Raw genomic sequence first — 72089 nt, 5'->3', positions numbered from 1 at the left:
AGTGGGGGAGAGGTTGAGGGAGAAGCACACTCGCTACTGAGCAGAGAGCCCAATGAAGGGCTCAAGCCCAGGACCCAGGGATCATGACCTGAGCTGAAGGCAGATACTTAACCAACTGAGCCACCCAGGTGCCCTGTAAGAATTTTAACACAGAGAGATCAGAGATGTATGCATGCACAGAGGACTGTGTGAAGTCACCGTAAGAAGGCAATCATCTGAAAGCCAAAAAGAGAGGCCTCACAAAAAAATCAAACCTGCTGACACTTTGATCTTGGATGTCCAACCTTCAGAATTTTGGGACAATAAATTTCTGTTGTTTAAGACACTCAGTCTGTAATACTTTGTTATGGCAACTCCAGCTAATGAAAGAAAAGGAGATCTAAGTGGAACACCACAGAATTTACAAGTAACCCCTTGCCCTGCTTTTATCCACTTATTTTGTGTAGAAAGTCAACCCCAGCTGTGAAATGCTTCTCCAGAATTCTGGTTGGCCTTTTCTTTTCCTGGAGAAATTTTAAACAAGAAGGTTGTTGAGGTGACTCACAGGTCACGATTGGTGTCACTGCCTCCTCTACACTTACACCTTATTTTAATTTTCCTCACCCTTAGCTAGCATCTCTATGGCTCACCTAGTGAGGGATCTGAGACTCTGGTCACCCCACCCTCTCAGATCTGTCGCACTTTGTTCATTCACCATCAACATGGTGCAGGGAGTAGCAAGAGGTACTATGTTGAGCTATGTGGTTGCCAAACATATTCTTTCCCTTCCCCATTGTAACTCTATTTCTTCCAGAAAATTGGGGCAAACCAGTTTGGCAGTATTTCTTTGACTGAGTGGTTTGGACACCAGAAGCCTAAGGAGACACAGCAACAGTCATAACTCAAACTTTTTTTTAAAAGATATTATTTTATTTATGAGACACACACACACAGAGAAGTGGAGACATAGGCAGAGGGAGGAGCAGGCTCCTCTCAGTGAGCCCGATGCCCAATGGGGGACTCAGTCCCTGAACCCCGGGATCATGCCCCAAGCCGGAGGCAGGCACTCAACCGCTGAGCCACCCAGGAGTCCCTCATAACTCAAACTTAATGGGGCTTTAGCAATGTCCTCCAAGGGAAGAGGTCTCTGTCTTTGGGAACCAGGATTTCTAAATCCAAGCTCCTAAGAACCAACCATTTTAGCAACTCCTAAGTAACATTCCCTTTGATCCTGGTCATGGCATTAAAGCTTTTATCATGGGACAGACCTTCCATATTAACAAATTTTCCTTTACCCAAATTTATCTCCCAGACCCACGTACACATATACAGCACCATCAGAATCGAATTCCTTACACTCCTGTCTCTCGTTGGTTTATGTGGCTAAGTTCTGCAGCAACTTCTGTGACTTCCCTTTTTCCTCTTTAACAATCTCAGCATTTCTGTAGCTACTTTATGTTAACTGTAGTTATTGGTTTAGTGTACAGGATGAGAGAAGATGGTAGATCCTGAGGTTTGTGCACATGATTTAGCCAAGCCTCTGGATCAAACCCAAGCAAGGGGGATCCTTGCCTTTAACAAGGAGTGGACCAATTCTTCAGGCCCAGATAACTGACACTTGAAATTTTCAAGTGTGTTGACTCAGATGCTCTTATCCTGAGTCCAGAGTCTCGCTCTTTCCCAATTAAGGCACTGATCTTAGTATAGCAGACAGGCTGGGATTGAACATCATCCTTCTCTGGAGCTCTGCTACCACTATAATTAAGTCCTGGACCTGATGATCACCTTTTCCTGCCCTCTTGCTGCAGCAAATGAGTCTTTTTATATGCTGCCAAAGAGGCCCTCTGACTTTCACACTTCACCTTAAATTGGTGATTAATCACCATAAGTCTTTCATTGTTTTTCTTCAATGCATGCTTAGTCCCATCCAATTACGTAGTCCTCGTAATTATTATTTTGCCCCTAATGTCTCAAATGCTTCAGATAGTATATCCACCATTGCATTCATTGTGATTAGTATTCTGGTCTGGTTCACAATCAGTGTGAGTTTTAACAACTGCATTGCTACAGTATGCTACAAGCCATCAGTATTCTATCTACCACCTGTAATTAGAGTCCTTGTTGCCAGGAGGTCAGAGAATGATCCATTTCTGAAATCCCATTTTAAATTCTGCTTTCTAGGATTAATTCTATTACCAGCTCTCTTAAGTCGTGTTATTTTGGAAATAGACTCTGTGACAGAAATTTGCATTCATGGATTCCTCAGAAAAATATCTGTAAAGGAGTGAAAGAAGATGGGTTGGACAGAAAAAGAAGTCGAACTGCAAATAAATGCAAGGAGCTTGAGCTGACCCAGTGGTGAGTTTTACAGCTTAGATAGGTTTTGAGATTTGTCTCATTCAAGGCAAGGGTGTTGGGCCTTTGTACTTACCTATCAACTTGTCATTGGATGAGTTCTGTTCTACAGAGACAATGTAATCTTGAAAAAGGCAGCGACTTTTGGCCACTCAAGATTAGTTAGTTGGGACTAACCTCACTTAGTTGTGAGGAGCCAACACTCTTAACAACTACAAGAATGAATGTCTTACTCTCACGAAGAGAATTTCAGTGGCATATATAGTATCCTTTACATCTAGGAAGTGAATGCGTGTGGATGGTAACTTCATTCACTGTCTGTTATACTTAGTGCCTTTTAAAGTTTTATGCATGTACATATTTTAAATAAAAAATATTAAAAAAACTTTAAAGTGTATGGCAATGGTTGTGGAACCTGGAGGGTTAGCACAGCACATTTAGGGCAGGAGATAGCAAAGGCACAGGCGTGAGGTGCAATTGGGAGAATTGCTGTGTCACTTTTTGTGCACTTCTATTTCACTTTCCTGCTTGCAATATTTTGTTTCATTGTGTGAGGTGAATGAATGAATGAATAACTGAATGAAGTTCTCTTTCAATTTATTACTTTGGGAAGTTTTTACATTTTACATCGTTATATTTGTTCTTTGTTTACCAAAAAGTAGAGCAGTCTGATTATATACTGCCCTCTACTGATTTTATGTATGTAGAACTACAAACATGCGCAGGAGTTTCAACTGACCCAATGGTGAGCTTCTGGCTCAGATAGCTCCTGAGATTCGTCTTATTTAAGGTAAGGGTGTTGGGCCTTTGCATTTACGTGTGTAAATACAAATACGCCATGCATATATTCATTTCATATATGTGTATTAATGCCATGTCGCAGGACATTAGAGAGATGTAAGCAAGAACCACCCCCCTCAAAAATCTGCCTTGGGCATATTAATAGACAGATATCATTCAAGTGGAGTCATCTGTGTTCTTTAAAGGATGAAATTTGAGACTTTCAAAAGTGAACGGAACAGGCTAAGTTCCTCTGAATGGAAAAACAACCAAAGTTGGTGGTTATAAATTGGTACAGTGAAGAGGAAAAAGTTCCAGGAGATAAAAAGAGGACCCAGAATACAGCATTAGAGCATGGGCTTATTGTGTTTCATGAACAATCTTCTGTGGTTAAAAAAATGGACAAGTCACTTTAAGAGGCATAATAGTTATCTTAAAAGTTATGACAGCCCTTTAATTGTGCACTCTTCATTCATTAAACAAGTCTTTAGCGGCATATCCTACCTACATCAAGTATCATATTTTAAAGAAATAGTGGAATCATGTGAAGTGAATAATGATGATGAGACTGGCAAAAGATGTAACTCAGACCAGGTGCTAAGCATCCTGTGGTGGCAGGTCATAGAACAGAAAGTATCTCTGATAAACATAAGATTATTTGAGAGACTTCAAAAATTTTGAAGTCACTACTAAATTTCCCACATTATATGTGATATAATAATGAACTTTCTTTCCTTTCCTTTTTCTTCATTTTTCATGAAGCTCAATCTATAACATTTTCTTTAATAGATTTTTGCTTTTAGAGTTTTATTGGAGAAATTTTTGCCTAACAAAAGCTCACATTTTCTGTAGAACTTTTCTCCTAGACACTTTATAGTTTTACGTTTTACATTTAGATTTATGATCCATCTTGAATAAATTTTTAAAGGATTTTAATTTATCTTTTTGAAAGAAATCAAGCACTAGAGACAGAGAGAGCAAGCATGAGTGAGAGGCAGAGGGAGAAGGAGGCTCCCTGTTGAGCAGGGAGCTCGACGTGGGGCTCAGCCCCCGGACCCTCGAATCATGACCTGAACTGGAGGCAGATGCTTAACCAACTGAGCCACCCAGGCGCCCCTTTAACAGATTTTTATACATGATGTAATGTATGGATCACAGTTATTTTTGGCATTTGGATATCTTTTTTTTTTTCAGCATCATTGCTATAAGAGCACTCTTTCACCACTAAATTTTCCTTGCATTCCTTTTGGAAAGTGAGGGAGCATATATGTGTACATTTATTTCAGGATTCTCTATTTTGTTCTAGTTATCTATGTAAATCTTTAAACCAACACCACACTGTATCAATTATAGCAGATTTTAGTAAGTTTTAAAATCTGTTACTGTATTCCACACTTTGTTGCAAAGAATGCAGAGAATTATATTTTTTGACTGGGAATCCATGTGCCCTGGAAACTTAACACCAATAAAAGAGAGAATAGATATAAATGGGACAACTTATCAGTCGTTATATTATCTGTCTCTTTTTCCAACTAACTGTCCATACTCACCCTTTTCCCCACATATGAAAAGTATTCATAAATAACCAAGACCGAAATATCAGTGCTCCAGATAATTATATTCACTTCCATGTTCAGAAAGTATCTGTTCATGGTCTGGTGATCAGTGAACTCAAAGAAAAATATATGCCCTCTTGAGCCAACTGAATATATAATAATGGAGTAGAAACATAGCATTGATAAGTTCCATTTTGAAAAGGTAAGAATAGAATGCATACAGTTGTCACTGTTGGATATCAATATTAAAAACCTGCTGTGCCAAAAATGCAGAGAATATCAGCCCTGAGAGCAGGATACATTCCTTAAATAGATAGAAAAGGGTTTTTCTTAATGTCCCAAGATCTCCTGTCTGCTGTCAGGAAATTTCCTTGTACAATATTCTCTAGCACCATATCTGTAGTACATCATGGACTCTTGATGTCGACAACACTTTCATCACTCTCTGCTAGTTCAGGTTTGGAGAACCAGGAATGACTTTAAGGGTCAAGTGAACACAAATTTTCACAGGTTACACTTGTGATTTCTTTGGCAGTATATTTTTTTTTCTCCAAAATCTTATCGGGCTTTTGATCTCTATGCTTCCATTCCTTTTTATGTAGCAGTAGCAATATCAAAAGGGCTTTTCTTAATATAGATCTTAATTCTGAGGATTTTACTTTTCTATTTACTGGTCTTTGTGCATGGCGCATTCACCTCATCCTTGATTTAATGAGAGTTATCTTATGGGTACCTACCTAGCATATATGTGGTAAGGCAACACTTACAAACTGAGGAGGTGGTGGTTCCAGCAGTCTTTGTCACAGATGCTATTGCAGTAGTTGAGATAAGATGCTTATTTGGAAAATGTTGATAGGAAGTAAAATTGAAAGGAGAGGAAAGATCATAAGCACATTTTGGAAGTAAGACAAATAAAAAAGGCTATTGGATTATATGCTGAAAAGGGGGAAATGAGAAATTAGAGAAGATGTCTGGAGTTTGGGTGAGAGCAATTGGCTGGATTGTAATACTATTTACAGAAAGAAGAATATTTGAGATGAGTGAATATGTGCTGTGAAAAACAATGTTATTTTGGAAAATTTGACTTGGAACTTGGGTTTACCCATTGCACTTTTAATAAATTTATTTAATCAATACTTCATTCTCTTCAACCGCTGAAAGTATAATTAATTTTTAATATACGATGCAATTTTTTTGTAGTTTTCTTTTAGATTACGGAGTTTGTTTTGGTGTGCTTTCATTAAATATTTTAGATTGAAGTTGAACCTTTAATTTTCATGTGTCATATGAAATTATAAAAGGCCCCTCATACTGTTACAATCAGCCAGTTAAAATATTATTTATATGCACAGAATAAGTTGGGTTTTTCACTTCTAAAAATGTGTTCATGAACTTTGATAATGACAATGAGAAAAGACATCAGTGAACATATACAAAATATACTCAGTATTTTAGCAGAAATCAGTCAGAGCATCTTATTCAGGGACAGCCAATCAAGAATCTGTAGACAGAGTTATTAAAGGATCAAGTACAATGTGATAAAAATAAAGTCTGAATTTGTCCCTTGGGAATTGATCATCTAATCTTTTGCTCTCTTTTAGCATTTGTTCCTTCCTGTGTTCCAGAAACACACAGCAAAACTTTTAAAATATTTCCCTAAAAGTGTATAATAAATTAATCATAGAATTGCTGGACACCAAGAAAAAAAAATACTCTTTATAAAAGGTTAGTAACTGGGACTCCTGAGTGGCTCAGTGGTTGAGCATCTGCCTACAACTCAGGGCATGATCCCAGGGTGTGGGGATCAAGTCCCACATCAGGCTCTCTAAGTAAAGCCTACTTCTCCCTCTGCCTATGTCTTTGTCTCTCTCTCACTCTCATGAATAAATAAATAAATATTAAAAAAGTAACTTGAATATTTTGTATTATTTTGTAAAGATTCTTCTAATATACAACAATTAGAAAGTATAAATAACCACCCAAATTGTGCATAAAATATCACAGGAAAATAATAACTCTCATGTTCTGTCCCCCTCTCTGATATTTCCCACTCATTTTCACTCCTTTCCCCTTTAATCCCTTTCACTCACTATTTTTTTATATTGCCTGAATGAATGAGACCATATAATATTTGTCCTTTTCCGATCGACTTACTTCACTCAGCATAATACCGTCCAGTTCCATCCACGTTGAAGCAAATGGTGGGTATTTGTCGTTTCTAACGGCTGAGGGATATTCCATTGTATACAGAAACCACAGCTTCTTTATCCATTGATCTGTCGATGGACACCGAGGCTCCTTCCACAGTTTGGCTATTGTGGACATTGCTGCTGTAAACATCGGGGTGCAAGTGTCCCGGCGTTTCACTGCATCTGTATCTTAGGGGTAAATCCCTAGAAGTGCAATTGCTGGGTCGTAGGGCAGGTCTATTTTTAACCCTTTGAGGAACCTCCACACAGTGTTCCAGGGTGGCTGCACCAGTTCACATTCCCACCAACAGTGCAGGAGGGTTCCCCTTTCTCCGCATCCTCTCCAACATTTGTTGTTTCCTGCCTTGTTAATTTTCCCCATTCTCACTGGTGTGAGGTGGGATCTCATTGTGGTTTTGATTTGTATTTCCCTGATGGCCAGTGATGCGGAGCATGTTCTCATGTGCTTGTTGGCCACGTCTGTGTCTTCCTCTGTGAGATTTCTGTTCATGTCTTTTGCCCATTTCATGATTGGATTGTCTGTTTCTTTGCTGTTGGGTTTAATGAGTTCTTTATAGATCTTGGAAACTAGCCCTTTATCTGATACGTTATTTGCAAATATCTTCTCCCCATTCTGCAGGTTGTGTTGTAGTTTTGTTGACTTTTTTTTCTAAAGATTTTATTTATTCATGAGAGAGAGAATGAGAGAGAGAGAGAGAGAGAGAGAGAGAGAGAGAGAGAGAGGCAGAGACACAGGCAGAGGGAGAAGCAGGCTCAGTGCAGGGAGCCCGGTGTGGGACAGATCGGGGTCACCAGGATCACACCCTGGGCTGAAGGTGGCGCTAAATCACTGGGCCACTGGGGCTGTCATTGTTGCCTGTTTCTTTTGCTGTGCAAAAGCTTTTTATCTTCATTAAGTCTCAATTGTTCATCTTTGCTTTTGTTTCCCTTGCCTTCATAGATGTATCTTGCAAGAAGTTGCTGTGGCCAGGTTCAAAAAGGGTCTTGCCTGTGTTCTCCTTTAGGATTTTGATGATTCTTATCTCACATTTAGATCTTTCATCCAAAAAAGGGGCGTATACTGTAAATCCGTCGACTTCCCCTGGAGCTTCCCAGCGCTGCTGGCCCCGGACCCGCTCTTCCGCGTCCTTCCCCTGGTCTCGGGGGAGGGGCTGCTGTGCTGACTCCCAGGTGTGTGCACCTGGGGAGATGCCCCCCGGGGTGCCGGGCTCAGTGGGAGCCGCTGACCGGGAGGCCCCTGTTCCCCGGCAGCTGCTCCGTCCCAGGCACAGGTGACACCGGGAGGAGCAGCCCCAGGGGTGGCGGCCCCTCTCCAGCCCAGGGGTCAGCTCCCCAGTGGCCACCGCAGCTCCCAGTCCGCACTGGTCCGGGTGACCCGGGGGCGGGGGCGCTCACCTGCACAGCTCGGGGCGCCCGGCGGGAGCGTCCTCCCCGTCCTGTGCCCTCCCCCTGCCCCCAGGCAGGAGGGTCCCCCGTCCTGTGCCCCCCCACGCCCCCCCGGGAGCCGCAGGAGGGGGGCTGTGCCCGCGCGCCCTGGGGTCCGGGGCCTGCGCTGCTGGAATCGCTCCCCCGCCAGGAGGGTCCTAGCTGTCCTGTGCCCTCCCCCTCCCTGTTGGCAGGAGGGTCCCCCTCATCCTATGTCCCCCATCCCGGAGCCCCACACCGGCTTCTCCCTGAGGTCCCGCCGGCGCCCCCCCTTTACCGAGCTCCCCGCGTGTGGGTGCTCCCCCCGCCCCCCCCCCCGGCAGTGACCCGGGGACAGGAGCTCCCCTTCCCCGTGTCCCCGCGGCTGGGGGGCTCCCCTGTCCCCGGAACCCCGCCCCCCAGCCCGGTTCCCAGGCCCTCCCCCCCATCTTCCGTACCCCGCCTTCCTGCCTGGTCAGAGGCGCAAGCCCCTCTGTCAGCCTCCTTCAGGCTGTTCTCTCTTTACATCTCAGGTGGGATTCGCAGGTGCCCAGCTGGTGGAGGTGACCCGGGGGAGTGGGGGTGGGGAGGGGGGTGAGGACCGTGCCCCGCCGCCAGCTTGCCCGCCTCCTCCTTTCACCTTCTTTATTTTTTTTATTTTTATTTATTTTTTATTTTATGATAGTCACGGAGAGAGAGAGAGAGAGAGGCAGAGACACAGGCAGAGGGAGAAGCAGGCTCCATGCACCGGGAGCCCGACGTGGGATTCGATCCCGGGTCTCCAGGATCGCGCCCTGGGCCAAAGGCAGGCGCCAAACCTCTGTGCCACCCAGGGATCCCTCCATTCACCTTCTGATGGATGCCTGGGATGCTGAGTATAGTGCTAAGTGAAATAGGCCCTCCAGAAGGACAAATACCCTACAATTTCACTCAGATGTGGAATATAAGAAAGACAAATGAGCAAAAGAAAAGAAGAAAGAGGGAGAGAAACCAAGAAACAAGCTCTGATACCTATAAGAGAATAAATGATGGTTTTCAGAGGGGAGGTGAGAGGGGGGATGTCTGACATAGGTGAGGGAGATTAAAGAGAACACTAATTATGACAAGCTCTGAGTAATGTATAGAATTGTTAAATCACAATATTGTACACTCGAAACTAATAAAACACTGTGTGTTAACTATGCTGGAGTTAAAACCTAGAACTTAATTTAAGAAAGAAAATAAAAGAAGATGATCTATGTAAAAAACAAATCCACTATGGCAAAATTTTTAGAGCAAGCAGAACTACGTGGTGGGAATAAAGCATGAAGCTGTCACATTAGAAAACAAACTTAGGTTTTAAAGAATATAAAGCAAAGTAGAGTGTGATTATGGGGGTATGCAGTGATGACAGAGATGATTACTGAAGGTTGTTGCCAAGAATAAATTTTTATCCTTATATTCCCCACTTCAAAAAGAAAATGACCCTGATATTACATTTCTAACTCTAAAATGTTGACACTAAATCCTAGTTTGGGTTTAAAATTAGATAATATACTTTTTATTATGTAACCAATATTTTTTGGTATATTAACATGGTGTCTAAATATAGAAAAGAAAAATTCTTGTAACTCTAACCTTGAAATAAACTGAACTTTACTTTTTGTGCCTTTTTTGTCTTATTCCATAAGCCTACCTAATTTACCATGTTTTAAACTTAATTTTACTCATTTTTCAACTTAATTGTGCATCATAGTATCTTTGGAGGGAGAAAAGTGAAGAAATGAGAGGAATCCCTACAGTTATTTAAGAAACACGGACTAGGTTGCAATAGTCTAAATCTGAGGAGTCCTTTAGAGAAAAATGAATAGTTCCTGTTATATATTTTTCCTTGGAAGGTTGTCCATTCTACAGTCTATGGTTCTACAATAATGTGGGTTCAGGCTAAAGTTACATCACCAAAACAGAGAGATTTGTAAATTTGAGCTCAATGCTGTTAATTTTTAAAAGCAACTTTTGCAGGATACCAGTTAAAACATAAGAGACTTTGCAAGAATTTTGTGACCTAAGATCTGTACAGAAAACGATTACAAGACAGGATGAGTCCATGAAATCCATGTTGGAAAAGACTGTTTCACTGGAGGAAATTATTTAATACTTTATAGAAGTCTGAAGCTCCAGGAACCTTAGAGCCCTTGGCAGAGATTCAGGAAGTAGTGAATAGAAGTAGCTGAGTAGAGAGATTCGGCTTCAGGAGGGATTCGATCTATAGGATTTGGAAGATACTCAGAACTGCACAATTTCCGAGAAAGAAACCTGGAAGGACCTAAGTTTCCTATGACACACAGTAACGAGAAGAGATTTTGTTTATACTGGTTTTGTAGGACCCTGGAAACCATCCACTAGCTGAGTCCATGTCAATTATCTCTCCACGAAAACAGAAGTCACTGAACACTAACTCCATCAATAACTTTTTGACCATTAAATTGTCTGTGGTATCTTCCTTTGTTCTTATCTCTATGAAAAATAGAATCTTTGCTCTAACTTCTCTCTTGACTTCTCCTTCCCCATCTTTGCAAAGATTTAGGAATCATTTCTGCCTTTTCTCCCAAGTTCTGATCCACTTTCCAACGATCTGCTGGACACCTACATCTTTATGTTCCAGTACGGACTCAAACTGGGGCCTTTCAAAAACATCTCATTATATTTCTTACAATCTTAAATCATTTTTTCACTAGACTTTTCTTTCGGGGAAGGGCATTACTTCACTAGCCTCTTCCTCAAAGATTTAAAACAAACAGTGCCTGGGCATATCACTAATAATCAGTGAGCTGCAAATAAAACTGTGACATTCCATCACATGGTTTGAGCTCAAATAAGTGAATGATCTCCCCTTGGCCTATCATCTCTTCCTCTGTTTTGTCTACTTTACTCTCACTCATCCTTCAAAGCCCAAGCCGAAGTTTACAGACAGAAACTTTTTTTTTATCTTTACCCTCAATACACTTATAATTCCCTATATCATAGAATTATCATCATGGCTATAGTGACATTTCTTGACACTTTTTTGGCTTAACTTATCTTTGAATTTTTAAATTTTTCCTTCCCTTCTCCTCTGCCTCATCCCATTTTCTAGCATATAGTCCAAGACATAGACTTGTGTAACAATACAATAGGTTCTTGAAAGGCTATCTAGGTTATCTTGCCCTAAGATTGAAGGTCCTCCATAAGTATCTTTCCAATACTATGCTCTATTAAGTCTCTGTTTTTATTAACATAAGTACTACTTTAAATAGGAAAATATAGCACAATTTATTTTAATTTAAATATTTTCTTCTTCTTTTCTCCAACTTTTCAATGTCTTTCAAAATTCTCTTCAGCTACAATGTTTTTCCCCCTGATCTCTTGAACAAAATGTTATCTCTCTCTCTGAATGTTAAAAACGCTTTTCAGAGATCCTATTTGCATTTATATAACAGTAATTTATATAATTTATATATAATCTCAGCATCTGACTTCTCTGCATCTCAAAGCTTCAGAAGGTGATGAGTTACATGCAGACATAGATTGGAATTGGGGGAAAAAATCTATGTCCCAGGGCAACTCTTGGGAGATGCAAATCTATGGCTCCATTTTGGACTGTAAAGCTTGAGAATTTATTAATTATTCCTTTGCCTTTCATCGCCTACTTAGTATGTGTGACATGGCAGAAATTTAGTAAAATTGAACTGAATTCCATTGAGTTAAATTAAATAAGTGTACTCTGTAGTGAAGTACTGTTGCATAACAAAAATTGAAATGCAAGGTAAGAAGACTTAGATGTTTTAGAAGCAATATGAGCAATAAGATATGGTGACTTGAATTTAAAAATATGTTCATTATGAATTAAGTGAAAGATGTTCTGCTTAGAGTTAAAGGAATGCTTATATTATCTATGATGAATAACTGGGCTTTTTAATTTCCAATTCATTGCACAGCAATATTCTCTTAAAACACAATAAAAATTGATTACTAGGAAAATGAAATTTAAAAATTAATTCATGTGAAATGTAGGTCTTTTCCTTATTAGATGCAACAGACAAAATTTCATTTCAATGAATATAATTAAAACATATCACAGAAGCAAATACAAGAAAATTATACAACCATAATATTCCCTGAAAGCTTATGTACTGATTAATATACTGAATATGACGTTGTAACTTTTGTTGTTCAACAAACAGAACTATTTAGTTATGAGTTATATAGCATTTGGTTAAATTAAATCCCTATATAAGACAATTTCAATAAATATTACTAATAGTATATTAGTAATTAAATTAAATAATAATTAAATTAAATTAAATTAAATTAAATTTAATTTAATTTAATTTAATCTCTATATAAGACAATTTGAATAAATATTACTAATAGTATCATCTAAAGTTATAGTATCATACTATTACTAATAGTATCATCTTTTTTATGTATCAAATGAGATTGGAGTTCTTTATTTTTTTGGTTAATTTGTCTAATCTAAGGTTGATTGATGACAATGCTACATGCGGTCCAAATATACATAAACAGTTTATGCAGCTTATTTTATTTTTTTAATTTTTATTTTACTTATTTATTCATGATAGACAGAGAGAGAGAGAGAGAGAGAGAGAGGCAGAGGGAGAAGCAGGCTCCATGCAGGGAGCCCGACTCGGGACTCGATCCCGCAACTCCAGGATCACGCCTTGGGCTGAAGGCAGGCGCTTAACCGCTGAGCCACCCAGGGATCCCCAGTTTATTTTAATTTTTAGAGATTAATTTATTTGTGTTAGAGAGAGAGATCTGCGTGGGGCCGGGAGGGTCAGAGAGAGAAGGAGAGGGAATCCTCAAGCTGACTCCCCATTGAAGCCAGTGCCCAACTGGGGAATCTCAGGATCGCAAGACCATGACCTGAGCTGAAATCAAGAGTCCGCCTTCAACCAAGCCACCCAGGTGCCTCTGCAGGTTATTTTAATGAAAGAATACAGAAACCAGTCTCAGAAATATGTTTTAGAAGTGGAAGAGAATTTAGTTCCATCGACCTCTTTAGTTTTCATCTTTCTCCAAAATGAAGCAAGTAAAGGCATTTCAAAATTCATCTTAAATCCTTCATTTTTAGGCAGTTCAATAATTTAATTTGCGATATTACAGCTTACTTTTAAGTTTACTTTTATGAAAGAGATGGATTCTCTATTCATGAATCTCCTATAAATGGATCTTCTTTTTTTTTGTAAAAATCATTATAAAATGAATCCCAGACAGACAAGTTAACAAAACAAATGTATAGTTTAAAGAATCATGACAAATAACTAAAAGTTCATAAAACATGCCATTACTAACCATCTTAGAAACACTTCCAAACTCTGTTCCATAATGAATTCTTCCTTCTTTTGGTAAGAGGCTATTATCCTTTGTAAAGAGGAGAGGATAGGAGAAGAGAGGAACCGAGATGAGAACCACGGTGGCTTTTATAACCTAATCTTGGAAGTAGCATACAGTCACGTGGACATGTTTTGTTGGTAACACAAACTAACTCTGGCATAATGTGTTGGGCTGCAGAAGCCTGGCGGTGACAATCACTGGGGCAGTTCAGAGGCTTTCCATCATATTGGGTCAGGTGGCTACCATTGACTGTGGCCAGGAAAGCAGGACAATCCCATCACTCATTTGAAAGACATCTAGAAGCTGGGGTTTCAGAAAATTCCCCCTATGAAGGAGAGAACTGTTCCCAGCAGAAGGAAAGGAGTGTCAGGCAATCCCCCTGACACCCATGCAAACACACAGTTTTTACTATCAGATAAGAAAATTTAAAATCCTACTTATTATGCCAACTTCTCATTTACTTTTCTGCTTCACCTTCATCTGGCTTACAGATCACCTAGTCAAAAAAATCTCAAACTCAAACATAAAATTTGTATATTCAAAATATAAACTCGGCATCTTTCCATACCTTCTTTATTGGCATTGTTGTCTGGCATGTTTTTGAGTGGATACTATATAAGAAATTTAATTTCACATCAACTGCTGAAAAAAGAGAAAACAAACATGTGTTGTTATGAGTTATACATTCACTTCCACACCTCCAACACAATTTCCTATGAAAACACAGGCATGAAATAAAAGTTACAATGTACTACTATATTGGTCTATTAGCTTTCACAGCCTTACTTTACCCTCTTAGAGATACTTTGAAAACAATACAAAGCTTTGTTTCGGTATCTTCCATGTAAAAGAATTGGAATCATGATTGGTTAACTGGGAGAATGTGGTTATTTCATATTATTTTAAGTAGCCTGGTTTTAGAATCTTTCAAATATGCAAATGAACCTAGGTAGTTGCTTTTCAAAATCTCCTTCTTCCTTTATTTGTAGAGTTAAATTTTTGTGCAGCCATAAAATTAGGAATACTTCTGTATATAAATGCCACGTGAAATTCTAAATAAAGCCACTGAGAGGAGCTCTAGCCAAGTTGATACAGTTCATAGGCTGACTTCCATATCTCTTCAGTTTGGTAAAGAGGTTAACAAAAATTCACGTTGAAACCCTAGTTTTTGGTTTCATCACTTGGAGAGCTGAGGACTATGGTCTGCCTTACATTTGTAAGACTGATCATTATTATTCTGCTCTTGTGTCACAAGTAGCCTATAGCTTTGAGCCGCTAAAGTGGGATTCCCTTAAGTTGTCATGTGTCTTTCGCTTCTTTTCATCTGAAACATTTCTCAGTCTTTTCTGACCTTGATATTCTTAAAGAGCCCAGGCCAGTTATTTTGTTGAATATCCCTCAGTTTGGGTTTGTTTAATATTATCTCATGATTAAATTTAGGATACACATTTTTTTTTTTCAAGATTTCTACAGAAGTGATGGATCTCTTCCAGGGTATTATATTAGTTTGGCCCAATTTTGGTGATGTTAATTTTGATCATTGGGCAAGGTGGTATTCTTTGAAATTAAATCACTTGTAGGGGGGCTATAGACTACACACCTATACTCACAAAGTATGATCCTTTAAACGAAGATACTCTTAACTAATGCTATTAAAAACAACTTTTAAATCCTTTAGTTATTTTTTGATATGAACAATATCAGTAGATCACTGAAGACAGAATTAGGCTGAGTCCTTGTCCTGTCAATAAATTGTTTTTGTCGGGGATCCCTGGGTGGCGCAGCGGTTTGGCGCCTGCCTTTGGCCCAGGGCGCGATCCTGGAGACCCGGGATCGAATCCCACATCGGGCTCCCGGTGCATGGAGCCTGCTTCTCCCTCTGCCTATGTCTCTGCCTCTCTCTCTCTCTCTCTCTCTGTGACTATCATAAATAAATAAAAATTTTTTAAAAAAAATTGTTTTTGTCCTCAGATAAAACTATATCTTAGGGTTTTGTTTTTTTTTTTCTGTACTTCTTTTAATGCTTTGGCCCCAAAGTGCAATGCTTCTACTGCTTTCACACCAACAATTTACTGCTCTCCTTAGGTTTTTCACCTGCTATATTTTCAGAATATAGTACTCTAAGAGCTAGAAACATCTGAAAATGAACCACTTTGGTTTTAGAAAGCTTACACCAAGAACTAATTTGCCTTTAAGTCCCTATTTATATTACATTATGTAAACCATAAGTAATTGGATGAAGCAATATTACAGCAAGTTTTTGGCTTTTTTTAGCTTTTAAAAGGATAAAGATCTGAATTGTAATTTATTTATTTTTACATCATGAAGATCAAATTTTTCTGATGCCTGGGTGACTCAGCGATTGAGCATCTGCCTTCCACTCAGGTTGTGATCCTGGAGACCCAGGATCAAATCCCACATCAGGCTCCCTGCAAGGAGCCTGCTTCTCCCTCTGCCTGTGTCTCTGCCTCTCTGTCTCTCTGTCCCTCATGAATAAATACATAAAATCTTTTTTTTAAAAAAAGGAAGATCAGATTTTTACTTCTCATTTCTAAAAGGCAGTTTAGGCAGACTTTTTTTTTCTGGTTTGACCATTGAAGAAATATTACAAGAATAATGCATTAATTTGGGAAATTTAATTTTCTTTATAAGTCAATTTTTCAAGAGGTAGAGAATATATGTTTTTAGTAAACCATGCCTCTAATGAATTACTGTTCATTCTTATAGATAAATCTCTATTCTATTTTTTCTTTTGGGTGGAATTAGGACTGAGACCTCTCCCTCAAAAATATCTATATGTAATCATTAATATAACCCAACACATCCTATGGGTTCAGTACTGTGTAAATATTCTTGAGCCTAATGATGAATCGGGGGCTTTTTGAATTTGGATTGGTGAATTTCAACTAGCATAGTTCACATGAACAAACTATTCTATTAGAAAATCAACATATTTCATTGAAAATTCAAATTTAAGAGACTTCATAGCTGTTAGTATTTTCACACTTGTGGGCACATAGTGGTTGTTGACGACTGTATCTTGAAGTATATGGAGGAGGTCCTCATTGGTCCTGACAATTATCATTATATGACATTCTGTTTTCTTGAAGTTTATATTTCAGATGTTATGTAAAAACTTTCTATACTCATTAACTGCTACCCACTCCTGGCAATTAATTTTGGAACAGAAATAGAAAAAAAATCAGAAGAAATCTAGAATGCATTTTTAATGGCTTAAAAATGTAAAATATAAAAGCAAAAGACTTATTGGCACAAGAACTTAAAATTTAGATTTAACCTTTTGCGTAAAAGGGAAACAAAGGAGGAAACACCAGAAATTAAAACTTAGAATCATAAATGCTATTGTTACAATATAATCTGAAGAACTAGACACTAGTAACTTCCAGATGTGGTCTAGAAGAAAGATAAACAGAACATTTATTACTGTTTCTGAAACGACAATTATCTCCTAGAGTGGATACTGCCTCAGATAATTCATTTTCTTCATCCAGGTATCTCTAAAATGTTTGCTTTGAGAAATTCAGCCTACATCAGGCAACTAAGTACAAAGGCATCTATGAAACAAAGGAGTTAGCTTTTAAACTTCTGCATTCTAGAAAAGCATTCTAGAAACCTATTGGAATAAATGTTGACAAGGTAGTCAATATTTTGTTCCATGTAACTACAGGTCTTCTTGGTGGGGTGGGACTTTAATTCCAGTTATCTATCAAATATTTGAGTGTCTCATATGTTCTAGGTTGTTTCAAAGATGCTGGCATACAATGGTGAACAAAATAGAGTGATGTGGCATGTATTAATGGAAAATATAGTAGATTACTTACAAAATGGCTCTAATCTTTCACCCAATTCTTTATCCAAACCTTCAAAAGTAGTATGATTTATAGCTCCTCCTTTCACAAAGTAAAATTTACTCCCTCACCTCTTAAATCTTGGCTGGCCTTGTGAATTGTTTTGGCAAGCAGAATATGGTGACAATGACTTGTGAATTTCAAACCTAGGCCTCAAGAGTGCTTACATACCTGCTTGCTTCTACTCTTTCCCCTGAGAACACTGCCACCTCCAAAAGGAGAAGCATCAAGGCAGATATCAATCAGCCAAATCTCAAACATAAAGAAATATGAGTAAAGATTAGCAGAGCTACCAACACAGATATATGACAGGAAAAACTGCCCAGCCAACTTTTAGAAGTGTGTGCTTTGAAGCGATTTTCTTACATGGCAGTAACCAATGTTACTGACACAGATGCTATACTTTCTTTCAGAAAATAAATGTGAGTAAAAGAAAGATTTCATATATATAGATTTCATATATGTAGATTGATCCTTAGAATGTTTAAATTATGGAAGAATCTTGAAATAAAATAAAAATGTTAATTTGGAATTACATTCATCAGTTGCACAGAATGTTTGGCCCAGTTTAATATGCTCTTTAGATATTGTGGTTATTGAAAAACTCCCAAAAGAAAGATATTTTATAAACCATACAATGAAACTCAAGAGAAATTTTGAATCAAGTTAGGTGGTAAGATCCTAATAATAAAATATTATCTATCATAAATAAATCTCATGAATCACTATTAACTAGGTGATACTACTCTACACAAAAAGCAGGGCCATAAAAAGCCAAAAATTACAATTATGGCAATTTCTAGAATAAAAATTGTTAAAATATTTTCCCTGTACTAGGAGGTACATAAATTTTGTGATGTATGTTTTCTCTACTTCTCAAGGGTGTAAAGAGGAGAACTATCTTAGTTCTTCCTAGAATATGAGAGATGAAGCCTGTGCTTTACAAGCTCACTGCTCCAGGATTTCCCTCTGTATAGTAGGTGATGATTTGTGAATTCAAAATCATCAAGATGCAGCATCTCTTAGACATGTGAGTTCCTCTTTCTATGTACTTTTGCATTAGAAACTATCCATTTTCTATGTTAGAATTATGGAATAAAGATCTTAGAAAGAAGCTTGAGGATGCTCTAATACCAGATCTTCATGTGAAACAAAGCCCTTTAACTTTTTCTGCAGTATATAGACTGTGGCTTTATGTAGAACAAGATTTGTCATCTGGTAACTTAAAAATGGAGTTTATAGTTATTTTAATTGTGTATTCTGAATGGTCATTTTCAAGTGAAATGGTACACTGGACTTCTATATAATACACATTTCCTATCAGTTATTTACCATTATTTTGTTTTCACAATAAATCTCTACTGGGCACTAAATCTGATTATTGAGGCAGTGACAGATGCGGAAGAGGCATCACCTGGCCAATTACTAAGGCTGGCCAGGTTTAGCAGCTAGTGGAAGAGAAAACAGTGTTGTAGAAAGCTGCCACAGAATAAGCCCACAAATGTACACCTTATCCACCTTTCTGGAACATTAATAGAGAGGCTGAAAAGCATATCTATCAAACACTTATGGGTAGCAATTGGTTTATTACAAATATCAAAATAATTTTCGCTTCTGAGTGGTACACTAGCATGAGATAACAGACAATTGGTAGATAATTTCTACTCATCTTCCTATATTATTAATCTATACCTTGGATTTAGCTCCATCATGGTAGAGCCAAATCTCAAGTGACCAGGATCATTGAGAAATGAGTTAGCCCTATTAGTTTAAACTATTTGTAAGACAGTTTTCCAGATTATTTTTCCTTAAATATACATCTAAATGAAAATGTTTCAGAAAATGAACTGAGATATTTAATAGATTTGATAAATAAAGAAAAATTAATTATTTGATGATCCAGGAATTATAACATATCAACTCTCATTTGGAAACTTGAAATTTTGAAAATCAATTGTAACTCATTGTCAATAAACTATTTTTAAAATTCAAGTATAGGAAGAAAACAAATCCATGATCTTAAGATTCTTTTTTTTTTTTTTTTTTGATCTTAAGATTCTTAAGAGCCTCAGTTTCTGGTTGGTATGTGTGTGTGTGTGTGTGTGTGTGTGTGTGTGTGTCATATTTTATTTTTCTTTACATTTTGATAGTATAGAATAAGAAAAAGGTAACTATTATTTTCTCTGAAATTGTCTATTATTTTGAAAATAAGGAAAGGTTAAGTATTTCAGATGGTGAGAAACTACTCTCTCATTAGCACAGTAAGACTGATTTTCCTCTTTTGGATACAAGAGGAAAGATGAGAAGCAGTCTCCTTCCATCTGCAGCAGAAAAAAATTACCCAGAATGGTAATTCTGAAAAATTTTGGTAAATGGTTTTTCTGAAACTCAGCAACATTTATTATAAACAAGTAAATGTTCTCCTTTCATTAAAGAATGCATTACCAGATCCAGCAGCTGGCTGGAGGGATGGGGGTGATGGTGGTTGTGGTATTAACTCTCAGAAGCAATAATATGGAATGGGAATTGTTAAATAAACCTATATGTTTTTGAGAGAATTTAGCACTCCGGTTGAAAATCTGGAACTGGATCACTCTTCATTCAGATGGCAACAGGCAATCCTAGGTTGGTGAAACATCATGATTGTCCAAACTTTCTTTGCTTGCAAAGTACTGCAATAATATGCTCTAGCACTTGAAAGATATAATAATAAATAATTAAGGATTGAATTGAATTTTCTTAACCACCAAAGATAATCCTGAAAAAAGAGAAAGAATGGTTTAACTTAATTACCAACTCATGGCACACTGTAAAAGACAGAAAGCCTCTATGGAAGTAAACATTAGGACTCTCACTCCCTCTCATTAGAACGGAGATTGGGCAGTCATAAAGCCCAAGATTTAATCATTAAAAATATACATAAATTTGTATTCATTATCTTGGTGAGAATCACATGCAGGGTCAGAACATTATTTCCTACAGATCAAAGGCAACCCGGGACCTATTTCTTTAAAGTTTTAGTAGAATGCTCCATTTCTATTGTTAACTTTCTTGGGTGTGGAGCTACTCTACAATAGTAGAGCTGAATAGTTACAATACAGACAGTATGCACCGCAAAGTTGTGAATCTTTTCCATCCATTCATTTATAAAAGATGTCAGCTTATTTCTGTCCTATGCTTTTAATATGGGCATAACTTTAGTCAAGGCCCTGACAGAAAAGAAGTGGGATCCTGAAACATGTGGTGGGAATGTTTGGGAAGGTGGTTTTAAGACCCTGAATTCCCAGATTTCCCTGTAGCCTCTGGCATGAAACAAATCAGCAGCTCCCCTTTTATAGAGGAAATAAGACCTCCCATTTCCTGGAGACTAAGTAAAAACTTCATCCTAGGCAGATGCTTCACATCATGATAACATTTGATCTCCTCAAACTGGTAACTAGAGTCAGATCTCAGCATGACTAAGGGAGATTCTGTAGAAGAAAATGGATGATTCACCAACAGATGCTTAGAACATGGCTAATATGTTCTAGAGAAAACCAGGAACAATATGACCCAAAGAGTCATAGACTCCAAAGACTGGTGCTGGATTTGTAGCCAAAAAAAAAACCCACTAAAAACTAAAAAACAACCTATTAGCTATTAACCTTTGGCTTCCTATTTTTCCCAAATAAATAACTTGATCATAAAAGAAGAAAAGGTAAACCTCAGCATGACACCTGAAATGAAAGCTTAACCACACACGAGGAATTCTGAAAATAGCTTTTTCTTCAATCTTCTCTCTACTACTCTTTTTTTAGAGCCATGTAAAATGAGAAAAGTTCTACATTCTATGGTTCAGAGATTGATAAGAGTGCCAGACAATATTAGGAAGATCATGGAACTTCTCAGGTTCTCTGTCCTACAGGGTGTGAGTTAGGATGCATGATAGGAAAGCCAAGTGGGAGCCTCTAAACTTCTCTCCATCAGCCAAGATAGAAATAGTAAAACAATATCATATACTGGAGAATGGGGATGGTGGAGTTCAGTTCATTGATGACCTATAGGATGAAAAGCATTATTATATCTTCGATTAATTCTCCAGGATGGCCCTTGAAGAAATGATTTGGATCTTTCTTGGAAATAGTCTACTGTAGTATACCACAGAGATAACCAAGCAGTATAACGAATCCCAGTGGCTGTGACAATTTTGGTATCATCACTAGAGGAAGATTTAGGTACCTGGTAGGTGGCCGCTGATCTGGTGAATAATAATTTTCTTTTCCATTTATGAAAAGGGATCAGAAACAGTTCAGAGTCATATAGAATAAACACTATTATTCATTTACAGGTTTTCCTCGTTGTTATTTTAACTCTCCTCCCTTCTGTTTTAATATTATATAAAGGGTGTAGGCCACCTTGGCATTCCATAGATTTATTATATTGGTAACATCATGTTGATTAGACAGATGAGAAATAGGTGACTAGATATTCTATGGACTACAGTAAGGCACCTATGTTTCACAGAGTAGACGATAAACCCTATGAAGATACAGTCACCTGCCATATCAGTAGATTTTAGGGTCCAGTTATCAGGAACATTTGAACATTTGTCAAAGACAAATAGTTGGATCTTGCATCCCCTACCACCTACCAGTGGAAGAAACACTGCACCAAGTGAGCCCCTTTGTATCCTAGAAGTAACACATCCTACATTTAGGGGAAATATGCTGTAAACTCAGAATTGACCCTAACGCAAAAAAAAAAAAAAAAGCTCTGAACTTACCCTGGTCACAAGGCGAGCAACCATGTCAATAAAGCCATACATATGCTAAAACATTGATGATAGAAAAAAAGATGCTTGCTTCGTGGGGCTTATGGCAAGGTCCAGTGCATTGAAGAAGTTTGGATTGCAAACTTCCACATTGCAGAGCCAAGCCATGCCAGCCTCAGCAAAGGATTATGTGTCCCTTGACAAATAGCATTTAGTGCTTTAATGGGTAAAAACTGAAATCTTGACCACGGGGCACCAAATAACTGTGTGTTCAGAACTGATAGTTATGAGCTGGGTTTTATCAGACCCAGCAAGTCAAATTTGAACATACTAAGCACAGGTCGTGATACGTTTGAAATGGAGCATCCTGGATTGAGGCTAGACAGGACGAGGCATTGTAAGGAAGTTGCATGATAAGGCAGATGGGACTACTGTGCCACCGTATTTATATCAGTGGCCTTTCCCTGGCTTGCAACTATGGCCTTATCAAGTAAAAGAGGAAAAAGCCCAAGTTTATTTTACAGATGTGTCCATTGGTTTGTGGATACAAGCTACTAATAGATGGGTGAAGATATGAGTGGTGCCCTGGTCGTCCCCTTAGAGGGGATGGAAAAGTGGCCTGAAATGAGAATGTATCTGTATCTGTATCTGTATCTGTATCTGTATCTGTATATGCAGCCCCCACCCCCCCTCCCCGCCCCGAGGACCCTCACAACAAAAGTGCCGCAGATCTGAGACCCGGACATCTGAAGTAGAAGCTTGTTCATGAACACATGGCAATAGACATGAGGTGTGGAGATGATGCATCACGCACCAGAAAGAACCACCACGGAAGAAGGACTGCGCAACTAATTAGGCAACGTGACTCGGCCTGTTGAAGTTGTCGGGCTTCATCGTTGGCGGTGCCAGGACCACCGGGATGGGTGCCTGTGTGTACTGGCTTTTGCAGCAGAGATGGTGACTGTGTAGGAGCCTAAGTCACGGACTCTCTTACCAAGGTCAATGTAGCTACGTGGCCTCTGGATTTTTCTATTTTTCATCAACAGTAACCAACATTGTGTTGTTACCTTTTTGTTAATAGATCACTTTGGCAGTATCAATCCAAATATAAATATGCATAATCTTTGAAGTAGCAAAATTCACTTCTAGGAGCATATACCAGGAAATAAGTCTGTATTTAGACAAAGATTTTATGGAATATATAATTTGACATATCACGTATGTAAATCCAGTTGTCTCAAAGTAGTTTTATTGCACTTCCAGGTTATTGGTTTTTTTTTTTTCCTAAGATTTTCTTTCTCCCTTTTTTCCTCCCTCCTACCTTCTTTTCCCATCTCTTTCTTTTTTATTGATAAAAGAAAAACAGACAGCAAAAACTTTTAAAAGTGTGTAAGGGCTGCTAGTTACATACATAACACACGAGCTTAAATTCAACAGAACTTTAGATATCCTGTTTTCATCTTTATATATGCTGCTCAAAATATATACTAAGGGAAGTGAACACTTGAAAGGCTTTTAGGTCCAAAGATTGTGATGCCTCTTTCTTGGGATAGAGAGCAGCAGGAAAATGTATGCTCCTGATACTGGGGGCATGGGTGACATTTGAGATTTTGAAAAATGAAAATAAGGAAAGGCTGATGCAGAGTGTCATGGAAAGCAGGCAGGAAATCCCAGAGAAAGTCCAGGTGATTGGGGTTCAGCATTGTCTGAAAAGAACTTTCCCAACTGGACCCAACTTTTATCCTCGATAACGAAGGGACTATCAACTCTGAAAACTTTACTTTAGAATATTAAATCAAGAAGTTACCTAAAAGATCACTGGATTCCAAAGTTTTATTTAGTGGATGAATCAACTGTTCTGTATTTGCGATGGGCTGGTCCTCTGTCCCTTGTCAGGCTAGGGTCTCCCTTTCCTATTTTGATACAATTTCTTTACCAAAGCAACCTTTGTAAATCTCCTTTTTCTATTGATGATGATTTATCTACTTCATTATCTTAAAAGTCATTTAAATTTTATTTTATCACAAATGTGATTAGTGTCTTAAAAATTTTGGCCGAGAGTGAACAGTTTGAGTTTTAAGAATCACAAAAAACATGAATTTTGCCTCCCTTGTTTCCTGAAAAATAGGAAAAATTAGGTCTCTCAGGAAAAAAAGGAGAATGTTTGAACAATCTCACTAGTTTGTGATTTTTATGTCACTATTTTCCACATCAGAAAACAGCATCTTGTTTTTTAGCTCTGCTCATCTGTGGTAACTGAAGACTTTCCTCTGGATTCATGTCAGAATTAAGATACAACAGTATTAGATTATGAGCTGGGTTACTTCTTTATGGGTTACCCATTAAATGGCAATGTTATCATATATACCCAGAGTTTTAAAAGTACCTCTAGGAATAACTAAGAAAAAAAATGTAGTCGTTTTGTTTTTACAGTTCAAAAAATTAGATTTATATTAGAATACTGCTGTACAGTTTAGGAGTGACTGTGTGCAAGAGAATGCTCCTGTGTAGGTGTGACATGCTGTGTTTGAAAGATGACATCTTATGACAAGTTTACACCTCTTGTACAAATGCTTTCATAACTTTGAAGTAAAATTAAAGTGGTGAATTCAGCCTTGATCTCTTTTCATAAAATCTGGCCAACTCATGAAGAGATTTGTGCAAAAGAAATGGAAAGTCTATTTTATTTTATTACTACACTCAGGGGAGGTGAAAAATCTTTTAGTATAATTATTTTAAAAACAACAATAAAACAGCAAAAACACAACTCCAGAACAGAGTGGTGGTAGAAAGTATAATTTGACTGGATGTAGTGCTTGGCTACTGGGAATTGGGTGACCTTTAGGAAAATACTTAATTTCTCTGGCCCAAGAGAAATGCGGCCTGCTGACCAGCCCCTATATCCGCCTGCATCAGCAACAGAAGCAACACCTGGAAACTTGATGGAAAAGCAATTTCTCAGGCAAGACTCAGAAGTTAGACTTTCTGTGGGTAGGTAGGATCCATCATCTGTGAGTTAATAAACTCTCCAGGTGTTTCTTAAGCCTGCTCAGGTTTGAGAAGCTGTGCCTTAGATTTCCCACTGGACATGAGGGGTTGGTTAGCTTATGTTACTGACTAACGTCACTGACAGCCGTTAACTGGCTTGTTAATTGTAAGCCATAATGAATAAGTGATGATGAGTAAATAAAATAAAATTAGATTACTGTTACCATCTATTATACTGATTGAGTTATATTTTAATACTTCAGAAGCATAAGAAGTCTTTCAATAAGTGTTCTAATATCAGAGTATATCTTTTAATTGTCAGGTCTAATCAGATTACCTTCATTAAGTATGTGCTTTTTATTTCTTAATTAAACTTTTTTTCTTTTTTAGATAATTATAGATTCACATGTAGTTGTAAAAAAAAAATAATATAGAGAGATTCCCAGGTACATCTCATTTCCCTCAATGCTAACATCTCACAAAACTTCAGTACGCTGTCACAACCAGGATATCAGCATTGACAGGGTAAAGACACAGGTCATCTCTGTCACCCAGAGGATCCCTCTTGTCACCTTCTAATAGCCACACCTAGTTCCCTCCTCTTTCCATGCTTTCTGTAACTCCTGGCAACCATTGTTTTCCTCCATTTCTGTAATTTTGTCAAAGACTATCAGGTAAGTGGACTCATACAGTTGTGTTTCTTTAAAACTGGCTTTTCTTTTTCCCCCTCTCCCAACATAATTCTCTGGAAATTCATCCAGGTTGTTGTGTGTATCAATAGTGTGTTCCTTTTATTAATTGCTAAGTAATATAATATGATAAGGAAGTACCACAGTCTGTTTTATAATTTCCATATTTTATAATAATTTTACATGGTTTTTATTCTTAATTTGTAGTTACATTTTATGCTTGTGATAAACTTATGCTGTCTGGATACTCCTGTGACATATTTCTCAATATAACTAACTTTTTTTTTTTTATAACTAACTTTTTAAGATCTGTTCATGCTGTGTGTAGCTGTGAGGTACTCATTTTCAATGTTGCATCATACTCTAGCTTCTAAAGTATCGGTAGGACTTCCATTCTTCTTTAAGTGGATGATAATGTTCTTACCAGGTGCTAACGTATGGCTATTGATGTTCTTGAACCAGGCCCCTGGAGCTTATTAACAGCATGAACATCTTTAGGGCAAATTTTCAGGATTTGAACTTATAAGTGTTTTGCATATCTTCAAAGGTACCATATAATGACAATTTTTCTCTACGTTTGTTGCACCATTTTACATCGTCACAAGCAGTTTATTAGCCTCTGGATGTTCTACATCTTTTCTAATACTTGACATTTTCAGTCGTTAAAATTCTTCTATTTAGTGTGTGTGATATATTATTGTGATTTTATTCTGCATTCCTCTGACTTCCAAGGAGGTTAGGCAACTTTTTATGTATTTATCAGTTGCTCCCCCTCATGTAATAGGCAAGACTTTTGCCTATTTTTCTATTGGGTTGCTTATAGTTTTCTTGTTGGTATATACAGAAGTTCTTTATTTTATAAAATATATAATAGATGATAGGTGCTCTAATAATACACACACACACACATATATATACACACACTTGTATATACAGTCATTTTAATAGTAGTTATTAAAGGGCCTGTTCACATGTAGTGAGCTGCAGTATCAGTTCTATTCTAATCAAGTTCCTATGTGTCTTTCCAAGTATCTATTATTCCTCTCTATTCTGCATTCATAAATCTATTTTTCTTGTCTTGGACCAAAATTATACTAAATTAGTCATTTTTTTAAAATTATACTTAACATCTGGTGGGGCAAGTTCACTCATATTGTTTCTTTCCTTCAGGAGTGTTTCAGCTCTTCTTGCCTCTTTGCATTTCATTGTGTATATGGAGATTCAGTTTGTCAATTTCTACAAAAACCAATTGTTTTTCAATTGCCTGGAATCTAGGTACCAATTAGGGAAGAACTATGATATTTAAATATTTGGCTTTCCAATCACTGAATATAGCGTATGTATTTGAGTCTTCTTTAGTTGGATTTTCTTGAAATTCTTCAATAAAGTTTTATAAAAATTTCAAAAATATCTCAAAAATCGTCTATTAAGATTTCTTTCTAGAAACTTTATATTTTTAATACTATAAAAAGCTTAAATTCCTAAAACTCATAATTTATTGCTGGTGTTTAGAAATACATTTTTTAAATCAAACTTTTTATTGAGCTAGAATATTCTTACATTAAAGTGTTCAAGTGTGTAGCAGTTCAATGAAATGTTAGCAGTTGAACTCTATACATTGGTTTGTTAAATCTAGTACACCTGCCAAATTATCTTTTTAATTCTAGTTATTTATATCTATATTCTTTTGAGATTTCTACATAAAAACAAAACAAAACAAAATCACTACCTGGTAGTAATGACGATTTTAGTTCTTTTCTAAGTCTTTAGATTTCTGAGTCTTTCTAAGCCTTAGATACTCTCTTCAATATTAATCTCAGCTATCTAGGTTTACCTATTTCTTCCATGTTTTTAGAGTTTTGTATATAATGATCTTTAACCTTGTTTACTTCTGGGCTTTGTAGTTACGGCAGCATTTCTAATCCTATTACAGATTTTGTGTGTGTGTATGTTTTCCCTCTATTTTGATCAAAATTGCCAAAGGATTACCACTTTTGTTCATTTTTTCAAGGTACTCAATAATGACTTTTTGCAGCGTTCAACTGTTAGTTTTAATGTCTTTTTTCTTTCTTCTTTATTTTATTGTTATTTAAGTTTTTGAATTTTCTCCCTACCATTAATTTCAGACCTTTTGTATATTTTAAGCATTTATAGAAACAAAATTCTAAGAACTGCTTTATCTATATCCTGCACAATTATATATTGAGTTTTAAAATAGTTGTTCAGATCAATAGTGTGACTAAAATGTTCCTAATTTCTACTGCAATTTTTCTTTAATCATAAGTCATTTCAAAGTGCATCTCTTAATTACCTAAAGCATGTATTTTTATTCTTGTCTATAATAATTTTTAACTGACTTACTGTTATCAGAGAATATGCTGTGTATAATATCAAACCTGAAGTTGACATTTGTTTTATGTCCCAGCATGTGGTGACTATGTGCATTCTGCAGCTAACTGCAATACCTATTAAGTCAAAGTTTAATAGAGTCATTAAGGTCTCTTTTTATAAATAATAAATGAATGTTAAATCTCTCCCTGTGATGGTAGATATGTCTATTGTTTGTTATTCCTTTATGTTTGTTTTACATATGTAAAGGCTAAATATTTTACTCTAAAATACTTAGAATTAACATATATAGTTGGTGACTTAATCCTTTTATCATTGTACAGAGACTTTTACCTCCATCAATATTTTCCTTGTAAAATCTATTGTGTTCAATATGAATATGCTACCTCAGCTTTCTTATTGTTAGCACTTTCCAGGTATACCTAATTCTGCTTTTTTGACTTCAAAGTCAGGACTCTTATGTTCAAGCTTTATTTCTAATAAATTGGATACAACTGTATTTAATTTTTTTGTATTTAATTTTTATAAATTTTAGTAACATATTAGCCTTTTAAATGGAACATTTAGTTCATTTACATTTATTGCAATTACTGATATATTTATATTTATTTTTTACCATTTTAATTTCCTTTGTCCTTTTAAAGATATAGTAGATTTATGAATTGGTTATATACTCAGACTCCAAATTAAAACAAATTAAAAACTATGAATTAAGATATATTACCACTACCTTTATATATATGTATCACCCTGTGTCTCCCCTCTTTACATATTAATGCCTTCTAATTATCATTCCAGTATTAATAAAAGCAAATTGAAAAATATATTACCATTTCTCTCCTTTCTGAGATAAAATGTAGAAGTCTATGTAAATTTTCCAGACACTGTTTATATCCTGTGGGCTTTCCATACAAGGATAGAAAGACCTCTGTGTTATTTTTTCTTTTTTTTTCTTTTTTTTTAATTTTTTAAATTTATTTATGATAGTCACACAGAGAGAGAGACAGAGGCAGAGACACAAGCAGAGGGAGAAGCAGGCTCCATGCACCGGGAGCCCGACATGGGATTCGATCCCGGGTCTCCAGGATCGCGCGCTGGGCCAAAGGCAGGCGCCAAACCGCTGCACCACCCAGGGATCCCCACCTCTGTGTTATTTTTTAAGCAGCTTCATTTTATCCCATTACACAACTGCACCATAGTTCAATCCTTTTTTTTCTTTTCTCTTCTTTCTTCCTCCTTTTTATTGAAAACGCATTAAAAGTGTAACTAGAGAAAAATTTTACATGCTAAATAATAGTTTCAATGCTCGGCTTGCTTGCATACTTTCTTACTAGCTCATCAGTGAATTTAGAATTTCCACCCACTCCATAATTTGTCAAGAATTTTTAGCTTTGAAGGTTTACCAAGGTGGCTTTTCTGTCTTATTTCCAGGAACAATGTATTTTTTATTTGTTTTCTATTTTAAAATTTAAAATCTCAATAAATTTTTAATATGTTAATATGTGGTATGATCTTAAGCCCTAGGGCCTTTAATCATTTTGTCAGATAACCATAGGTCATAGAAGTACACAGGACACATATGATATTCCAAGTAAAGTATAAAAATTCTTGAATGCATATGCGTGTGTATTTATGACTTGTGTTATTTTGGAGATAGGGAGTAATAGAATATATAAGATATTGCTGTGTTATTTCAAAATGATTTCTACCAAATAACTTATAATTTTAAATAATTCAAAAATACAAGAAAAATAAATGCTAAAATATTCCAGAGGTGACCCTTCTTTTCATATTAGCTTGTTGTTTGCCACATCACAAAATGAAAGCAGTATTAAATCTATTAATAAGCAAACTCCCTCCTTCGTCAAGAATATTGTTATTAAATAAATATATATTAAAATATTTGACAGCCACTTGCTAGAACACAGAAATTCAGTGATAGACTAATTCACAAAATAAATATGATTTCTTTTCCTGTGTAATCTGTTACATATTCTCTCACTCTAATATTTTGAAATTCCAAGGGGAGTTCACATTTAACAAGCATAAACAATCAGAACTCTATTCTGGCGCTACAGTTCAGTAGCCACGTGAAGTCTGTCTATGAATCTATATGAACATAATGCCTGAACCTTTCTCTTACTTTCAGAGCCTTTATCAGAATGCTAATGCCTATGCCAAAGGCAATCCCCCCTAATGCTTCTTTTTTTCTATTTATAAACTTCTCATTTTTAAATTATTTTTTTTCAGTTACAGTTCTATAGTGATGGTATTGTCAGTTTTCAATATTGGTACCAAGTATATAGTAATTTACAAGAAAACAAAACAAATAATTTCACAATGACAAGTCTGGACAGTCCTAAGGGAATTTCATACAAGAAGAAAGAGAAAAAGAAGAAAGAAAGAGAAAGAAAGAAAGAAAGAAGAAAGAAAGAAAGAAAGAAAGAAAGAAAGAAGAAGAGAGAGAGAGAGAGGAGGGAGGAGGGAGGGGAGGGAGGGAGGTCTTCTTTCTTTTCTTCGATTGTCTTACTGCCTCCATCCCTCCCTCACATCCCTCCCTCCCTCCCTCCCTCCACTCCCTCCCTCCTCCCTCCCTCCCTCCCTCCCTCCCTCCTCCCTCACTCTACTCTCTCTCTCTCTATCTTTCTTTCTTTCTTATCTTTCTTCTTCTTTCTTCATCACCTCACTCCCTCCCTCCCTCCCTCCGCCCTCCCTCCCTCCCTCCCTCCCTCCCTCCCCTCCCGCCCCTCCTCCCTCACCTCACTCCCTCCATCCCTCCCTCCATCCCTCCCCTCCCTCCCAAGCCCATCAATCCATACCTTCACACCCTTTCCCCCAAAGCAAAATAACAAAGTGAAAGTAGTGGAGATTGCTTAGAAACAAATGTTTAAAGTTATAATTTGGATAGATTTCTACTAAGCCAACTGGTTCACTTAGATTTCTTACTTAATGAAGCTTTTCATTGCTAGAGCTTTTCCATTTTTTCATATAAATGCTCTATGAGGTAATACTTGTACTGGTAACATTTAGAGTTTCTTAAGCATATTTTTTTCTTGCCTGTTACTGAAGATGAGAAAACATCTCTAAAATTTGACACGTGACTTAGTATGCATCTGGGATCCATGTATTGGCCATACCTACCAAATCAGAAGTAATAAAAAAATTAAGCAGTTATTGGCAAATGCCCTGTGGTTGAATTTTCTAAGGAGGGACTATTCCTTCTAGGTAGAATCTGGTCCAACTTGAGGTTTGTCGAATAAGATTACTTTCTTCTGATGAAAGAGTTTATGAAGTCACATTCTGAAGCTGCATCTGGTACATCCCTTTGAAATAAAGGAAATGACCCCTCCTTTTTGTTAGTTTGAGAAGGAGTAGAACAATCTGACATTGTGAATTATGGGGGTCAGAGAAGTATGAAGATTGTGTTCCTGCCCACAGCAATGGCAGATGCTACTCAGAGTGTCCACGCCTTCCTTCTTGTCCTACAAATTCATAATGTGGGGGCCACATTCTACTTTTCAGTCGTAAGGAGAGGGCCCATTGCTCCTGGTTCCGGGTTCACTGGTACTGTCGCAGCTTTCCCCTTCAAGACGATGTCACTGATCACTTCCATTTCTGAAGGGCTGGCACTGAGAACTCAGAGCTCAATTCTTCACCAGAAAGAAAGATTCAGGCCCAAGGCTGTGCCCATTGTCAGGGGCAGTCCACCCCAAATGAGTGGTGGGAAGGGTTAGATTGCAAAGTTTAACCTTCCTTTCCCCAGTTCTGCTCTCAATTCCTTAGAAGTATTCCAACTCCCCTCATCAGTGCCCCCCTCCCAGTTGCATACCCGAATACACCACATCCATACGAAACTCCATTTTATGGTTTATTTTCTGAGAACTAACCTATGGCAGAACCAAAGTGTGATGTTTACATTTCTGTATTTCCTAGAGTCCTGCATGAGGCAGATAATACAGTTTTACCCTCTCAGGCATGAGTACATTAGTGCGGGACAAGGATATTTGGCAGGTGCTTTTTTTATATTGCAATTTCAGCAATTCCTTTTGCAAAGCTACCTTCTCATTCTCCTCTTCATAAAAAGTGGTACCCAAAGGACCTATCATTTAAGGTAGGTCTGGTACCTGATTAAAATTTGAACGCGGGCCCTGCTGTATTTCTTTTTCTCTGTTTTATTCTTAAGGTTTTTGTTGTTGTTGAATAATAATTGACATAAAATGTTGTGTTAGTTTCAGGTGTGCAAAACAGTGATTCAATATTCATATACATTGTAGAATAGTCATCACAATAAGTCTAGTTACCATCAGTCCGCTATAATTTTCAAAAATCATATAGCACAGTGTCTAAGAGAAGAGGCTCTGGAGATAGTCTGAGTCTCTTTTCTACAACCTTCCACTGTGCAGCTTTGATCAAATTATACTCTGTTCCTCGGTTTCTTCATCTATATATGAGTAGTGCCCACCTCATAGGGTTGTAAGATAAGCCACATAAGGGTATGAGACAGAGTTTGGCACTCACTCAGCAAATGTCACCTGTCACTACCTATGATGTAAATTTGATACTGAACATTATATATATTTTATCCCACACTGGGTCTTGTGGGATCAAATTGGATAATGATAAAGGAAACATTAGACCTAGAGATGTGAATGGGGCCACTTTAATACCATTGTTCAAACAATATATTTAATATTACAACTCTAGGTAACATGAGTGGACTGCACAACTTTTCTGAGTTCACTCTAGCAGGTTAGCTGAGTAAGACTGACACTGTGTGACCATGTCTAGGGATGTTTTTCAGAGGTCATTTATGACTCAATGCTTACAGCCACTGCTTTTTGAGGACTCACAGTAATTTTGAAGCAAAAAAAGTTTTTGACCTAAAAGAAAAAAAATTTGGGGAAATGAACCAAAGTATAGACGTAGTATCATGTGGTTGTTGTTAATTGTTAAGTAAATGTTATAAGAACTTTATTAGAAGCAATTGCATTTGTAAAGTGTGAGATTTCTCATTTTGCGAGCATTTCCAAGTACATATCAACTGTTTGAGAACAATGACCAGTTATCAAATAAATGAATAATTTCAAGTATTAAATAATTTAAAAGACAACATTTCTAAAACATTTTCAAAATTATCATATAAAAAATTCCATTTAATATAGAACATGCATTTATTTTAATATGAGTTTATGATGTGGGATAGCATTTCCAAAGCAAGAGGACCTAAAGACAATGAAAGACTAAGTACCTGTTTCTGTTCTAAAATTACTTTGGGCTTATATTCATTTTCACACATAGAGCCTTCAGTAAGAAAAATATCTTATCTTTTTGCTTTAAGAATTGCAGGTCAGGGCTCTTGGGTGGCTCAGTCAGTTAAACATCTTGATTTCGGCTCAGGTCCTGGTCTCAGTATTATGAGATCGAGGCCTGCATCAGGGTTGACATTCAGCAGAGTCTGCTTGTCCCTCTCCCTCTGCACCGCCCCCCTCACTTTTTCTCTCTCTGCCTCTCAAATAATAAATCTTTTTTAAAAAAATTGAGTCCAAAGGTATCATACTATAATCAAGGTAATGATGTTTAACTGTGGTAAATGGTGTCTAAAGCACTTAATTATAAATACTGAAAGATATATCACTACTTCAATGATAATCCAGTAAAATTAAGTACTCATTAAAACTCAAATGAATCAATTTTTCCCAGGGTTATATAAGCATGAATTTTAGTTTGCAGCAAGTCAAGACAGTGACTTGGAAGTCTAGGGCAAATGGAAGTGAATGTCTCCTTCCCCCTCCATACAGGGAAGGCCAGGACTATAACTGACACTGGAGAAATATTGTTGCTCAGTTGAACACTTTGTTTTTAAATAGAAGGTTCTTAACAAAGCAAGAGTGAGCCAACTGCCAATTAAAGTAGCTACAGGCAGGCACTCAATTATAGTTCAGAAGAACATCTCACCTTCATTGGCTTTTACCTGTGTACTTATTCTTGAATCCACTGTCCCCATGTCATTCAATCATTCAATCCACATAAACTGCTAGGGAACCTGCTGTGTGTCAGTTCCCTGATTTGTAGTGGTGAGTAAGACAGATAAATAAAGTCTTGCTACTCTAGATGTTGTCACCAAGGGCCTTGGTTGGTACACTGGATGTGAAAACTGAAATCAAGTTTTCCCACATAGGTGCTTAATATCCCCTTGGGATTCAGTGTTTTCTCAGCCCTGGGTTTCTCCATGCCCATGTCTTCAGCTAAAAATTCTTTTTGGCCATTACAAGTCTCTGAGATCTTTGCTCTCATTACCTGCTGTATATTTAAACTGACCTACTTCAAACATCCCTAGAAAGGGAAGAGAGTGTATCATAGTTGGTTTGATGGTTTACCAAAGTAGCAGAGCTGACCTAGGGCCACACTTCCATATAATCTTTTCGGCATACTGGATTTGAACCCTGCACAATGCTTTAGAAGCAGTTCTGGTCAATGCACTCACCCGAACTACTGAATTTAAGATATATTCACATTCTAAAATTATATCGTGCTGATTTTACAAAGAGAATCACCTACGTTTAACTCTAAAAAGTAAATAACTAACCTACACATAAAAAACAATCCCGAATTATTCTGTACTTAATGGAGGGCATCATAGAGGTAAAGTCTCAGCTGATGTTCTTTTTCCAGCTTGTGTTTCTGGGGATTTGTCATTTTTCCTGACTCTTGCAACCTCTTAAATTACTGCCTACTTCATGGCTCCCAGTAGTTTTCTTCTTTGCTCGGAATTACTCTTGAGCTCTAATTTGCAACCACCACGTACAGAACAATTTCCCTGTTAGCACTGGTAGTCAGCATATCCTGCCATTAAAGAGCATGTCCCAAATCACATCCATTTGCCATTAACCTTATTTCTGTTTAACTTCACTGAAAAAATATGTATTTATATTATATTAATATATTTTATGTTATATATTAGTAGGTAATCATTGAATTATTAATTAATAATTAATTAAATTATTGATATGTAATTATGGTAAAATTTTAAATTTATGTAATATGCATAATATATATTATATATATTATATATATTATATATATATTTTTTTACCACCACCAGCCATCACTCTGGCTTATAATATTCTTCCATAGAACGATACCATCCCAAACATGAATCTCACTCCTGTCCCTCAGCACACACAACTTCACTCTGTGGAGGAACCTTCTATTTTCTCTAATATACTTTAAATTTTTGCAATTTACTACCATGTTTATGTTATTTTCCTCTTCTCAAACTGCAGTCCATTTTCTTTATGTATGGAATAGAGTATAGATAATTAAATTCCTGGAAAACAACTTGAAATTATTTTTCCTTCCTGATATTGTTAAAGGATTGTCTATAAGTCAATTACATTAAGATTTATTTGTTTTCTTATTTATTTAATGTACTCTGCCTTGTTCCAAAGAGGATTTAAATTAGTTTTACAGTTGACATAGTTATTTTTTCATCTTGTCTAGAATCCTAGTCTTCGGAGATATTGTTATTTTCCTAAAAAAAAAAAAGTTTAATCTATGTTCCAAAGAATTGACTCAAACCAGGCCTCATGTAATGCAATTTTTTATATGGATTATGGTCATGATTTTACATGTGCTTAGATAGCCACTTCTTATTTCACATACTAATAATATGCCAAACAAAACTCATAGTAAAATGAAAGCAAACCTCTTCAAAATGCACTTTTGTATTTCCCACAGAGGCCAATTAGCAAATACCAATACATTCCCCAAATTTATGTTGAAACATTGAAAGATGAGTTATCACACAGAATTACAATTAATTCCCCCTAGATTTAATTATAGAATATAACAAAATATAAGGCGCTCTGTGTAGAAGACAGGCAAATCTCTTTGGATTTTATTACAAGATAGCCATACAATATTTCTCCTCTTCATATTTTACCTGGAAATCTTCAGTAATTAGGAAGAAAAAACACCGTTTCTTGAGAAAGTGGATTTATGTGGTATCTCACTGACCATCACATTCAATAATCTCATATGATAGAACTTTGCTTGAAAAAAAAAAAAACAGAATTGCTGTGGAACCCCGAACCAATGGTAGATTTTCATACTAAATTAAAGCATATCAGTGAAGAACCGAGGTCATTATGCATAACCCTTTGCATCTGATAGCTATTCTCTTTATCTTCAGGTAAAATCAAGTTTCCTTGAAAGAGCATCTGATGAATAACCCTACTTAGATATACTATTTTTTACCTACCAGGTACAGAATAGTCAAGGTGAGCAAACATATATAAAATAAACTGTAACAAGAATGATTTTGTGTTTGAGATCTGAATTCTTTATTTTCTTCTTAGGTTTGTTCTTTCTCTTCCTAGCTCTTAAGAGACAAATTATTTTAAATTGAAAAAAATAACCATTTATGCTCATGATCATGGGTGTGAGAGTTGTTTGCAAATCAGTTGGGTTAGATTAGACTCAAAGCTCAGATTCAGGGTCGAAGCCTCCAGGCTGCAGATAAAGATTCAGGTTAGGTCCATATTTATCTTATTTTCCTGGAACTAGCTGCTGCAGGGATTGCAGTCTATTCTGTGGGCCCCATTTCGAGGCCCAGGCTCTCTGGGGCGTATTTCTCTCATGACAGACCATCAAAGCATAAGATCTAAGCAGTCTTTGCTTGTAGTAACATCATTATATTCCATTAGTCACAGAAAGTTACAAAGCCGAGCCCAACATTAATGCAAGAGAGAAATATATTTTATTCACAGTCACAGCGAAAGAATATGGAACAATTTCTGAAAAATAATCCAGATGATCATTTGTGCACTTGTATTTTGTGTTCTTCAGCTTTACCTTTTCCCTTATATTCTAAAATAAGGTTATATTTTAGGACTTTTATTCCATTAGCTTTATTATTCAATCAAATTGATGTTTATTGTATTGTATGATTTTAACAAATTAGCTATTTTCTGATTATAAATAATGTGGTAACTAGTCAATGTCATGAATACAAAATGAACACAATAAGCTTTTTTTTAAAGCTTTCTTGCTCATGTATCTCCTTTCAATCATGGATAAATTTGTTATATTAATTTCAAAAATCACTTTTATACAAAACAATTTATAGTTTCATGAAAGTATGCTTTGAACCAAGACAGCTTTGAAGATTTGTGTCCTCACCAATATTTATTTTAGAACTTTCATACTCAAAAGTAATCTTGGATCATTACTTTGAACATCTATGCTATATAAATGTTTTCCTCTTCTTACACTTTCTGTATTTTTCAAGGAATAATAGCTGAATATGATTTCTAAGGACCCAATCTGATGATATAGTTCATATCTATAAAAGAACAATTATACTATTTTAATCTATACTATTATACTTATTATACTATTTTAATTATACTAATATACTATTAATACTATTATAGTATAATAGTAATTATACTATTTTAATTTTTATTTTTAATCTATTTTTAATATCGAATGATACTCAAAAATGTAAATAAGGAGGGCTTTGCATAAATCCTGTCCAAATCTTCTACCAAAGATGAAACTCCCTGTTAAGTATGAATTTATAGTTCTTTACTTAATAATTATTATTCTGCTTTTGTTTTTGTTTTTTTTAATGAGAGATGATACATTTTAAAGAGGGAGTTTCCAAGTGGCTTTTTGCTCCTGGAAAATTTGATTTATAATTTGTCACTTTTATGGAGAATGTCTAGCTCATTATTTTCTATTTGAAATATTAGAGAAACCATGAATCCTTTGGGTTTTTCTACATACTGTTTCATATTAGTTACAGCATTATAGATGAATTGTACCCTGGGACATGGAAGACTGGGGAAATTGTGTTACACAGCATGCATTCTGAGAGTCTTTAGATAAGATTATACTTTTAAAGCTTCGCCTTTAATTAGAAAAATGTCTAGAAAAATTGTTTCTCTCTTGTGTGGTGCTTAGTCTTAACTGATTCTAAATAGCTATCAAACATATGGATGCCTAATAGAGAAACATATAAAGGTCACTGACAATATTTATTTTAGTCACATTCTTTAGTATAGAGTAAGAAGCAAATAAGGTGTTCAAAGATCTGGTCACTTTGTTATCTTCTAATTAGAGCGGGTGTTTGGCAGGCCTACTGGGAGGAAGATTTTTGCTCTGTCATTTGGGATTTTAGCACTTCCTGATATATGGCTCCTTTATCTTATCTAGGGTCCTAGAATGAGCCTATGGAGAAGAGAAAAGAGATAGCAGATGATTTCTGCTTCCAATGTAGACAAATCTGTATATTAAGATGTAGCCACAAAGCAAGGCATGGCTTCTAGATCTGGGTGAAAGAGATTATATTGATAATTATTAGGAATAGAATAATCTTATGTCCAATGCAAAATGAATTTGTGATAGAATATGTAGGTTATGAAGAATAAAATATTTCATAAGTCCATTTGACCCAGTGTATGTTAAAGGAAATAGATAAAAGAGTCACCCACATGCTGATATTGACATATGCTATTACTATTCTCAGAATTCCTAATTTATGTAAATCTGGGCACTCCCTCTGACCTCTCACAAATCTCTTTAAGAATCTCTACTTGCATGATACTTCCTTGATGATTACAGCTTCCTGAGAGCATTAGTTTAAATTCTGTGTTATAGGGGCTTAGTTGGTTTAGTGACTGACTCTTGATTTTGGCTCAGGTCATGATTTCAGTGTCCTGAGATAGAACCCTACATTGGGTTCTGCACTGTGTGGAGCCTGCTTAGGATTCTTTTACTCCCTCCCCCTCTACCCTTCCCCTGCTCCCACTCACACACTCGTTCTCTAAAAAAAATAAAAAATAAAAATATAAAAATAAATTTGTGTTATTTCTGTGACATATACATACTTTTACTGCTGTGAAGATCACATTGCAATGTATTTAGTTTTGCATGAGTCCAGATCAGTTAACTGTGCCCCCACCCCTAAGACTATGCTAGGTAAATGGTAGTTACTAAATACTTACCTGTTGAATGAAAATGATGTAATACAAGAAACATGATGCTTGAAACATTTTTATATTCAATCCTGGGTTTGCTGATTCTTTTTCATCATACCCCAATTTTTTTCTCCTCTCTACCATAAACAGGAGCCAGTAAGTGTTCAAGTGGAAAGGGAGCAAGAAATGCCATAGTTAAAAAAAAAAATTAGATGTGTGTATATTGACTGCCTATAAAAGGGGTAGGAATTCCTTGTAGTTCATCAGAATTTTAATCATCTGGAGCTTCAGTTAGAGAAATGGACACATGGGCCAGTTTATTGTAGCTGTACTAGAGGAAAAACCAAGCCAAGTGAAGAAAGTGCCCTCGAGTAGCAAACAGGTGAGGAAAACAGTGTGAACAAGGAGGTGAGGAGCATGTTTCCAAGAGGACGAAATTAGAAAATAATGTAGACTTAACCAGTAATGGAAGTTCAGCAATGCAGCACAAAGTAGCTTATTTTCTATGGCACTATTTTCTAAAGGATGTTTTTGAAACACCTGATTTTTTGGAGGGTAGGCAAAAATAGGAATTTTCCTTATGAAAGATAAACCTTCATTTTACCATTTCTGGGTTTTTTTCCTCATGAATACAAACATAATTCCTAGGTTTCAGCATACAAAATCTTAACTAAAGTATATATTCCATACTCAGTTATGTAAAACACACCCAAGTTTTCTTTTTCATATTTTCCCAAATCACAGTATTAATTCTTAATCTGTCCTTCTTATGGCAGTGGTGACTTGAAGGAAAAAACATAATAAAGCTCAGTTGATAATTCTCTCAGGTTAGTGTGAACATATAATTTTGAGTTGTGAGCATTTTTTTTCTTATTTCTAAATAGACTTGTTAAAAATTTTTTCCTTTACTGTTAGATGTGTGAAAAAATACAAAGTTCATGAATAAATTCAAATTTGTTTTGAAGTGCTGATTAATCATGTTCTAACATAACCCAAGATTCCTGACTCTGACCAGCTGCATGTCATTTCCACAGATTCATAAGGGAAAAGATGCAGAAGAGATTCTTCATGTCAAATTACTTACTCTATTACAAGACCTTCCATTCATATCACAGACAAGTCTTCAGAGGTAATAGCAACCACACTTGGACTTCTGCAAAGGCCACCAGAGGCTAAGGTCTCTACCAACAACAAATGGAGAAACTACTTTGGGAGTTTTCCAAAAATACTTTATCACCCTACTAGCATGAAGAAGTGAACCTGTTGTGGGAGGTGAATATCTATATACAGATTATTTACACTATTCACTCCATTCATTCTTTTTTTTTTTAAGATTTTATTTATTTATTCATGAGAGACACACACAGAGAGAGAGAGAGGCAGGGACACAGGCAGAGGGAGAAGCAGGCTCCATGCAGGGAGCCCGACATGGGACTCGATCCCTGGTCTCCAGGATCAGGCCCTGGGCTGAAGGCGGCGCTGAACTGCTGAGCCACTCAGGTCGCCCAACACTCCATTCGTTCTTTCTTCTAAGGCCCTCCACCTTCTGCTTGATTTTTTTAAGGGATGGGGTGAAATTGGAGAGTAGATTTCCAAATTTCTTTCACTTATGGCTTTGAATAATACCTATATTCCAAGAAGGCCTGCCACCAGAAACTGATTCCAAAGAAAAAGAAATAAAACAAACACATAAAACAAAGTAACCAAGCCTGTAGAAACTTTTTTGGTGAGGCAGTATGAAAGCAGAGGCTGTGAGGAATTTGATTAGTAAAGAAAGAACAGAACAAAAGCCAATTCTTGAAGTTTGAATGCTGCCCTACACTTAACTTTCCTCAATCCCTACATATATGTAGACAATAATGTTTGTCAACTATACTTCGAAACACCTGTCAAATCCATACCAACTGCTTACTTCTGGCCTCTATCATTTCTGGCCTCAGATATTTCAATTTTCATCTCCTTCCATGTCCTATCCTTTCCCCCCTTTTCCAGTTTTTCATTCTGCAACTAGAGTGATAGTTCTTAATTGAACTCTTGTTGATATTTGCCTGGTACATGAAGGATCCTAGAATGTTGCTAGATGAACATAGGTGGGAAGTTAAAACAGGATTTTCTAGTGGAGGAAAAGACACCAGAAAGGGGAGTCTGAATTGGAGAGTGCAGAGCTTAGAGTATGTGTCAGCAGGTTGGAGGTTTTTGTGGTAGAACCAGGAATTGATCAATATACAGCTGAACAAGTAGAGTAGTAGAAATGGAAGAGAAAGTTATTAAGAGAGATGGGCAGGAAAAATAAAAGGTGCTAAGAACTATTCCAGTAGAGAGCGTGAAAAAGAGGTAAAACTAAGTGACTCCAAGAAATTGAGACTGAATGGGTAGAAAACCAAACAAAGGAATCAGGGTTTTGTTATTTTAGGGCAGAAATAATCATTTGATTGTAACCCCTTAAATTTTATGGTAAAGACAAGACTATGTGAAAATGTTCAGAAGAAAAGCATAGCAAGGGAAAATAACTCACAGACAGAACTGGTTGCATGACAGATTTGATCCCAGCAAATTTTACCACCATTTAATGAGCATATGTAAGAGGGTGAGTATTTATTGTCATAAGTGATGGAAAAGTCCAGGCTTTCAAGACATTTAAATTGTTTCCATGTAGGGGCACCATGGTGATGCTGTTGGCTATGTTGGACTCTCAGTTTTGGCTCAGGTGCTGATCTCAGGGTCATGAGATCAAGCCTCATGCTTGAGATTCTCTCTTCTTCTCCCTCTGTCATTCCCCCTTCTCATAAATAAATAAATAAATAAATAAATAAATAAATAAATAGTTTCCATGTAATTCTGCACATTATTCAATTAGCACATGGTCTTTGGTGTTTAATTCTTACTGTTTGGGTAAAATGTACCCTCATTCATCAACTATTTGTCCTTTGGCTTTATAGATAGTTTTCAGGCTTCCATCACATCTAGCCACTCCCTAGATTCAATCTCCTGTTGAGATTTTTCTTGGAAAATTTCCACTATGTGATTTCAAGCACGAATCTATAATCTGCCACTTTAAAACTGTCTCCATGAATAACTTGTATATAAGAACTTTAAAGACAATGTAACACTAATTTCTATGCATATTGTAAAGGCAATGTCAAAATAACACCAAACAGAATGAGGACTATGAGAAGAATCTTATGGTTGGCCTCCGTTTTCTTCATAAACAATTCAGCAACCGTTTCATATGTTAATAGAAAGTCTTACCTATTATTTATTTACATAAATACTTACTTGCTTACTTATGTTTGCAAGTTTACAACATGTTGCTGGCACACAGTCATTGCTTGACAAGTTAAGATGATCCTAAAAGTGCAGAAACTATTTCAGTGTACATTTGAATTTGGAATTCCTTGGCTATCCTAACCTGATATCTGCTATGATAGGTGTAGCTCCATGAGCCTAACCATTGAAATTTATCCTTATACTTAAGCTTTGTACTGTGGACTAGAAGCTTGTCTTTTCACTTCTATTTTTCTTCACCTGATAAATTCTATTACAGATTGTTTTCATTTAATGGTGATGTTTAAATTGCAGACATCAATTCTAGTTTATAGACAAGATTAAGGTATATAATCCAATTAGTAAATATGCGCGTGTGCAGCAAGTCATACAACTATTATGGGAATCTATCCATTGAATTTCTTATATTTCATCTATGAGAATGTCGACTATAATTATATGGATTATACAATACAGTATTGCTTCATTTTGAATTTTAATATCACTTAGATTTAATAGATTTTTTAATCTTACTTTTAATATTAGGACTTAATTAGTTAAAAAAAATTGAAAAGACAACTTAAGAAAAAGTTTGCATCAAACAAAAGAAATAAGTGGGTTTTTTTCCAAAAACAATTTTGTACAGATGTGAAAAATCCATACTCAATATTGGCTTATCTGGAACGGTTAGCCAATTGGGCCATAAGAGATTTTATAGAGAAATTATGTATACAAACCAATCAATTTTATATCTTTGGCTACATGGACCCATACAGCTAAATTTATAGTTGTCCCAGAATGTTCTCTCATGTCTATTTTTAAATTATTTTCTTCAATTTTCAACATTTGCTGTAGTTATGTGACATTTTGGAGGACCTTATTGTATTGGGCTTCCATTTAATTGAAGTAACACAAACTAGTTCAGAAATGTACTCACTAGGGCAGAATGAGAGATGAGAAAAGCTATCTGGATTTTAGTTAATATTCTTAGGTAGAAGAATTGCACAGATTGAGCCAGTGTCCAAAAAAATTGGTAAGCATAGGCGTAACTGGCAATTATCAGCAGTAAATGGTACAACATCAGAGATAGAACAGAATGGTGGGACATGTGAGTGGCCGATGATTGTTTAGAGTTAAATAAAAGGTGGTCATTCCTGAGAGACTAGATATAAAAAGAATTTTTCAGAAATAAATGGGATATAGGGACAATATGACTCAGCCTTTTTAAATGGGGGTGGTATTGACAGGAGCTCGGCAGACTCCATGATCCTAGTCAGGGGACATGAGTCAGAGTGATCAGTTTCTGAATGGGGCTAGGCAGAGGGACTTGTCACACTGTAAAGAAGCTTCAAGACTGATAGGAGTATGAACGATTGAAACTTGAATGGTCCATTCCCAACAAGTGCTACAGGTCATGGATCATCCCCCAAGTTAAAGAAAAACAGTCATGATTGCTACTAAGATATGTGTCTGGGGAACTTATGCCAGACCTGATCGACATAGGGCTCCATATAGTCTTCCCACTTGTGGCACAATTGGCTCAAAACCACACAGATCTAGAATTGTAGATGGTCATTATCCATAGTCTTAACTTTAAAAAACTGAAAAAAGAAAGACATTGCAAAAAAAGAGACTGACATCTTTCCTTGAATACATGAGACAGATTATTTTATAGTTAAAATGAAATATGTAAGTCTCCTCATTGATGACTGCATAAAATAGATATGGTGAGTAGATTTGTGATTGACATGAACTTTAATCATCTACCAAGTAAGTTGCATTACATTACAACAGAAAAACATGAAAGGTCATGTTTGATGAGAATCAGCTTTGGAAGAAACCACAGTTCATGAATAATAAACTTCAATAAAAGGAAATGTAAATCATAGAAATGTTATCAAGAGAGGAAAGTGAGCATCAGTGTCTGATATGGTAGTCTATTAACTGATGTAATGGAAATGAAGATCTTTCTAGTGAAAAATCTATAAAAAGGAAAATGGACCAGCTGTTCATAGCTCATCTGTCTTTAAAAATCAGCTCAGCGATACTGAAAGGACAGTGATTTCTTAAGCTAAATACGAATTTGTTTAACACATTTTGAAAGGAGTCAAGCACCTCATTTACTTTCACTTTCCTTATTCATGCTGAGTAACATTTTTCCACTTTTCACATTTGAGCTAATATATTTGTTTGTCCTTCAACTATGTATATGAAAGAAATCATCCACATTTTTCACTGATAACATTTCTTATATAGTTTTGAGTTTTGAAGTTTAACATGTATGTTAAAAGACCCATGAAATAGAAATGAGCAACCTAATTTCTTAATATACAGCAAACGGCCATACAAATTACCAACAAAGCCAAGAAATATTTAATACAGCACTTCAGAATGCCGCACCCTATCTTTTATAGCTTTCTCATAATAACCTCATTCGTGCCCCATAAAAATTACCACCTTCCTGAATTTTATTTTAAAGAAAAGAAAATCTTGTGTTTTATTATCTCAGGGGACCTCTTGTCATTAGTTTTCCCCATCTTAAAGCTTTAGTTAAAAAGAATCATGAAGTATATACTCATTTGTGTCTATCTTCTTTTACTCAAATACTGAAGTGAAAATTTCATTATAGAAATTCAATGGAAGATTTTAGCAGGCAGAAGAAAAAACATCAGGGAAATGCAAGATAGTGCATTTGAAATCAACCAGTCTGAAAACTGAAGAGGAAAAAAGAAGGAAGAAAAATGAACAGAACATAAGAAACCTAAAAGACACCATCAACAATACAAAAATACAGAGAATGCAAGTCCCAGAAGGAGGGGAGATTGAGGAATGCACAGAAAAAAAAATTGGTAGAAATAATGACTGAAAATTTCCTAAACTTGATGAAGATATGAATCTATATATCTAAGAATCACAATGAACAAGCAGAATATATTCAAGGAGACCCATTCCAAAAAATATTATAATCAAACTGTTGAATGAAAACAAAACCAAACAAAAACCCCAAAACCAAGAAAACTGAAGAGGAAAAAAGAAGGAAGAAAAATGAACAGAACATAAGAAACCTAAAAGACACCATCAACAATACAAAAATACAGAGAATGCAAGTCCCAGAAGGAGGGGAGATTGAGGAATGCACAGAAAAAAAAATTGGTAGAAATAATGACTGAAAATTTCCTAAACTTGATGAAGATATGAATCTATATATCTAAGAATCACAATGAACAAGCAGAATATATTCAAGGAGACCCATTCCAAAAAATATTATAATCAAACTGTTGAATGAAAACAAAACCAAACAAAAACCCCAAAACCAAGAAAGCCCAGGATCAGATGGCTTCACCAGTAAATTCTACCAAACATTAAAAGAATTGAAATCAATCCTATTCAAACTCTTCCAAAAAATAGAAGACACACTTTCTCACAGAATCAATGAAGCAACATTACCTTAATCTCAAACATTGCACTGACAACAAAGCCAAAAATAGTACAGGAAACAAAAACTACAGACTAATATATTTTATGAACATAGTGCGGAAATACTCAACAGAACACTAGCAAATTGAATCAGACAGCAAATGGAAATGATAATACATGCTATGCAGGTGGCATTTATTTCAGACGTGCAAGGTTGGTTTGATATAAGAAATCAATGTTATCCATCACATTAACATAATGAAACAAAGAAAGATCCCATAGGATTGTTTCAATAGATGTAAGAGCATTTGACAATATTCAGCACTCTTTTATGATAAAAATAAACTAGAAATAGAAGACAATTTGCTTAAAGCAATGAAGCACACTTATCAAAACCCATAGTTAACCTCGTAACTGAATGGTGAAAGACTGAAAGCTTTCTTTTTAAGATCAGAAACAAAATAAGAATGATTGCTTTCACCACTGCAATCCAGAAGTTCCAGCCAGAACAATAAGGCAATTGTGTAAACGCCATTGCAATCAAGATATAGACTACTCACATTACCCCAAAAATGTACCTGTCCCCTTTTGCAGTCAATCTATTGTTTTTTGGGTTTTTTTTTAAATTTTTTATTCATTTATGATAGTCAGAGAGAGAGAGAGAGAGAAAGAGAGAGGCAGAGGGAGAAGCAGGCTCCATGCACCGGGAGCCTGATGTGGGATTCGATCCCGGATCTCCAGGATCGCGCCCTGGGCCAAAGGCAGGCGCCAAACCGCTGCGCCACCCAGGTATCCCTGCAGTCAATCTATTGACACCACAACCATCTCCTGACACCCACTCATGTATTTTCTGTCTTTTAATTTTGCTTTTCTAGAATTGTCATGTAAGTTTCATCATATAGGAGGCAGTCTTTGAGTTTGACTTTATCACTTGGCATAGCACACTTGAGATTCATCCATTTTGCTACCTATATATCGGTGGGCAAGATAGTATTTTATTGTATAAATATGTGACAGTTAGTTAATCCCTTAACTAGGTGAAGGACAAACGTTGTCCTAGGTCTTGGAGATTACAAAAAAAAGTCACTGTAAGTACTTGCTTACATATGGTTTTGCATGGTCATGTGCTTGATTCCATCTATTTCCTCTTAGCATTGGTACTTTGTGCCTTTAAAGACTAGTCTCTTTCACTCAAGTCACCAAGTCTCTAAGCATAAAGGTGTCATAATATCTCTCATTGTCTTTTTCATTTTTATGCATAATATCTATTTATTGTGTAAGCATCTAAACACATTTGTTTAAGGTATTTTTATCAGACTCTTCAATGATTTAAATCCATTTAGATTAAACTGCTTTCATTGTTTCTTTGTGTCATTTGGGAGTCTAGCTTGCCAGCTATTTTGAGGGACATTCCCCCAAGGTTCCTCACCCCCACCGTAGTCATTCCTAGCTTCTCAAGTGGGTTATGTTGTCTCTAATGCTTTTGGACGGGCTGCAGCACAGATGTGCATTTTGCATAAATGATTTGGGCCTTCTGCATCTCCGTGTATTTGGGCATTTTGAAATAGCAACCAGACACATTACGTGTTTAGTTGTGGTTGCATATTTGTATGGATACCTTTTCTTCTGATGTCATGCCCTCTTGGAGGCCAGGACCCCCAGAATGACTAGTCACTGTTTTTCTTCTAATTCCTTTCATGAGCTGTACCCTTCCTTCCTAGACTTTCTTTTGAGGAAACGTATTTTCCTTTCAGCCTGACTTTAGTCTTCCACCCTACAAAGAACACAATTTGTGTCTATCTTCTCCCTCGGGAGCTGAACTTCTGAGCACCTCTGTTTCTCCCAAGACACAGAGCCAAGCAGGTCGGCCGTATCAGCACTATCCTTAGCTCCTTTGTGTGAAACAATTCATGCAGTTTCAGGTGCAGGTTGATATTCCACTTTTTATGTGAATAAAGTTAACTGTTTCCAATGTTCTCTTTGTGTATCAAAGAAAGGAGTTGCCTCAATCTTGCACCTTAATCAGAAGTTTAACCTCTATGTTTTTCAGAAGCTCCTAGTCACAGATTTTACAAAACTAAGATATTTTGGGGGATGTGGTTACAAATATAGCAGAATAAAATCAGGCATTTTTTATGCCATTCAGACTGTGCACATAGATTAAAATGCAAATTAAGTTAAAGATGCTAAAAGGAGGAATATTATAAAACAAATGAATTGATTTTTTAAAAATAAATATTCCAAACTTCACTTAACCAAATTAGAATTTCTGAATACAATTATATTGATTAGTTTGAACAGACCTTTTAGAAAATGCTCTAAAAGAGAGAATTGTTGAAGAATCAGATAACTATGAGAACAACACAAGACACAAGGCCAAATATAAATCATGCGGTTTTCCCCCCCAGAGAAAGCTTTAAAAAAGAGAACTGTGAATTCAATGTAAAATTTCTGTCCCATTAAACTAGTATATTTACTCATACAGCTTCATGTGAATCTCTCATCTTGTCTAGAGTTTAATAGACCTTGCTGGGGGCTTGTGGGTGGCTCAGTCAGTTGAGCATCTGGCTCCTGGTTTCAGCTCAGGTCATGATCTCAGGGTCCTGAGACGGAGCCCCACATCTAGCTCCACACCCAGCACGGAGTGCATTTTAAGATTCCCTCCCTCTGTCTCTCTCCCCAATTCTCTCTCTCTCAAATAAACAATACATTTTTAAAAAACAGAGACCAAGCTGTTAGTGATAGTATTTACATCAGTAATGCAACAGAAGACATTATATCTTTAATTCATAAAAGATTTAAAAGAAAATAAAAACACTTCTTTTTTACTTAGTTGAGTTTGACTCAATGGAAAATTTTATGCAAAATCTTAAAAGGATGAAATATAATTTTCAGTAGATTAACAAGAGTCAAAATGCTGAATCTTTACTAGCTAATCTTTTGGTCTTAACATTTTACTTTACAACTTTATGCGCTTCTATAGAAAGGGACACTCTTAAAGGCTGGGCAGCCCGGGTGGCTCAGCGGTTTAGCGCCGCTTTCAGCCCAGGGCGTGATCCTGGGGACCCGGAATTGAGTCCCACGTCGGGCTCCCTGCATGGAGCCTGCTTCTGTCTCTGCCTGTGTCTCTCATGAATAAATAAAATCTTAAGAAATAAGTAGAAGCTATGGCATGCTCGTAAATACGATGATTTGTAAGCTAAAACGTGATTTATTTTAAAATATAATATGATCTATTTCTTTTTTTTTTAAGATTTTATTTATTCATGAGAGACACATAGAGAGAGAGAGAGGGAGGGAGAGAGAGAGAGAGAATGAGAAGCAGAGACACAGGAGGAGGGAGAAGCAGGCTCCATGCAGGGAGCCCGACATCGGACTCGATCCCGGGACCCCAAGATCACGCCCTGGGCTGAAGGCGACGCTAAACAGCTGAGCCACCCGGGCTGCCCTGATCTTCTATTTCAATGAAAAGTTTTAAACCTGATTATTTTAAGTTTATGCCCTCTATTTTTATTCCTTCACAGTCCAACATCTTTATCTGAACTTTTATGACAAAATACAATGCGATACTGTATTTTGAACAACAAAAAATAATTAATTTATAGTTGTTATTTTAATCCCAGTTAGTTAACATACGTGTTATATTAGTTTCAGGTGTATAATACAGTGACTCAACACTTCCATGCATCGTCCAGGGCTCATCACAAGTGCCCTCCTTAAACCCTATCATCTATTTCCCCCATTTCCCCACCCACCTTCCCTCTGGGAACCAACAGTGTGTTCTCTATAGTTAAGAGTCTGTTTCTTGGCTTTTTTTCTCTCTTTTTTCCCTCTGCTCATTTGTTTTGTTTCTTTAATTCCGCATATGAGTGAAATCATATGGTATTTGTTTTTCTCTGATTTACTTCGCTTAGCATTGTACCCTTTAGCTCCATCCATGTCTTTGAAAATGACAGGATTTCATTCATTATTATGGCTGAATAAAATTCTGTTGGACATGTATACCATATCTTCTTTATCCATCCATCAATCCATGGACACCTGAACTCTTTCCATACCTTGGCTATTGTAAATAATGCTACTACAAACATTGCAGCATATGTATCTCTTTGGACTAGTGTTTTTGAATTCTTTGGGTAAATATCCAGTACTGTGATTGCCGGATCTATTGGGTAGTTCTATTTTTAACTTTCTGAGGAAATTCCATACTGTTCTTCAGGGTGGCTGCACCAATTTGCATTCCCACCAACAGTGCGCAAGTGTTCCTTTTTCTCCACATCCTTGCCAACAGTTATTTCTTCTGTTTTTGATTTTATCTATTCTGACAAGTGTGAGGTGATAGCTCATTGCAGTTTTGATTCATATTTTCCTAATGATAGCTAATGTGTCTGTTGACCATCTGGATGTCTTCTTTGGAGAAATATCTACATTTCTTCTGCCCATTTTTTAATTGTTTTTTTGGGGGGGGTATTGAGATGTATCAGCTCTTTATGTAAATCAGATACTAACCTACTATTGGATATGTCATTTGACCATATCTCCTCCTATTCCATAGATTGGCTTTTAGTTTTATTGATTATTTCCTTCGCTGGGCAGAAGTTTTTTATTTTGATGTAGTCCCTATAGTTTATTTCTCCTTTTGTTTCCCTTGCCTCAGGAAACCTATCTAGAAAAATGTTGCTATTGACGATGTCAGAGAATTTTCTGCATGTGTTCTCTTCAATTTTCATGGCTTCAGGTCTCACATTTAGGTCTTTGATCCATTTTGAATTCATTTTTTTTTTTTGTAAATGGTGTGAGAAAGTGGTCCAGTTTCACTTGTTGCTGTCCAGTTTTCACAACATCACTTGTTGAAGAGGTTGTCCTTTTCCCATTGCATATTCCTTCCTGCTTTGTCAAAGATTAATTGACCATATAGGTGTGGGTTTAGTTATGTGTTTTCTCTTCTGTTCTATTGATCCATGTGTCTATTTTTGTGCCAGTATCATACTGTCTTGATTATTATAGCTTTGTAATACAACTTTGAAGTATAGAATTGTGATGCTCCTAGCTATGAATTTTTAGATCACTTTGGCTATTCAGGGTCTTTTGTGGTTCCACTCGTTATAGGATTGTTTGTCCTCACTCTGTGCAAAATGATCTTGGTATTTTGATAGGGATTGCATTAAATACTTTGGGTCACATAGACATTTTAACAATATTTGTTCTTCTAATCCATGAGAATGGAATGTCTTTCCATTTCTTTGTGTGGTCTTCAATTTCTTTCATCAGTGGTTTTTAGTTTTAAGAGTACAGGTCTTTCACCTCTTTGGTTAGGCATATTCCTAGGTATCTTATTATTTTTGGTGCAGTTGTACATGAGATTGTTTTCTTAATTTTTCTTCCTGCTGCTTTATTATTGGTGTATACAAATGCAGCAGGTTTCTATACATTGATTTTGTACTCTGCAACTTTACTGAATTTGTTTAGCAATTCTAGCAGGGTTTTTTTTTTTTTGTGGAGTCTTTAGGGTTTTCTATTATAGTATGTCATCTGCAAATAGTGAAAGTTTTACTTCTTCCTTACTAATTTGGATGCCTTTTATTTCTTTTGTTGTCTAATTGTTGTGACTAGTACTCCCAGTACTACATTGAATATCCATGGTAAGAGTGAACATCCATCCCTCTCAGTTTTTCCCCATTAAGGATGATGTTAGCTGTGAGTTAGCACAAATTTATTTTTCACCGCTCTGAAGGCTGGAAAGTCCAAGATCATGGTACATGCAGATTTAGTGTTTGGTTAAGGGTCTGCATTCTGGTTCATAGATGGTGCCTTCTCATTATGTCTTCAAATGGTGGAAGGGGTAAGGGATCTTTCTGAGGCCTTTTTTTCATGGGTACTGTCCTTATAACCTAATCATCTGTCAAAAACCTCACCTCCTAAATCTATCATCTTGGACTTAGAATTCCAAAAGATGAATTTTGTGCAAACACAAATATCCAGTCAACAGGCCTGGGAACCAAGCTATTCAATACATGTCTCCACTCTTTCCATTACTTGCTGTTTCTCTTAGTCAATGTATTGAACTCCTCATTCATAGTTAACTCAAATGAATATGCACAATATTTATTTCAAGTAATAATAAAATTATATTTTTAAATAAGTTAAAGCACATGAAAAGGTTTAGTAAACTGCAGTAGACTCTAAAAGCACATGACTCATGAGGAAGTATAACAAAACTTGGGAAGAATCTGGGTTGAAGTTCTGGTTTAAACATTTATTAGGGTAGCCCGGGTGGCTCAGCGGTTTAGCGCCGCCTTCCGCCCAGGGCGTGATCCTGCAGACCCGGGATGGAGTCCCATGTCAGGCTCCCTGCATGGAGCCTGCTTCTCCTTCTGCCTGTGTCTCTGCCTCTCTCTCTCTCTGTCTCTCATGAATAAACAAATAAAATCTTCTTTAAAAAAATAAATAAATAAATAAATAAATAAATAAATAAACAAACATTTATTAGCTGTGTGATTTTGATCAAGTTATTTCTCTTTTTGGTGTCTCAAGTCTCTTGGAAAATGAGACAAAGTGTTTCCTCGTAGAGTGGTTATGAGGATTAAGAGAGATAATAAATGTATGATGCCAAGACTGTGTCTGAGGGATAGTAAGCACTCTATAAATGTTTATTTCATTATTATTAATACTTTACCTCCTTGAAAGCACTGGGCTTAATCTAAGGATTTATTTGTAAAGATTTTTAAAAATTATTTTTGGGTAATCTTTATACCTAACATGGGGCTCAAGCTCACAACCTTGAGATCAAGAGTCATAGGCTCCACTGACTGAGCCAGCAAGGTACCCATAGCCCAAGAATTTTTTGAGCTTCCTCCCTTTTCTAAGACATACATTATATTTTTAAAATGTTAGGTTATTCTCTTGGACTACTCTGAATTACTGTGCACCTATGAAAATTTTTATATAGATATATTATGAAAAGCATTACCAAAATAGAAGAAATTCAATATATGACAGCATATTTTTTTATTCTAGATAGCAGAGATATATGAAAAACAACATAGCTTGGTTTATGGATTGACACTGAAGAGCAATTGGCTAATATAACTGGGGCTCAGGTGTGCTATTATTTGCTGAGACAGATCATGAATTCTAAAAATGCTGAATAAAGAAATTAATATGTACATTTTGGGTAAATGTTATTAATTCAGTTTTAAGTTTAATTAGACAAGCATGGTGTGTAAATTTTTGTATATACTGAATATGTTTTGTGCTATTACATTTTTATTATTGTTATTTAAAGGTTAGCAATTACACAAATTGCCAAAAAGGTGAGGCAAATAACATTAACAGCTTCTATGATAAGTTGTTCAAGTTAGTAAAACTGAGAATATATTTTGATATAAAATTTCCCTTTGTGTATGAATTCTAAATAATAGTTATGGATATGCACAGCAGATATATGTTAGTTATAAATATAGAGCTTTATTTATACTTTACTTTATAATTTTACTTCTTTTTAAATTAATTATAAAAATTAATGAAATTAAAATGTCAGTTTTATTTTCCCTGATTTAGTAAATAACAGATTTCTGATGGCCATACCCAAGGTTAAAATGTTTTAAAAATAGCAATAAATTAATTTAAAATTACATTTAAAACTTAAAAATTATTGTGAGAAAAATATTCTTTACTCTCCAAAAGAATAGAGAGTAAAAGGTGCATTAAAGTAACTTAGTTTGTGTGCACACAATTCTGACATTCCAGACAATCTTGAAAACTTTATCATAGACAGAATTGTGATCTTATGAAAGCAGGATCAAATGTTTATTCCAAAAATTTATTCCACTTGATATTTTCTGATATTTTTCTTGCTCACCTTGTTAAACAAAGGGCAAATCAAGTTCTTAGAAAAGTATAATCCTTCTAATAGCTTTAGACTTCATAACCTATGGAGTATATTAGAAATGAAAAACAAGATTTTCCAAGAAGAATGCCAAGATGAGAACTAAAGACACAAATGCCACTAAATAGGTATCTCTGGCATCATATTTAATGATGTATATGAGGCATGTTAGGTGAAAGCATACGTCCTTTATGGTCTCATCTAGGTCCCATATGCTATCCTGCAATAATAAGATCAACAATAAAACAGCAGTGACAACAGCAGCCACCATTAACTGCATAGATCTTATAGGTTAGATTCCTATTGCCTTGAGAGGTTTTTTTTTTTTAATTTTATATTGTAAACAGTCAATAACAAGCACATAGATACATGGAAAAATAGTACAGATTATGAAATTACTATGCATTCTGTAGAATAATGTGATGAAGAAAGTGAGGTTGTGCCTTCTACTTTTTCCCAGGTTCACTGAGATATAATTGGCATATACATTATAAGTTTAAGATGTTATGTTAGGCATTTTACACATATCTTATTTCATAGCTACAATACTTTTACAAACATGGTAATGAAGGATATTTGAAGAACAAAAGTTAAGAAACTTTCTGGTTATCACAAAGATAGTAAGTGACAGAGTAGAGATCTGAAGCTAGAGTATGATTTCAGAGTTCCCGTTTCATATATAGCCTTTAGAAAAAGAACAATTATATTTTGAGTAAAACTGATCTTGAAATGAAATAATGTGGTTTCCTGAACTGTCCTAGCTTAGATTGTTCACAAGTACAAACCTCCAGGCAATCCACTTTCTTTTTTTTTATTATTAATTAGCTAGCTACCTTATTTATTTATTTATTTATTTATTTATTTATTTATTTATTTATTTTTTATTGGTGTTCAATTTACCAACATACAGAATAACCCCCCGTGCCCGTCACCCATTCACTCCCACCCCCTGCCCTCCTCCCCTTCTACCACCCCTAGTTCGTTTCCCAGAGTTAGCAGGCTTTACGTTCTGTCTCCCTTTCTGATATTTCCCACACATTTCTTCTCCCTTCCCTTATATTCCCTTTCACTATTCCACTTTCCTTTAATCCTTGTTGGACGGTTTAAAGGCAGAGAATGCAAATCGGAAGGTAGTCTGTTGGCGATCATATGCATTCAAAATTTTACTGACCTGTGTTCATAATCTTATTATTGCCTTTTAAATGATCTATAACTTTAGGAAAATTTCCAATCATCTTAAGCTCTTAATTTTCCCAGAGTTAAAACGGAACTCAAACCTTCTTTGTACAACTATTACCACTATTAATGAGATAATAGCAATATTTAAAGTTCTGTGCACTGCGTCACAGCAGATGGACAGTAAATAGTAGCTTCTTGGGGATTTTGGTAAGAACACTTATCACGTGATCTACCCCTTTAACAAAATTTTATATATATAGCACCATGTTGTTAACTATAGGCACAATGTCATACAACAGAGATCTAGAACTTAATCATCATGAATAACTGAAACTTTATTTTTTTAAAGGCTTGTTTATTTATGATAGAGAGAGAGAGAGAGAGAGAGAGAAAGAGAGAGAGGCAGAGACACAGGCAGAGGGAGAAGCAGGCTCCATGCACCGGGAGCCCGACGTGGGATTCGATCCCGGGTCTCCAGGATCGTACCCTGGGCCAAAGGCAGGCGCTAAACCGCTGCGCCACCCAGGGATCCCTAACTGAAACTTTATACCTGATAAATAACAACTCCCTTTGCCTCCCCTTCACAGCCCCTGGCAATCACTATTCTAATTCACTGATTCTGTGTATTATTTTATATGCCTGATAAAAATGGTATCATACAGTAATAGTCCTTCTGTGACTAGTTTATTGCATTTAGCATAATTTCCTCTAGGTTCATTCATGTTCTCACAGGATTTTCTCTTTTAAATCTTAATAACTATGTAAAATGGATATTCACATTAAAAACAAATAAAATTGGCCTCTTATTGTATATTATTATACAAAAATCAACTCAAAATGGATTAAAGACTTCAAATAGAACAAGACTCAAAACTGTAAAATTCTTAGCAGAAAAACAAGACATAAGGGAAATGCTCCATACCTTGGTTTTGGCAATGATTTCTTAGATATGGCCTTAAAAGCACAGATAACTAAAGCAAAAATACACAAGTGAGACTACATCAAATTAAAAATCTCCTGCAAAGCAAAGGAAATAATTAGCAAAGTGAAAAGGCAACTATAGACTGTGAGAAAAGATTTATAAACCATATATCTGATAAGGAGTTAATAGCCAAAATATATAAGGACCTCCATTAACTTAGTAGCAAATAAAAAAAAAAATAGAGCAAAACCACAAAAAACAAATAATCCAATTAATAAAAGGGCAAAGAACTTGAAGATACATTTTGGGAAAGTAAAATGGTGCAGCCATATGGAAAAAAGTATGAAGGCTCTGCAAAAAAATTGAAGAGAGACATACCATTTGCTCCAGCAATCCCCTTCTGGATATATATATATATATAAAAAAAGGAACTGTGAAGAAATATTTGCAATTTCATGTTTATTGCAGAGTTATTCACAATAGCTAATATAGAGAAACAACATAAATGTCCATCTCTGGAACAGGGCATGAAGAAAATGTGGTGTATACAGAAGATGGAATATTATTTAGCTTTAAAAAGGAAAGAAATCTATTGCTGTTTTTATGATTATTAGCCTCCTGTTAAAATTATGATTCTTTTCAATGTTTTTAAAAATCCTATTTAGAATTAGATTAATTCACTTGTGCCTATGCTACTTGAGAATTCTGAGAAAATATATAAATTATTTCATATATTTTTGTATTTAAAAATGAATAACAAAAAAACTACTTTTATATCACTTATAAAAGGACACAGTAATATAATGTACTAGATCACATGCAACGAGACTATTTCTGAACTATTAAGTGTGAAAGATTCTGTGATATACTAATACATTTGATTGACTAACATGATCAAGTGGTTGATGAGTGGTAAATATTTCTGCTAGGAAAGTAATTGAACATTCTTGGTATAGAGAGAGATTTTTCAAGTGGTGGCATGATGAACTCTCTGAATTCAAAAATGTCCTCAGAACTTGCAGAAATTCCATTTGAGAAATACACTGAATAGTATAAGATGTGGAAAAATCAATTTTAAAAAAAACATGAAAATTATGTTTTTGTTGAAGCGATTTTGATATCTCAAAAGTGTTATCTCAAGCACAGTTCTTAGTCTGTATTATATACAAAGTTGATAAACTAGGTCTTAAAATGCTACAGCCATAAGGGGGAGAAGAAATTGAAACATATATTTGAGTTTACAGTTTGGTTTTAATGAAATCATCCAGCTGAGTGTAGAAGCAACATCTGCATCCTTGTTTTGTGCAGGAATCTGTGGCTAATTTTTGTGCAGAACAAAGAATAGAGTAATTAGAGTGTTTGATGAGTTTTTTAAAAGATATTTTCACTTCCCAAAGAGAACATATAGTTCTCTGATCAGATGTTGGGCAAACCTGAATTAATATCTGTGATTTTCCCACAACACTGAAACAACAGAAAGGGGATTGTTTTTCCACTTTATTCAAAATCAGTGAAATTATCATTGCTCTCTAAATTTTATATAAATACTTTCTGGATAACACTCTCATCTGCTCATATTAATTCATATGGGGGATCTTGAATACTGATTTTGTTTCATTAACATATTGGAAAGTACAGATCTTCATTAACCTATTACTAGCTATCACAACTCCATTAGTCTAAACTAGAGTTTCTGAAAAGTTTTGGCAGTTTTGACATTCCAGGCTAGATCATTTTTTTGTACACAGGGAATATTTTGTGTCTTCTGTAACGCTGAGCTGTAGTCTGACCTCTCCCACTAGATGCCAAGAGCTACCCACCAGATGGCAGTAGCAACTTGCCTCTCTACAGCTTTGACAATGAAAACTGCTGTTTGAGGCCATGTCAAATATCCCCAATGGGGTGAATTCAAAACCAGTTGAAAATCACAGCTAAATGAAAACTGAATAACTATTTACATTTAAAATTCATCATTCATTCACCCATTTTTTGAACTTAGACTATGCAGGAAATGTGGCCCAATGCTATTTTGAAAATTAGAGACATAATCACTGCTTTTGTTTAATGTGGGTGTCTGAAAAGTTTAATTTGATGAACCTATAAACCCTCGGGGTCAAAGATTTAGCTCAATTTTTAACCTTAAACATTGCCTACCTCCTTTAGTGTGGTTATATTTTTCATTGGTAATATAGTTAGCTTTGGGGGTTTGGGGGGTTTTTTGTTTTGTTTTGTTTTTATTGCATGTATTCCAGTCTGGGTTCCCACCACATCCATTTTAAATATTTATTATGGGGCATGTGAACATGAATATAATTTTAAGAGTAAAAGCTATACGAAGTATGCTCATTGTAATGTCCCTTCCTCTTCATGCCTATTACTCAATTTTTCTTTCTTTCCACACTTTTCCCATCCAGCCCTTGTAAGTAATCAATCTCTTTACTTTCATCCTAATTTTTTTTTGCACAAATGTGCATGTATGTGTGTGTGTGGTGTCTGAATGGCCTGAATGTTTCTGTTAACCCAAATTCATATGTTCATATGTTGAAATCCCAATACTCAAAATAATAGTATTAGGAGGTAGGGTTATTTTTTTTAAGTTTTTATTTATTTATTTGAGAGAGAGAAGAGAGAGCCCACAAGCAGTAGGGAGGCTTAGAGTAAGAGGGAGAAGCAAGTCCCACTGAGCCACCCAGGCATGCCTAGGAGGTAGAGTTTTTGAGAGTAATTAGGTCATGAAAGTGGAACCATTATGAATGGGATTAGGGCACTTAGGAAAGAGATCCTACAGAGCTCCCTAGCCCCCTCCACTTACTTGAAATCTGCAACCTGAAAGAGCACCTCACCCAACCATGATTAGGTCTCCTGATCTTGGACTTCTGGTCTCCAGAACTGGGGGGAATTTATGTTATTTATAAGCCATCCAGTCTGCAGTATTTTGTTATTGCAGCCCTCACAGATTAAGTTACACAGCTATGGGTGTATTTTCCCCTTAGATCCCCTTTCCTGTAAGAAAGATAACATACATCTATATTCTTTTGCATTTTGCTTTTTGCAGATTCTGGAAATGATTCCAAATCAGTTTATAGAGATTTCCTCAGTCTTTTTACAGCCAGATAGTATTTTTTATTTGGATCTACCAAGCGTTTCCAACTATTCTTCTAAGTTTGGGCACCACGTGTCTAATATGTATCAATTACAAAAAATGCTGCAGTGAATAACCTGGTGCATATCTATGGTTGCAGGTATATTTTCCAGTAGTTTCTTGGCAGCGGGATTACTTGGTCAAAAGGCAAGTACATTGTAATTTTGTTACATATTGTCAATTTCCTCTCTTGAAAGATTGTACCAGTTTGCATTTCAACCAACAACATGGAGCATGTCTTTTTCTCTCCTACTTTGCCAACAGAATATGCAGTCATACTTTTTTTTTGCCTGATAGATGACTGTTATTATGTTTATATCTATGTCTCTTTGCACCTCTTATAGATTTTTGCTTAATAACACAGTCTTTATATATATGAGGAGTCTGGCTCCTGGCCAAGTCCTAGGTGTGATCTTTTAGGCCCGACTGTAGGCAATTACAAAGACTTCACCTGGCCAGCACGTGGCTTAAACAACAAGTATTTGTTTCTCACAGCTCTGGAGGCTGAAAGTACGAGACTGTATACCAGCAGGGTGAGGTTCGGGTAAGCATTCTCGTCCAGGTTGCAAACAGCCAACTGCTCCTTCTGACCTCACTTGGCAGGAAGAGTGTTCTCTGGGGTCTCTTTCATAAGGGCACGAACCCCACTCATCTCTCATGAACACTCATGCTCATGACCTAATTTCCTCCAAAAGACTCCACCATTCAGTATCATCTCAGTAGAGGTGATCACATTTGAGCATATGAATTTTATGGAACACAAACATTCACACCACGGCCTTTTTTTTCTTTTCCCTTTGTCGCCTGGTTACCAAAGAGTGCTTCTTTTTGTTTTGTTTTGTTTTCTCTTCTTTTTCTTTGCCTTTCCTTTCCTTTCCTATTTTTTTTTCTTCTTTTCTCCTCCTCCTCCTTCTTCCTCTGGTTTTGTTTTGTTTTGACTTTTTGCTTTTCCAGAGTTGTGCATCTGTTTCCAGGAATGCCCATTTCGACCCTGCCTGCCTCTGTAAACCACATGCACATTGGAATCCCTTCCCTGCAGCCATTGCTATTTTCTGGCATACTGTGGTGGTGGTGGTGGTGGTGGTGGTGGTGGTGGTGGTGGTGGTGGTCGTGGTCGTGGTGGTCGTGGTCGTGGTCGTGGTGGTTGTGGCTTTTAGTCGTGGTGGTTGTGGCTTTTAGTAATTTTAGACTTAGGAGAGATTTAGACTTTTTTGGCAGTAGTATTAGGCAAACACGCACAATCATCAATTTCCCTGTTTGTCTTGCCCTCAGATTTTCTCATTTTGCCTTTGCTTGCCACAAATTCTCAGGGTGGGTGGGGACTGGAAAGGAAGCACGAAGTTTGTGTGCAGCTTTAGGGTTTCTAGCTTTTTACGTACCGCTATTTTGAAGTTTTGGCAATATCTGCCTTCAGCTTATGTTGAGAATGTGGTTTAGGGTAGAATTTAATTTTTACTTCTTGTTCTTTTATTGTATGGGAGGAGGTGGCTATTTTTGTCACCATTGCTATCGGCTATCTCGAAGTATCAGACTATTACCTCGTAAAAGAAATCCTTGCAAATAAGTTCTAAGAGAGAGATTACACTTTTATTAAACAAGTCAGAAGAACCTGCAGAATAAATTCTATGGGCTACAAACAAAAAGACATAATTGATATTACACTCATAGCCTTATTCATACAACTCCACTACTTACTACGTTTAATTACCATCTTGCTTTTAGTGTCCATAAGGCTATAGCAACTATGTGCATAGAAAGGTAAGAATAATTCTACAGAAAAACTCACATGATCCTAAGGTTTTGAGACACTCTACAGAATCTAGGCTGTATCTGCTGACCCTGAATATATGACATCCAACCAATGGATGAATACTTCAGGTAACAGTTGTTTCAACACCTATTGTAACTGCTTTGAAATATCTTTTATTTTTTAAATGGGGTTATTTATTTATATACAAATGTCGCATTTTTGTACTTTCAACTGATGAAATGGTTTCTCCATTAATCAAAATTATTTATAAACACTTTTAAGTTAATAAATATGTATAAGTCTATCTCTTTATTTCTTCCCCAATAGAGCTGTAGAAATGTTCATGAAAGGCCACATATCTTCATGGTTTACTGCAGTATTTCTCAGCATCTAGCAGACTGACTAGCAAAACATTCAATGAATATAAGTTCAAAGTGTGGGGCAGCTTGGGTGGCTCAGCGGTTTAGCGCCGCCTTCAGCCCAGGGTGTGACCCGGGGGTTCCGGGATCCAGTCCCACGTCAGGCTCCCTGCATGGAGCCTGCTTCTCCCTCTGCCTGTGTCTCTGTCTCTGTCTCTGTCTCTCTCTCTCTGTGTCTCTCATGAATACATAAATAAAATCTTAAAAAAAAATAAGTTCAAAGTGTAAATATCTTCTAGGAATATGTAGAATAAATCTAGACCTTCGAAAACATTAAAAAACAGGCATAACACACCCTAAATATTATGAAGTCTTTTTATTTTTGAGTCGCTTTTTCATTATGGTAACCATGCTTGTAAATGCTAGATTCTTTACTGTTACTCAAAAAGCTATACACAGTAAGAAAAAAACCTCTATAGTCTGACCAATCATGTTAAATTCTTTGAGCTACAATTTAAGACTCTTTAAAATGGAGAAACTATTACTTTGAAAGGTTATTGTAAATATCATAATCTATTACAATACTCGGTAGATAGAAACTGCTCAAAAATAGCAATCTGTGTTATTTTTAAGAATACAGTTTTTATAAAACACCTTTAAAATATATTCCCTCAGTTAATCATCAGTTGATCTTTTGATAAGAATGGTAAGAACTATTGCATAGTAGCTTGATCACACTTAAATTATTTATGTGCAAACAAGAGATTTATAAAGAAATACTATATATGAGAAAAATTTGTGCTAGAAAGATTGTTTTGTAATACATCTATATATTGTACAATTTACTTTGAGTGGTTCTCTTGGATCCAATATAAGAACTTCTGCTAAAAATTAATGTATTTTCCATTAAAAATAGATTATTAAATGGATTAATAAGTACTTGGTAGTATGTATATTTAAACATGCACTTCTTGGTAGTTATCTTATTCCAAACTCCTTTTGAAAATAAAAATATAACAAATAATATGCCCATCAAATAGCCTGGAAGTTTTTCCTTAACTGAGGCATGACAGTTGTTTTTCCTTTTTTGAACTTTAGCATAGTATAATAAATATGCTTATCTATATCTAGAACATGTGATCTAAAAACTCAGCAACTGTTGAGGATGTGAGCAAATTATTGACCTGTTTTCTGTATACGCAAGAGAGTAGCTTGGTCAGATGAGATTTTTTTTAGAATCAAAATCAAATAACCCAATCCTATATCCTTTGTCTAGAAGTGGAAAATAAGATGTTTAAAAAGCTTACCAAGGCTTGTGGAGAAGTAACATATGCATATGACTTCTGAAGGAGTAAAGCAGATATTCTATGGCCATTTCATTTCCACGGTCATTAATATGTGAGGCATGTGTGGTTTCTGGTACTCCTGTTGGGAGTAAAATGCCATTATAGAAGGAGGTCAGAAGATCAAGGGGAGGAGAAGGAGCTGGGACAACTGAAAACAGACTGGAAAAAAATCACTTTAAAGTGGACAAAGGGGCAGGGAATGTAGCTGGCCTTTAGAAGCTGGAAAAGACAAGGGAACAAATTGTCCCATGACACCTCCAGCAGAAATACAGCCCTACCAACCCCTTTGTTTGTTTGTTTGTTTGTTTGTTTGTTTGTTTTTAAGACTTCTAACTTCCAGAACTGTAAGAAAATAATTTTGCATTTTTCCCCCATGGCCCTAAGTATGTTGTGATTTGTAACTGAAGTAATAGGGAACTAATACTTCCTCACCTGCTTAAATATTACCTACTTCATGTAATGTTTAATGCATTGCAAGTGCTCAGTAGATGTTTTCTATGATAATAGGGATTATTTTTTTAAAGGATGATGTACAAATATGGGATCCAATGGAATGCAACCCACTGGCATTAGGTAGTACAGCGGGCCATTGGAAAAGAGAAAAATATTTGAGTTGGGAATTCTTCAGAGGATTAGAGCAACAGGAAGTGTAAAAAAGAAAAAAAAAACAATCTGCAGAATATTTAAGTCAGCACTGAGTGATAAACATCAGTTTTGCAGAACCAATTAACATAACAGAATTTATATTGCATATTTTAAAGAGGAAGTGAATTGGTTTTTTTCCTGAAAAGTACCAGGTGGAATTAATGATGACAATTTGAATGTGATTTTATAGATTTTGAAGTTAATTTTCACACAGGTTCTAAAATTATGATGCTATCTTGACAAAAATAGATCTGCTACATTGCCTTAAAATAACAGTATGTGATAAAATTAGACACAAATTGTACATACAAAATCCTTTTTATCTTGAAAGAAAATGGAAATTTGCAAGTGCATAAACTGACAGCTTATTGCCGTGTAAGTATGGGAATAGATTAAGTTAAAATAGATTTCTCTTTTCACCATATTAGATTTTTCATGTTTCCAAAACATCAAATAACTAGGTCTATTATTAATGTAGAATATTAGAATCAGTAGGCATCTTTCCATAAGTAAGTTTTACAACTGAACTTTTTGTGTCTACTGAGATTTGGTCCTAGATACACAATTTCTTATAAGTTATTTCTTAATGTTTATCTTACTATTTGACTTATTATGCCAAATATTGAATTAATCATTCTCATGTACCAATTTTCCTGTCAAAGTTTTCAGTATTTGCTTAGTTATCCAAAATAATAAGAAAAAAATCCAAGTAAAAATATCCTATTTAGTTTTTTCTTTCTTTTTGTCTCATCATATCTTGCATGTTTTAAGTTCCATTGGTTCTTTTTTTTTTTCAATCACTCTATACCTCTTCCTTTCTAGGCCAGTTGCTGATATCCCAGTTTTAACCATCTCAAAATTAGTATGATGGAAAAGTCATATAACATGTTGTAAATTCCTTTAGCTTCCAAGTTCCAGTTATTTTCTTCCAAGGCATCATGTATACTTCCATCTTAATTATTGCTTATATCATGTAACCCTATGATAAAAATTCTCTGAAATACTCTGTAGCTCAAAAAAATTAATTTACCACTGACCATAATGTCTGATACATTATCATCCCTTTGAACTTGAATGCAGGCTCCTTTCAGGGATCAACACGGAACAATTGCCTCTAGCACCTTTTTACTTGAGCCTCAATCACTTTTTTTCTATTTTTCTTCATTGATGTCATGAAGACCATTTGGGGGTAACTATTAGTGTAAGTGCTGATAATGAAGAGATTACCTATAAGATTGTAATGTCAGATATCTTCTAGAAGTATATATTAATACCAGTTTATTTGTAAGTAACTTCAAATTTATAGGAAAAACTTGCAAGAATCTTGCAAAGAACTTCTAGGTCCCATTAACATATTAGTCAGTTGTTGATATCTTTGCCACATCTGCTCTATCATTCTCCTATTACTATGATTAATTCATTTAAGATCATGATACAGCAATATATTCCTTTGTGCCTAAATATTTCAATGCATTTTTCCTCAAATTAAGGACATTCACTTACATAATCAATGTTCAGTTATTAAAATTCTATTATCCTAATAATATTTTATGGCAATTTTTTCTGATCCAGCATCCAATCCTGGATCAGGGCCTACAATTAGTTTTTATCTTTAGTCTCCTTTACCTAGAATGATTCATCAAATTTTATGTTTGATGACATCAACATTTGTTTAAGATGGGACCAGGTATTTGTAAAATGTCTCTGTGGCAGACAGAATGATGGTTTCTTAAGGTTGTCCACCTGCTAAATCCCTGAAACTTGTGATTATGATATCTTGCATGGCAAAGGGAACTTGGCAGATGTTATTAATTTGAGCATCCAAGATGGAAGTATTATCCTGGATTATCCAGGTAGATAGAACAGTATCAATAACAGTACTTATAAAAAGGTTAAAATCAGAGAATATTTGTCAATGAGAGTAGAAAATAAATGAGAAAAAGAGAGAGAGAAGAGAAAAGGGAGAAGAGAGAAGAGAAGGAGGACGGAGGGAGAGAAAGAGAGAGAGAGATTTGAAGATGCTAAATCACTGGCTTTGAAGATAGAAGAACGGGCCACAAGTCAAGAAATGCAGGTAGCCTCTAGAAGCTGGGAAAGGCCAGAAAACAGATTTTCCTCTATAGGCTTCTGAAGGAACACAACTCTACGGATACTTTGCTCTTCGCTCCATAAAACCCATTTCAGACTTCTGATCTCTAAAACCACAAGGCAAAGCATTCCTGGTATTTTGAACTACTATGTGTGCAGTAATTCTTTATAGCAGCAACAAGAAGTGACTACAATCTCCCGGTCTGTATTTGCCTGGTGTTTTCTCATGATTGGATTCAGGTTGTATCTTTTGGAGAGGAATACCACAGAAGTGATGTTGTGTCATGAGTGCACTGCACCATGGGAGACATGGTAAGTAAATTTGTTCCAATGCTGATGGTGTAAAATTTTGATCATTTGGATAACTGGTGCTTATAAGGTTATTATTTTTCTCATCGTATACTGTGTGTATGTGTATATTTTTTGGTGGTAGTGTAATTATAGGATAAATTCTTAGAAGTAACGTTTTCAAATTGTTCTTCACAAGTGTTCCATTTACTGCAGGGTAAAAAATGTGCTGCTTCTCTTAGCCTTATTAGCAGAATTTTCTGTCGGACTAAATTTTTGCCGACTTAATAATGTAGGCATAGTTTCTTCTTTTGTTCTGCATTTCTCTTACTGTGTGAGAAGTTGAACATCTTTACACAGGTTCAAATTGTATTATTATGCTTTATTTTTGACATTGTCTTGTCATTTATTCTGCCCATTTTTCAATCAGATTCTTGTACTTTTTCCACTTCAATTTTAAGAGTTCCTTTTATACTAAGGATGTTAGTTCTTACAAAAAAAGATGTTCATTCTCTATTAGTGATGTATAAGTTGTGTCTTTCCACTGAGTTCGCCATTTGTCTTTTGATGTTTCTCATAGTGTTCATTGCCATCTGAAGAGGATTTAATATTATTTATTTAAATTTGCTGGTCTTTCACTTTGTCTCATCCTGATATTGAATTGTTATTAGGAAATCTCCTCAAAACTCAATTATAGAAGGATTTGTCCATATAATTTAGTACATTTTAAAAACTATTTTTCATATAATCTGTGATCTATTTGGAAGTTTTTTTTTATTTATGGTGTAATATATGGATCCAATTGTATCTTTTTCTAAATAGCTGTCATTAGTTCCAACCCTATGTATATAAAATTCTATCTTTGCCTCAGTTGAGATACAATATCACATAATAGATTTCTCATTATGTTTGGGTTTATTGATGGACTTTCTATTCAATTTTACTGGTCCATCTATATTTATATGTCAGTAACATGTGCTTGGTGTACCTCTGTTTCTGTTTGTCAGACTCTCTATAGGTTTATCACTGTATTCATACATCAGAACCATACTTCTAGGATATTTTAAGATCTCTATAGCTTTACTTTTTCATTATAGAAAGTGCATTTTAATAGAAGGATATTGGATATAAAAAAAGCACTCAAGATTCAAAGATTCCTGTTTCATGTCTCCTATCTCCTGCAAATAAAACTACTTTTCCCTTTAGAGTGATATTGCATTCTTACATATTTATTACTATATATCCCTTCTTAAGGGAAAGTATCAGATTATACTTTTTCTACCTTTGTTTCTTCAAGTTAATCTCTTCTCCTGGGATGAGATACCTCTCCTCCCTTCCAACTATTCAAATATTACTATACCTGTAAAATAAAACTAAAGTTGTATCTTCACTTTGAATACATCTTAGTATTAAACATTCACTGTACTTTGTACTCTCTAGTCACATCTGGCACTTTTATACAACATAACTTAATTATTTATAATATATTTGCTGGGCACTAGTGCCTATTATAAACAGTACACAATAATCTTTTTCTCTAAACAAGAACAGAATAAGCTTTTTGAAAATAAGATCACATGATAAATACCCTTTATAACTCCTTAGCTCTGCAACAGTAAAAGTATTTTGTACATAATTGGTATTGAACACGAATTTCTTTAGGCACATTTACACCAGATAAGGAGGTCCTTCTGCCTTTTTTCTAGAATTAGACAAGAGTAAGAAAAACAAAATTTACCCAAAATAATTGGCAAATATGTAGCTAAAAAAGTCTTTCAATTTTCCAGTAACATTGGCATATATGTTTATTTACAAAAAAATAGTGATATTAACTCAAAATCATTATAAACTCACTAAAGCAAGCACAATGGGCAATATGTGTAAAATAGGTGTAAATATCATCTAAAAACCAAATAATATTTACTATTTGAATAACTGAGTAACTTTTGCTTATTTTACTATAAGAAAGTGAAAAAGAATCCTAAATACTAACTTCAAAAAAGGTGCTGCTATGGGTGATCAAACAAACGTTAGGTAGCCAAGCAATTCAATTAAACTGGAGATTTTTTTTTTTTAAACTGGAGATTTAAATAAGACAGTTAAGTACACAAGATCTTGTACATAGTTCTTTTGTTTCCAATTAGTATGCAAAAAATGTGGATTTTAATGTAATTATAATTCGGTGGGAAAAAAACATTAATCAGCATATTACATTTAAGGCAACTACCATATGGACTATATTTAAAATATATTAAGAATATATATTATTTTATAAATAATTTATGTATGCTCGCTCTCTCTTTTTTTAAAGGTTAAATATACTCCCTTTTTATACATGAATTTAAAAAGAGGTAAACCAGAGACAGAACTCTAAGGAATAGTCATTTCATTTTTTCTTTTTCTTCTTCTTGTCTTTGTTTTCTTCTTTTTATTTTTGGAATATGTTGATTATATATTGAAAACTCCAAATCATTATGCAAGTTATGCAACAGAACATTTTAATTGAAGGGTCAGGTCTTTGCATTTAGGTTGAATTTTCTTATAAAAGCTCAAAGCCCTGTGCAGACACTTCGTTTTCCATAGAACATACTAAAAAGTTTCAAAAGTGCTATCAAATTCTGATTTTTCCACTTTTCATGGACGATATACTATCTTGGAATAGAAGGAAAGTCCTCCATTTCAAAATGATGACTTAAACCAGCACATTTAAGTTTCCTTCCTTTAAAATTCTCATTGAATACCACAGCACATGAGATTTTTCTGGAAAACATAATGTAGAAGGGATTGGAGAATGAGAAATATCACCATGTCTGTTGGATGATGAATTCAATAAAAAAGTTCACTTGAGCATAATTTGAACAGAATCTTCTAAAAGAATAAAAAGATATTTCAAGTTAGAATGCCAAGTGCTGAAAGTGAAGGTGGCCCTGACAGACCCAGGAAAGTGTTTAGGTATGTATTAACTTCAAGAAGCACAAAGAATTGTTGAGTAAATGTCAGCAAGAGGAGGGCTGCCACCATGTATTATCGCTGAGCTTCAGTAGATACACAGAGATTATTGTGTAGGGACTTAATGCCAGGACAGGCTCTCAACAAGACCAAATATGCCAGTGTTTAAAAAAAAAAAAAAAAACTTAAAAAAAACCCAAAAACCCAGACATCAAGTGGAGTCATTTGTGCTAAGCCCTACATCAGTAAAGACTTAAAACCTAACTTCTGTATTTTCAGCCTCTCCCAGGAGTATAATCTTAAACCAATGGATGTGGAATTTCCTGGTCAGCAGTGGATGGGTAGTCAGACTGATAGCTCCCTTCTGTCCTTGAAGGAAAGATGAGGTAATCAGCTTTTTCCTTGTCTCGGCCTCCTTCTGCCTGTAAGTTTTCCATTTTGTACCACTCTTTGAAGCTTCTTTCTAATAGCTACATGAAATGCTGTCTGATTTATGAATTGTTGAATAAAGCCAATTAGATCCTCAAATTTAGTCTGCTCAATTTTGTTATTTAACTCCATGTAGAGAAGAGAATATTGCCCCAAGCTGATACTCGACTATCACAATTAATCGCCACAATGGTAACTTTTCCTTCCATCCCACACTCTTCTCTGCAGAGCTCTCTCTGTTTTCTGTGAAAAACCATGGTTCTCAGTTAATAACACAACAATGCAAATCATCCTCTCTCTTCCATCTTTGTCTACTACTGTTTTTAAATTGCACCTGTAAAAAATCTAATTGGACAATCTTAATCATAATGAGGAACAAACACATACTTTTCTGAAAGAATAAGCAAAGTAAAAAATATCAGTATATATAAATATTTTAAAGAAGGAAATTTACATAAAGATGAATAAATAAGTGTTCACCTCTTTGAGAAACACTGATAAACAGGAGAAACATTTTCAAAATACTCTTTTTATAATTTTAACAAGGCTTAAGATGTCAATGAATTTATTAAAAATCCTGAGAGAAAATATTGAAGTTTTTAAAGATTATCATTATGAAATTCAAAAAAACAATCACCCAGCAGGAAGTAGTAAATAGCAGAAAAGAGTAAAATTGAATCAGTGAAGTAAAACCCGCTTGAAGAATCCCCTAAAGACTAAAAGAAAAAGGCCAATAAGATTTTGTCACAAACAAAAGAGCTAGGGATATGGAGGTAATTCACTACTGATCTAATATATTCATAATAAAGATGCAGAAGAAAAAATGACCTAGAGAAGAAATTCAACAATCAAATGAAAAGTAAAGACAGATCTAAGTTCTTCGATCAACAGGGTCTACTAGGTATTAAGAAAAAAAGCCTTTGCCAGTTTGAGTCAAAATTGTCTTCCTGCTTTAAAGAAAACCAAAACAAATATGAAGTCCATGATAATACAGAGATACTGATTTATATTCTGTTTTCACACATTTTTTTCTCTTTTATCACAATGGTTTCTTTCTTTGCTTCAGGTTGGACTGTATAGTTATGCCTAAAGCAGAAATTGGGGGGAAAAAAACAAAAAAAAATAAACAAAACATAACAAATAAGAAAAACATAAATAAATCTTGCTTTAGTTTTTAAAAACAATTGGTTGAGAAAAACATAATTTATTGTATTCAGGGATTTTATAGGAGGAAACGAGAGGCAAATGCTTACAAGGGGTGGATGAGAAAGTGGAGGTATTAGAGAGAGTGGTAGAAAATATGAGATATATGAAGTTACTAATTAATATAGTTGATAAGGGGCTGATACCTAAAATATGTAAGGAACTCCTACAATTAATAGCAAACAAATAATTTGATCAAAAACTGGATAAAGAACTTGAAAAGATACTCAAATAGACAACAGGTATATGAAAAGATGTTCAACATTACTAATTATCAGGGAACTGCAAATCAATACTAGAATATGCAAAACCTTACACCTGTCAGGATAGTTGTTATAAACAAACAAACAAACAAAAGACAAAGAATAGTACACATTGGCAAGGATCCAGAAAAGTTGGAACTGTCATATATGTTGGTGGGAATTTAAGACAGTGCAGCCACTATGGAAAACAGGATGGAAGTTCCTTCAAAAATTAAAAATAGAACTACCATATAATCCAGCAATTCCACTTCTAGGTATTTATCAGAAAAAAGTTGATACCAGAATCTTTCTTTAAGATTTTATGTATTTATTCATGAGAGAAACAGGGAGAGAGAGGCAGAGACACAGGCAGAGGGAGAAGTGGGATCCATGCAGGGAGCCCGATGTGGGACTCCATCTCAAGTCTCCAGGATCACACTCAGGGCAAAAGGCAGGCGCTAAACCGCTGAGCCACCCAGGAATCCCGGTATCAGAATCTTGGAGAAATATTTGTACTTCCATGTTCATTGCAGGATTATTCACAATAGCCAGGATATGGAAGCAAATTTCTAAATTTCTACTGACCGATGAATGGGTAAGATATAAGATTTATGTACAATGGAATATTTTCAGCCATAGAAAGGAGGAATTCCTGTCACATGCTAAAACATGGATGAAGCTGGAAGACATTATAATAAGTGAAATAAGTCAGTTACAAAAGGACAAATACTAAATGATTCACTATACGAGGTATCTAAAAGCTCTCAAATTCCTAGAAACAAAGAGTAGAATGATGGTTGTGAGGGCCTGGGGGTAAAGAGAAATGAGGGGTTGTCCAGCAGGTGTGAAGTTTCAGTTATGCAAGATGAAGAAACTCTAGAGATCTGTCGCACCACAAGCCTACAGAGGTGCTAAGAGGTAGATCTCATGTTAAGTATTCTTACTACACAATAACACAATGACAAAACAACAAAAAACAAACAAAAAGTTCAAAGCAGAAGGAGGATACTGAAGGAGGTGAGAGAAATGTGGTGATGGTTTCAAAAGGGTGTTTGCAATGTCTCCAAACTCGTTAAATTGTATGCATTGAAATGTCCAGCTTTTGGTGTATGTTTATGAATCACATGCTAACAAAGCTGTTTAACATTAATTTAAAGTAAAATAAGTGGCAAGTTAGAACTCTGCATTAACATGAGCAGCAGGGATGGAATCCAAATGAGAAGCCCATTTATTAACTCTCTAATTAGGAACAGAGAATAAGTGCAGGCATGGGGAATATTTAAGTACACAATTGGAATTTTAAAACCGAAACCAAACTAACCTATCTTCTTTTAAACCAAAAGCTCACTATAAATTATTATAAACTGTAAAGACACTTAATCAAGGTCAGTGCTTTCTTCTTGAATCCAGTCTTATCAGTTAATAACAGGCAAGTTTTTTTTCTTACTTTTTGATTCAGACACAAATGCCTCCCCTTGATGTATTTCTTTTCATGTTTCTTTCTAGACCTGCAAAGTTTAACTTTACAACTGTTCCTGTTCTTTAAAGTCTCTCTTGTTAAGTGATGAGTGAAACATTTCTCCATACCCTGTCGTTCTAATTCTTAGAGCCTTTTCCTACCACTAACACATGTTTAACTGGTCTACCTAGCTCCAGGCCCTTAAAAATCATCCACCTGACCAAGGGCTTTT

The 72089-nt window shown here is 35.6% G+C and overlaps 1 long non-coding RNA gene across 1 annotated transcript; it reads right to left on the bottom strand.

Moving 5' to 3' along the window:
- Positions 1–40674: 40674 nt before the first annotated feature.
- LOC111095005 lies at positions 40675–62620 on the bottom strand. Its single transcript, XR_005384479.1, has 3 exons — positions 62516–62620; positions 42564–42635; positions 40675–40943 (listed from the first exon to the last, which is right to left on the bottom strand). It is a non-coding gene; the product is annotated as an uncharacterized LOC111095005 (long non-coding RNA).
- Between the last annotated feature and the right edge of the window lie 9469 nt (positions 62621–72089).

Source organism: Canis lupus, chromosome 36 (genome assembly GCF_011100685.1).
Source record: "Canis lupus familiaris isolate Mischka breed German Shepherd chromosome 36, alternate assembly UU_Cfam_GSD_1.0, whole genome shotgun sequence".
NCBI lineage: Eukaryota > Metazoa > Chordata > Mammalia > Carnivora > Canidae > Canis > Canis lupus.
The sequence above is the reverse complement of the archived record's forward strand: the minus strand, read 5'-3'. Positions and strand labels throughout refer to the sequence as shown.